This window comes from Kogia breviceps, chromosome 5 (genome assembly GCF_026419965.1).
Source record: "Kogia breviceps isolate mKogBre1 chromosome 5, mKogBre1 haplotype 1, whole genome shotgun sequence".
NCBI classification, from domain to species: Eukaryota; Metazoa; Chordata; class Mammalia; order Artiodactyla; family Physeteridae; genus Kogia; species Kogia breviceps.
Genome location: NC_081314.1, coordinates 4,403,156 through 4,475,244, shown reverse-complemented (window position 1 = coordinate 4,475,244; position 72,089 = coordinate 4,403,156). Strand labels below are relative to the sequence as shown.

At 44.5% G+C, this 72,089-nt stretch overlaps 1 protein-coding gene across 1 annotated transcript; it reads right to left on the bottom strand.

The window, feature by feature from the left end:
• Nucleotides 1-28,107: 28,107 nt before the first annotated feature.
• Nucleotides 28,108-70,228, bottom strand: MINDY4B (MINDY family member 4B). The gene is given in 13 exon segments (XM_059065259.1): nt 28,108-28,250; nt 30,100-30,259; nt 30,261-30,281; nt 46,629-46,790; nt 47,379-47,451; nt 49,457-49,527; nt 54,382-54,447; nt 55,330-55,479; nt 58,213-58,360; nt 59,089-59,207; nt 67,663-67,830; nt 69,863-69,890; nt 70,122-70,228. Coding segments are annotated over 13 exon segments (1,416 nt in total).
• Nucleotides 70,229-72,089: the final 1,861 nt, after the last annotated feature.

The following is a 72,089-nucleotide window of genomic DNA, read 5'->3' as shown; positions in this document are numbered from 1 at the left end:
ACGCGGGCCTCTCACTGCCGTGGCCTCTCCCGTTGCGGAGCACAGGCTCCGGACGCGCAGGCGCAGCGGCCACGGCTCACGGGCCCAGCCGCTCCGCGGCACGTGGGATCCTCCCGGACCGGGGCACGAACCCGCGTCCCCTGCATCGGCAGGCGGATTCTCAACCACTGCGCCACCAGGGAAGCCCCTATTTTTTGTCTTTTGATGTGGACCATTTTAAAAATCTTTATTGCATTTTTTACAGTATTGCTTCTGTTTTATGTTTTGGTTGTTTGGCTGTGCGGCGTGTGGGATCTTAGCTCCCCAAGCAGGGATCAAACCCACACCGCCAATATTGGAAGGCGAAGTCTTAACCACTGGATCGCCAGGCAAGTCCCACTAGTTCCCTATTGATGGAAGCTACTGTTTGGTAGTTTTTTGTTTTTTTAAAAAATTACTCGCAGTCAAATACATCCTAAGTGATACGCTGGTCAGTAAAGGACAGAGGGTGGGGGGGAAGCCCTAGGAAACCACTTTAGCGGTAGAATGAATTTCACCAGGCACACGCGTTGCATAGCTTTGGGTGGTCTTGGTTCTAACTGATAGATTTAATTGCAGTGGGCTGGACGTGAGGTGAGGCAAAGTACCGGAAGCACCAAAGGAAACCAGGCCTTATTGTTGATCCTTAGAATCTGATTACAAGGAATGAGTTAACATGATGCACTGTTAACAGACATTTTAATTCTTTCTCATAATGAAGAGTCCTGAATTCCTGAAAAGGGCACCAGGTACAGAGTGAGGGAATTTGGATCTAACCCTGCAGAACATCAGATTCCTCAGAGCAAAGTGCTGTGGCCTCTACTGCTTCAGGACCAGACCCCCAAGGGAACAAGATACTGAGTGGGCCTTTTCCTTGACCTGGGAACTGATGGCCAGAGACAAAGCTGAAAACAGAGGATTCTACAGAGAAAGGTCTCAAGGAGCCTCTAAAAATTGGGGCCAATCACCAGCCCACCTCAGCCATCGCCCCCGTGTTCCTCCCTATCTGTAAGCCAAAGACAGCTGGCAGGGGGTAGGAGTGGGGGTGAGAGGTGGGGAGCCAGAGGAGAAAATGAAGTGTTGGAGTTGTGAGCCATCAATTTATGGGGGTGGGAGGGTGTTGTGGTTATTTCTATGCAACTTTAAAGTCAAGCGAAGGGGTCCCCAGGGGTTACTTGTAAAGACAGGGGTCCTGCAGGAAGGGTGGGTGGCCATTGTATTCGTTTTCTATCACCATTCTAACATACGACTACAAATTTAGTAGCTTAAAACAATGCAAGTTTATGAGTTTACAGCTTTGGAAGTCACATCAATCTCCGTGAGCTAAAGTCAAGGTGCTGGCATGTTCGTTCCCTCACTCTGGTTCTGTCATCACACGGCCTTCTGCTAACTTTGACCTTCTTCCCTCCCATTAGGACCCATGTGATTATCTTGGAGCTACCTGGATAATCCAGGGTGATCTCACTATCTCAGAATCCTTCATTGAACTACGTCTGCAAAGTCAAAGAGACTTACCTACCATATAAGAGAATATATTCACCGGTTCCATGGGTTAGAACATGGACATCTTGGGAGGCCATTATTCAGCCAATCAGAGTCATAATTCCTCGATCAGAATCACCTTTGGCACTGGACTTGTGGAACTGCCCTCCGCGTACCTGAGTAGGGCAAAAGCGAATTGGAGAGGCATGTGGATTTGAGGGGGGTTGGCCATGGGGCAGATGTCACTGACCGGTTAGATAAGGATGTGAGAGTCACCAGGGCATCCAGAGAGCGGCTTCACTTGGCGACAGGGAGCCTGGGAGAAAGCAGCTCTGGGTAGGACTGCCAGGTGCAGGAAGTGAGGGATTAGGATTGGATGGGGTGGGCTTGGAGCCAGATCTCCCAACTCTATGTGGGAGCAGGAGAGAGCAGACCACCGCCCCTCCCCACATCAGCCCCTGCCGTCACGGTCTGGATGGTTACTTGGAAGAGAAAATGTTGCCTCAAACGTAAGATGGGAGGTGTAAACTGCATGGTCTTTTTAATAACTTTTGATGACCAGAAAGCTAGATCTGCCCGAGATGTCATGCTATAGCCAGTAGGGAAAGAAGAGTCAACATTTGACAGTTGGGGTTCAGTGAAGAAAAAAGAAAACAGTTATTTCATGTTTGTGTTACTAGCAAGGGCAGGCTCTTCAATAAGCCAGTTATATTTCTTCATATCAGGGCTGGGACTCCAAGGAGAGAAGGAAGAATCTTAAAAAAGACTAAGTCACAGCAGCTATCTTTGCTTCTGTGCCACTTGCAACACCCCAAGAATGAGCATTTTCCCTCTAGGGCCACACTTGCCATAGTTACGTGTGGTTATCTGTGTAGTTGGATAGCGTGGAGGCCCGCTTCTAGCTGAGTTAGAGGAAAGGATTTTCAATTTAGAAGTCCTCAGGTAAACTTCTTAAACGGTTGTTTTTCTGGAGTGACCCACAACTGAGCCTCAAACTTGCCTGGAAGGAGGCCTTTGAAGATTACCTATCACCCACCTGCAATAGCACCCTGACCTCATATTCCATTCCTGCAACCGTCCCATGGGAGGCAGTGGAACAAGGCGGTAGCAGGGCAGACAATCCCACGTTCTAATCCTAGTTTATCACTTCCAGGTGTGTGACCTTGAGCAGGTTTCTGAACCTTTTTTTTTTTTTTTCTTTTTGCGGTACGCGGGCCTCTCACTGTCGTGGCTTCTCGCGTTGCGGAGCACAGGCTCCGGACGCGCAGGCGCAGCGGCCATGGCTCACGGGCCCAGCCGCTCCGCGGCACGTGGGATCCTCCCGGACCGGGGCACGAACCCGCGTCCCCTGCATCGGCAGGCGGACTCTCGACCACTGTGCCACCAGGGAAGCCCCGTGGTTTCTGAACCTTTTAATCCAACATACGTAGTCCAGGTAGGCAAAGCACAACCTTTTCTTGGTGGATTTTGGGCACTCTTCAGTATTTGGGGTGGTGGGGTCACGTTATGTGAATTGCTGCAACCCCACTCTTGAGTTTCAAGGAAAAGAGGTCTCAGGCTGACTTCTGCTACACACAGACATTTACTAGCAAGTAGGTACGAAACATGCATAGTCCCTGTTAGTAAGCTTGATGGAATCCCAGTTGTTGATTCCCCATAGAGCTCTTTGCATAAAAGTCACCTCAGAGGGAAATGCAGCTCTCTCTCTCTCTCTCTCTCTCTATATATATATATATATTTAACATCTTTATTGGAGTATAATTGCTTTACAGTGGTGTGTCAGTTCCTGCTTTATAACAAAGTGAATCAGCTCTACATATACATGTATCCCCATATCTCCTCCCTCTTGCGTCTCCCTCCCACCCTCCCTATCCCACCCCTCTAGGCGGTCACAAAGCACCGAGCTGATCTCCCTGTGCTATGCGGCGGCTTCCCACTAGCTACCTATTTTACGTTTGGTAGTGTATATATGTCCATGCCACTCAAACTTCGTCCCAGTTTACCCTTCCCCCTCCTCATGTCCTCAAGTCCATTCTCTACGTCTGCGTCTTTATTCCTGCCCTGCCCCTGGGTTCTTCAGAACCATCTTTTTTTTGGATTCCATATATATGTGTTAGCATACAGTATTTGTTTTTCTCCTTCTGACTTACTTCACTCTGTATGACAGACTCTAGGTCCATCCACCTCACTACAAATCACTCAGTTTCATTTCTTTTTATGGCTGAGTAATATTCCATTGTATATATGTGCCACATCTTCTTTATCCATTCATCTGTCACACTGGTCAGAACGGACGTCATCAAAAAAATCTCCAAACAATAAATGCTGGAGAGGGTGTGGAGAAAAGGGAACACTCTTGCACTGTTGGTGGGAATGTAAAATGATACAGCCACTATGGAGAACAGTATGGAGGTTCCTTAGAAAACTACAAATAGAACTACCATACGACCCAGCAATCCCACTACTGGGCATATACCCTGAGAAAACCATAATGCAGTTATATTTTAGTGGCAGGATTCTGTGGGCTGTTTTGTTGGAGTCAACAATCCTCTGGAATCAGCAGGTGCACACCAGACCTTTTACAAGGGTTGATCAGCCTTGGGGGTCATTGATAAGGGTTAAGTTTCTTATGTACCACTGATGCCAGTGGGTTCTTTATATTATTCATCCATATATGTTGAACAAGCTGTTAACTTTACCAATGGAAAGTCATGTTTAATATCCATTAGACTAATGAAAAAACTTCAAGTGCTGGTGAGAGATAAAAATACCTGAGGAGCTTATATCAGCTCCCTCTGGAGTGGGGCCTTTTGATTAAATGCCAGCACACCACCCCTGGAGTGTATATTCCTGATTAGGGCATGACTGTCACAAGGGTGTAGCCCAAATTAACTAATACATATATTTATAGCACACTGTTTGTTGAAATATTTTTAAAGCAAACTACAGATGACATGAGACCTCTCACACCCTGGCTTCCTCTTCTGCAAAATGAGGGTAATAAAACCTACCTCACATGGTTGCCACCGGACTGTTAAATTATGAGAAAGCTTACTGTAATGCCTGGTAAATATTCAGCGGCTCAGAAAGCGTTAGCTGATATTGTCATTTTTTGCTTAGATACACCCAAGCAAACTTGTTAAAGAAATTATGTACCCGTTGAACACTTCGAAGTTGACATCTAAAATTTTTCATTACAGATTTTTATAATAGCAAAGGATTTAATTTCTGGCATGTAGTCATTATTAACATTTTAAATTGAAACTGATGTATCAATCCTTTAAATATATCCAGTGGAATCTAAATACAATGATTGGGTGCCAGCTCCCTCTATTTTAAAAACACAGGAACAAGCTTTTCTTTCTTGTAAAAGCTCTTCTGTGCTATTTAAAGTAGAACATTTTATTTCGTTACTTTTTCTCCTTGAACTTGCATTTCCATTTCACTTACCCTACAGAATTTTATTCTAACATAATATACTTGTATGCTTGAAAGTCTTTTATTGATCACACTATTGTATTTTCTGCAACAAATATGTGTATGTAACAAAAGGTTTGTAATTGTTTCCTGTTACCTCAAGGCTCCAAATGTTAAAAACATTTAGCCCGGGTTGTCATTATAGTTATTTTTTTGTGTAGAGTTGATCAGAAGAACGTGAATGTGTGATACATTTTGATAAACATGTACCAAAGAAAAAGTAAGCTCGTATTAGGAATAAACTTAATAAAATGATTTTTTCAACTAATTAATGTATCTGGATGAATACTGTTTATTTCTGCAATGAGACAAGAGTCGGGGAGAGCAAGAACAAGCTGGAACCCACAAAGGCAGACGGAAACCTTTCCCATTTTCCCAAATACTTTCCCATTTTTATTTTTATTGATATGAGAAATGAGAACATTTATTCATGTGTAGAGGAAGTTGGGCATGGGAGGACTCTTGCTCCAGCAATGACAGTTAATTCTTTGAAGTCTGTATATTTTAAGGGATATTATAACAACCCCTGAGAATTAACTTGTAAAGTAGATTATGAAAGCAGTGACGTTGTTGTTTAGATCACGTGGACCTGGTAGGATTGATTTATCCACCCCACCTGCGCAAGGAACCACAATTAGCTGAGGTGTTTGCTGAGGGCAACAGTAAAGGTAAGAACTAAAAACTCATGGTCAGTTGAAAAAAATCTAACAGGGTGTTTCTTTCTTATTTTGATATATATCAACCAAATAGTTTTGTTTTTCTGCCCTTATTATCCTTTTATCACACTTTAAAATGTGTCAATAGTATTTAACTTTATTTCTCAGTATGTAAGTTACAGGATAGCAAAAGGGGCATGTGAGTCAGCTAGAAGAATGAACAGCACCCAAGAACAAAAAAAGCCACCGGGTGTGTCCTCTTGGAGAAAGGATTAGTGGGATTTTGATTGAGCTGTGGTTCAGCTCTTTGGCAAGAGGCGGCAGCTGGGTCTACTTTAGCTTTACTGACTCCTGGGCGGGGATGTGTGTTCAGCTACGTGAAGAAAGGCCCTGGCTTCTGCAGGACGCCATTAAGGTCAGAGGCACCGAGAGCTGACATAGGTTTTGGTCTGCCTTTGTGGGTGCCAGGGTGTTCTTGCTCTCCCCGACTCTACATCCATTTTCTCTTCTTGATTGCCTGTCCGTCCTCGGTCAGGAAGACAAACCCTTACAGTGATAGTTAATTGTATGTGTCAATTTAGCTCAGCTAAGGGATGCCCAGATAGCTGGGAAGATATTATTTCCCCGGGGGTGGGGGGTGGGGAGTCTGTGGCTTCTGGCAGAGACCAGCATTGGAAAGGGTGAACTGAGTAAAGCAGCCCACCCTCCCATCCCCCGAGGGCCTGAATAAAACACCAAGATGGCAGAAGGGCAAATTCACTCTCTCTCTGCCTGAGCTGAGACATTCACGTTCTCCTGCCCTGGTAATTTGGTACTCCTGGTTCTCAGGTTTTTGGACTTAGATTAGCGTTTACATCATTAGGCCTTGATTCTCGGGCCTTTGGACTCAGGCTAGGTCATACCACCGGATTTCCTGGTTCTCCAGTTTGCTGATGGCAGTTGTGGGACTGATTTCTCAGCCTCCATAACTGCATGAGCAATTCCTTTTATCTATATGTATAGCTGTCTATATATCTGTATCTACATCTATCCTATTGGTCTGTTTCTCTGGAGAACCCCAATACATTTACAGAGACTACTTAACCAGCTCTCCAGATTGCATGGGGTCTAGTTCCTATAACAAACTCCATATAAGTGCTTCTGTTTCTTTGATAGAACCCTGACTGATATAGTAAGCTGTAAAAATACATTGAAATCAGTATTCCGTTTAAAAAAATTTGCAGTAATGCAATGCAATTTGTGGCTCACATTGTAAGTTATTTTGTTGTTGAAGCCAGTGTGTAGTTTGATAAAGACAGGGTATTTCTCCTGTAATTAAGCGTGGGAGCACATAGGAACCGTGGTGTTCTGTCTTAGAGAATAATTATAGTGGAATTTAGCATAGTAATCTGAAATAACTTTGATAATTTTTTGGACACTATAATCAAACTTTTCTGACTTATTTTATAAAAGAGAAAGGTAAATAACACTAAAAACTAATTGGTCCAGCAGCCAGCATATAATTTTTTTTTATTAATAACAGATTTAAAATATTGAACATTTAATGAAAAATAAATGAGATTTTACTCTAATTAAAATAAATGTTTCATGATATCTAATAAAATATACTTTAAGTAGACCGTGAACAATATACACTGAATCTGAGAAAATGTTACCCATAAATTAATTCCAATGTGTCCTGAAAAACTGACAAATCTAGAAAATATTCTTGTTATATTTAAAAGAATCAGCATCACCAATCTCTACTGTTTGGCTGCTCAAAGTTGCTTTTCTTTCCAGCTAATGGCAAATTCTAGGCATGAGTATTGAGAAAAGCAAAAAATATTTGCTTGTGTTTAAATACATGGAAAAAAGTTATTTTTGGCATTCAGGATTTCTTTTTAAAATTTTATTTATTTACTTATTTATTTTTGGCTGTGTTGGATCTGCGTTTCTGTGCGAGGTCTTTCTCTAGTTGCGGCGAGAGAGGGCCACTCTTCATCACGGTGCGCGGGCCTCTCACTGTCACGGCCTCTCTTGTTGCAGAGCACAGGCTCCAGACGCGCAGGCTCAGTAGTTGTGGCTCACGGGCCTAGTAGCTCCGCGGCATGTGGGATCTTCCCAGACCAGGGCTCGAACCCGTGTCCCTTGCATTGGCAGGCAGATTCTCAACCACTGCACCACCAGGGAATCCTGCATTCAGGATTTCTAATCGATGCTCTCTTTGCTTTGCTGTCATGAAATTCTCCCTTGGATGATTTATCCTCTGAAAGTATGCTGAAAAAAAAATGGACAAGAAATAGGAACAAATAGGCCACAGAAAAAGAGCTGCAAATTGCTTCTAGACATCAGGGAGAATGTTTAGTTTTATCCCAAATGAGAGAAATGCAAGGTAAAACTGCCCCAAGGGAAACAGAGCTCATGGAGAAATGAGGAGGAGAGACCCGGGGTGTGTGTTGGGTTAGTAGGTGATAGAGATTAATATATGAGATTCAGAGCTGGGGATTCAGGGACGAGGGAGGAACACTGGCCTCAAAGTGGCCGCAATGTGTAAAGAGGACACCTGCTCCAAGTGTTAGTGATGCGGGGGAGGAAGCAGCCACCTCTTGAGATGGCTAAAGACAAAACTCAAGACAAGAAAAAAACGAAAAATAAAAACCAACCTGCCAAGATGCAAGATTGACAAAAAATTTAAAAGTTTGACAATTCTGTGGACAAAACTGTGGGAACAGAAACTTTTTAAATTTTTTACATCTTTATTGGAGTATAATTGTTTTACAATGTTGTGTTAGTTTCTGCTTTATAGCAAACTGAATCAGCTATTCATATACGTATATCCCCATATCCCCTCCCTCCCACCCCTCTAGGTGTTCACAAAGCACTGAGCTGATCTCCCTGTGCTATGCGGCTGCTTCCCACTAGCTACCTATTTTACGTTTGGTAGTGTATATATGTCCATGCCACTCTCTCACTTCGTCCCAGCTTACCCTACCCCCTTGTGTCCTCAAGTTTCCCCTACCCCCTTGTGTCCTTAAGTCCGTTCTCTACGTCTGTGTCTTTATTCCTGCCCTGCCACTAGGTTCAACATTACCATTTTTTTTAGATTCCATATATATGCATCAGCATATGATATTTGTTTTTCTCTTTCTGACTTACTTCACTCTGTATGACAGACTCTAGGTCCATCCACCTCACTACAAATAACTCAGTTTCGTTCCTTTTTATGGCTGAGTAATATTCCATTGTATATATGTGCCACATCTTTCTTATCCATTCATCCGTCAGTGGACATTTAGGTTGTTTCCATGTCCTGGCTATTGTAAATAGAGCTGCAATGAACACTGTGGTACATGTCTCTTTTTGAATTATGGTTTTCTCTGGGTATATGCCCAGTAATGGGATTGCTGGGTCATATGGTAGTTCCAATTTTAGTTTTTTAAGGAACCTCCATACTGTTCTCCATAGTGGCTATATCAATTTACATTCCCACCAACAGTGCAAGAGGGTTCCCTTTTCGCCATACCCTCTCCAGCATTTATTATTTGTAGATTTTTTTTTTTTTTTTTTTTTTTTTTTTTTTTTGCGGTACGCGGGCCTCTCACCGCTGCGGCCTCTCCCGCTGCGGAGCACAGGCTCCGGACGCGCAGGCCCAGAGGCCATGGCTCACGGGCCCAGCCGCTCCGCGGCACGTGGGATCCTCCCGGACCGGGGCACGAACCCGCGTCCCCTGCATCGGCAGGCGGACTCCCAACCACTGCGCCACCAGGGAAGCCCTATTTGTAGATTTTTTGATGATGGCTATTCTGACCAGTGTGAGGTGATACCTCATTGTAGTTTGGATTTGCAATTCTCTAATGGTTAGTGATGTTGAGCATATTTTCATGTGTTTGTTGGCAATCTGTATGTCTTCTTTGGAGAAATGTCTGTTTAGGTCTCTGCCCATTTTTGGATTGGGTTGTTTGGTTTTTTTTTTGATATTGAGTTGCATGAGTTGCTTGTATATTTTGGAGATTAATCCTTTGTCAGTTGCTTCATTTGCAACTATTTTCTCCCATGCTGAGGGTTGTCTTTTCGTCTTGTTTATGGTTTCCTTTGCTGTGCAAAAGCTTTTAAGTTTCATTAGGTTCCATTTGTTTATTTTTATTTCCATTACTGTAGGAGGTGGGTCAAGAAGGATCTTGCTGTGATTTATGTCATAGAGTGTTCTGCCTATGTTTTCCTCTAAGAGTTTTATAGTGTCTTGCCTTACATTTAGGTCTTTAATACATTATGAGTTTATTTTTGCATTTGGTGTTAGGAAATGTTCTAATTTCATTCTTTTACATGTAGCTGTCCCATTTTCACAGCACCACTTATTGAAGAGGCTGTCTTTTCTCCCTTGTCAAAGATAAGGTGACCATATGTGTGTGGGTTTATCTCTGGGCTTTCTATCCTGTTCCATTGAATCTATATTTCTGTTTTTGTGCCAGTACCATACTGCCTTGATTACTGTAGCTTTGTGGTATAGTCTGAAGTCAGGGAGCCTGATTCCTCCAGCTCCGTTTATCTTTCTCAATATTGCTTTGGCTATTCAGGGTCTTTTGTGTTTACATACAAATTGTGAAATTTTTTGCTCTAGTTCTGTGAAAAATGCCATTGGTAATTCCTAAAGATGCCTCCAGAAAACTACTAGAGCTAATCAATGAATTTGGTGAAGTAGCAGGGTACAAAATTAATGCACAGAAATCTCTTGCATTCCTATACACTAACAACAAAAAATCAGAAAGAGAAATTAAGGAAACATTCCCATTTACCATTGCAACAAAAAGGATAAAATACCTGGGAGTAAACCTACCTAAGGAGGCAAAAGACCTGTATGCAGAAAACTATAAGACACTGATGAAAGAAATCAAAGACGATACAAACAGATGGAGAGATATACCATGTTCTGGGATTGGAAGAATCAACACTGTGAAATTGACTATACTACCCAAAGCAGAAGCTCTTTTGTTTTGCTGGGAGGAGTGTAAAACTGTATAACCCCTATGGAGGGGATTTGATGAAATCTAGCAATATTACATATGCATGTAGCTAATATCCCAGAAATTCATTTTAAAGATTCACTGGCAAAAATACAAAATGATAAATATACAAAGACTCTTCTCATTGTAGCACCAAACTCAAAGTGCAAATGGAAAGAATGCGAAAGTCAACAAATAAAGGACTAACTGAATAATTATGGTACACACACAGAGGAATACTAGATAGCTATAAAAAGAAGGGACTTCTGTAGGACAAACAGTCCATTTCTTTCAATAAGGGTCAGGAATGAAAAAAGAACTGGAAATTGTTATAGGTTAAAATAGATTGAATGAAGTCAAATGCAAGGTACGAATTTTGTTTGTATCCTAATTCCAACAAATCAACTGGAAAAAAGACATTTTTGAGATACTTAGGAAAATTTAAATATGGCATAGGTAGTAAATGATATTAAGGGATCATTATTTTTGTTAGGTGTGAGAATGACATTGTGGTTATATTTAGAGAGAGGTATAGAAAGATATATCTGCTGAGATATGTACAGAAATAGTTATGGATAATATGATATATAAGGTATAGTGTTTGCTTTAAAATATCCCTTCCCCACTACTAATAAAGTGTGTGTGTTTGTGTGTATGTCTCTGTATATGTGTGTAGGGAAATAAATGAAACAAGGGTGGAAAGATGCCTATTTTCGTTGAGGTTGGGTGATGGGTACTTGGTTTATCACACTATTCTCTATTTTTGTATATGTTTAAAGATTTCCATAATAAAAAGTTAAATATGTTCAAATTCAAAGAAAAGGGATAGAGCCTTTTTAAATAAAAATGATTATTCCCACCCTCTACTTGACTATGTATTTTAATTCACAACATCCCAACACAAGCCAAACTACTCAGTTGCATTTCACAATTATAGTTCTATTTGACAGAATCCCTAATCCCTTGGCTTTCACTGTTCTGCATTTCGCGCACACCAACACCAGCTGGCCGGCTTAAAGGTTGAGCTCCCCCTTTAACCTTAGAGGTGTATAAGACAGATAAAGGCGGGAGGAGTTATGGGTTCCTGCATGATGAATTAACAAAGAGAGAGGTTTTTATACCCTGGGGCAATGCAACCGTAAGGTTTGGAATAGGTGAGGGCTAGTGTGGGAGGGGTCTATTGTGATGCAGTCCCCTCTCCTAGGTGGATCGGTTTTAGCCGAGTACCTAAGGCAGCACAGGGTCTAGAAATCCGGTACCTTAAAATAATCCCTGCTCTAGTTTCTCTGGGAAGGTCTTTGTGTATCGGCAGAGGTGCAGGCTCATCTCCAGCTTGGCGTGGGTCCTCAGCGTCTCCTGATGTCCTGCTTCTCTGGCAAGGTCTCAGTGCAGGGTGGCAGTTCGTGCCCCGTACAAAGGAGCCAGAGTGCAAGAGTAGGGAGGATGTCCAGCCCCAGGCTCGCCAAGCTTGCAGCCTGGCAAGGAAGGGCCTTCAGGTACCTCATCTTCTGAGGAGTTTTCTGTACCCTGTGCAGAGGTGGTATCTGTGCTAGTGGAGACCCAGGCGCTGGGGGCCTATCCCCAACATCCTCCCGGTTCCGTCGTCTTCCCAGTGTCAGGGCTGTAGGCCTCAATGGCAGGAACCCCGAATCGTCTTCATTTTGGGGTTTCGGTGGCTTTGTGTTGATTGTAGAAGTGGGGGGGGTCTTATATCATCTACTCAGTCATCTTCAGAAGGCAGCAGATCTTGGAGTCTCAGGGAAACGCAGACTGTAAAGTAATCTTCATCGTATCCTCCCTTTTCTCCTTTAAACTCTTACTCCCTCACTGCCAAATCAGATGCTTTCAGCATCTTGAAAATTATACACGGATCCTTTTAACAATTTAGATATACAATGCTTGCTACAGAAATATTTTTAGAATAGCATTTTCCTGATTATAAAAATTATACGTGTTCATCATAAAAAAAATCTTGGAAATTTTTTGAATGAAGACAAAAAATTCTACCGTTCAGAATAAGTATTAACGTTTTCTAATTATCTACTTTTCATGCGTAGATATCTATGTAGCTCTATTTGACAATATTAAGAATGACCTGTGGGCTTCCTTGGTGGCGCAGTGGTCGAGAGTCCGCCTGCCGATGCAGGGGACGCAGGTTCGTGCCCCGGTCCGGGAAGATCCCACGTGCCGCGGAGCGGCTGGGCCCGTGAGCCATGGCCACTGAGCCTGCGTGTCCGGAGCCTGTGCTCCGCAGCAAGAGAGGCCGCGACAGTGAGAGGCCCGCGCACCACACACACAAAAAAGAATGACCTGTATTAAGAGTTTTACATCTTACTTTTGTCATTAAGTCTTTAAACAATTTGTTAAAAAATAGTGTACTAGGAAAGGCACTGTGCTGGGCTGTAGGGTATACAGTGTGTGTGTGTGTGTGTGTGTGTGTGTGTGTGTGTGTGTGTGTGTGTGTGAACTCATATAGGCATGATTATATTTTCCAGCTTGTTCCCCAAAGTAAAGAGGCAATAGATGTTATCTCTGCCCTCCCGGACTTTCCAATCTAGTAGAAGAAATAATACGTGTACACAATTAATTTCAACACAGTGGCAGCATATCATAAATCACGAATTCCTCAGAGATAACTTGGAGATGGAATGAATGTACACATGCGTATTCTGGGCATTTTCCTGTTCTAGTAGCTGACATTGAAGAACTATAACAATAGTCTTGGAGCTTCCCCGGATCTGTGAATGAACAATTTCAGCTTTTCAAATGGAGAAATCATTGAAAAGTTTGGTGCGCTCATGACAAAGGGGTGTGGGGATCCATGGAATTTGTCTCATTTTCATCGCTCCCCACCTCTGAAAGGTCATTCTATCAACACTGTTTTGTCAGAGGCAGGTCCTGCGGAGCTCTGCCACCCGTCTCTGGAATGTTTGCAGGGTGAGGAATAGATGAGACGTTAAAGAATGAGAAGAGGTTTTGCTCCTCCCTCCTTGGTGTGCCACGGGAAAACACTAATTTGGAGTAATGAGAGCTATAAGTAATGGTGAAGGTATAATGGGACATTAGCCATGCATATGACACAACAGGAGACTGCCCCTGCTAATGAGGGAGAAGACCCAGTCTCCAGTAATTCAGAGACTGCACAGTGAAGTCCCATGTGAAAAGGGAGACTTCCAGGGAGGAGGGGACTGGGAGGTCAGAAGTGAGCCTTTGATGGGTGAATGTACCCTTTACAGAGGCAGAGAATTCCCAGTGTGTCTCCTGGTGTGTTTCATGTAATTTTCTCCTGCTTCAGTGATCACCATTATTTACAAAAGGGATAATCCAAAGACCAAGGGGTCACCTATGCCTTTGTCGCTGAGGCTCTGCAGACTTAACTGGTTACCCTTTCAGAAAATGGAGCTGGTGAGCTGAACTGTCATCACCAGGGTGGTCATCTGTATTTGGTCCACCCATTTTTCTTAGTCTACAGTTCACAACAAATATTTGCCTAGGGGGTGGGTGCGACGTGTGGAGTAAATGCTTTTCTTTGTGCAAAGCTAAGATTCATTTAGAAAGGAGGACTGACCCCTGGTGACCTCTGTGCCCCTCTGCCGTCAAAGTGAGCTCTTGGGAGGCAGAAATCTCTCTGACCACGTGAACTTCCTGCTTGGAATCCCTTAGGCTTCCGGATGATACGCACACTCTTTGATGATCTGGTCACGGGCTATCCCTTTAGCCTCTTCTCTGATAACTCTACCCGCTTCTCTCTGGGTGCCAGTCATGACTACTTTTTTCTTTTTTTTAACCTAATATTTACCGAGCCTGTTCTGTACTACAAGTCAAACACTGTGCTGAGCATTTTAACATGGGTTAGCTCATGTAGTCCTGATGGCAGCTCTACGAGGTAGGCACACCGAGGTTAAGTGACTCACCTGAGGTCCCGTAGTTAATAAGTGCTAAAGCAGGATCTGAATCTGTGCAGTTTGAGCACCGAGCCCGTTCCCGTCACTGCTGGACTCCTCCGCCTTCTCACCCGAAGGCACCACGCTCTCCCGCTTCACCGTCTTTGTTTAGGCCGGTCTTTTTGTTTCTCTTCCTCATGGATTCCTTTCCTTGTTTAGAAAGCATATGGACGCCACCTCCTTCAGGAAGCCCTCTCACATGCACTCTCCCAGCACCTGTACTTAATTGTCATAGCCCTTGTCACACTTGTGTCTGTGTGTGATATTTTTTTGGTTTGTTTGTTTTTGGGTTTTTTTTTTTTTTTTTTTTTGCGGTACGCGGGCCTTTCACTGTCGTGGCCTCTCCCGTTGCGGAGCACAGGCTCCGGACGCGCAGGCGCAGCGGCCATGGCTCACGGGCCCAGCCGCTCCGCGGCACGTGGGATCCTCCCGGACCGGGGCACGAACCCGCGTCCCCTGCGTCGGCAGGCGGACTCTCAAGCACTGCGCCACCAGGTAAGCCTGAATGCTTCATTTTTTAAATTTTTTACTTTTTATTTTTGCGGTACGCGGGCCTCTCACCGCCGTGGCCTCTCCCATTGCGGGGCACAGGCTCCGGACGCGCAGGCGCAGCGGCCATGGCTCACGGGCCCAGCCGCTCCGCGGCACGTGGGATCCTCCCGGACCGGGGCACGAACCCGCTTCCCCTGTGTCGGCAGAAGGACTCCCAAACACTGCGCCACCAGGGAAGCCTTCGTTTGCCAATTTTTGTGACGGAAATATTCGTACCAATTTCAGCCTATCCAGGTGATGCCACAGGACTTGGCGTTGGGTGTTGAGGCCCACAGCTGGCACACGCTGCCCCGGGGGTCCAGCGAGCTGCAGGGCGCCGCTGCCTCACGTGACTGGGCGGGACAGAGATCTGCTCTGGGTGCATCTTTCATCTTTGCCTACTGAGAACTGCTAGAAGCATTTTCTAAGTAAGTGCATACGTAACTAAAGTATACCACATTATATACTTAAAAACTGAGATCATACCAAACAATATATTCTTTTAACATTGAAATAAGCCTTCTGGTATCCAGTTGCTTTTTGAACTTTTGAAATATCTTAGAGGAGGTTGATTATTTTGTTTAATTATCAGGTTTAAAAAACTGTGCCCATCACTCGAAGCACGTACCCCTGCCCATAACTTAGTAGGGCCCCTAGTGCGGAGAGCACCCCTTTCTGGGGCAGCTGCCTCCACCACGTTTCCCTTCTTTTCTGGGAATTTTTCCCATGGCCTTAAACGTACATTGTGGTAAGATGTGATTTAGTTAAAATAGGAAAACCTTATAGGATCTGTGTATTGATTCAACATATTTTTATTCAGAACTTATGGTGTGCCAGGCACTGTTTTTAAGTGCTGAGATTTATCAGTGGACAAAACAGACAAAATTCCTGTCCTCATGGAGCTAACATCCTAGCGAGGAGAGGCAGACAGTGAATGAATGAATGAATGAATGAATGAATGAATGAATCAGTGCTGGCAACAAGGACCGATGGCGTGCCGGGGCAGAATTCACTTTTTGCTGGAGGAAACAGGAGTCTTGGCACCTTTCAGAAAGATTCCAAAAGTTGGTTAACCTGCTGTGGGCTCTTGAAGGGCACTGTTTGAGGTCAGGGAGATGGCAGAACAGCATTCAGCTTTGAAGTGTCCCTTTCTATCAACCCTCAAGACTCAGACTCAGTGATTTGAGAGCAGTACCAGGGACCCTGGTGTCTAAGGGCCCTGGGAAAAGATGGGCTGGCCACCCTCCCCAGTGCCCTACCCCCCTTACCCAGTGAGCCTTGAACTAATTAGCTATCAGAGGGAGGGGTGGGGGAAGGAGTCCTGGAGGAAACCAGAAGCTACCAGTCCTGGCCTTGCAGTTCACTAGATATAACACATTGGGCAGCTTGCTTACCTTCTCTGAATCTTCTTCCTCACCTGGAAAACAGGTTACTAAGTCCAACTTCAAGATCGTTGTGAAGCTTACAATAGCAACTGATACTTGGGGAAACATATTGCAAACCTAACACAATTTAAATGCCATCTATTTCATATCCTTTTGATTATGAGCTAAAAATATAGTGACAGAGGTGAGTTAGTCTGGAAATTGGTCATGTGCTTTCTTTGTGATTCTCTCTCTTGCTATGTAAACAGCATTTCCAATACAATACTAGATTCTGAAGCTATTTTCAAGTAGGGATTTAAAGCAGAGATTAAAGAAGCATGGATGGTAGCCAGTGGGAGTGTGAGACTTCTGATTAAGTGTGAACCTCCTCTGTTGTAGCAGAGGGCTCTTGGGATTTGACCTAATTGGAAGGTTGCAGCGGGTGCTTCCTTGTTCCTGGATGCTGGAAGGGAGGGAGAGGTTCCCATGGCGTGAGACTCGGGTGGAGGTGAGATGTGTGGGCTGACAGAATGTTCAGGTGCAGGAGTGTTGGGGGAAAGACCCAGTCAATGTGGACAGTGGCCGTTTTACACGTCTCAACCTTCCTGCCGTCTTGCATTAAATTCCATTCTGTGGGGTTAAGGGAAAAGCCGTTTCCTACAGTTGTAAATTGCACACACAAGGTGACCCTTGTTGTAACTTAATAACAAACTTAATTTTGAGTCATTATGTGCCTGATACCACAATGCTACCATCATTTCATAGGCAGCTCGGCATGTTCACTGTTGCTCTAAAAACATCCAATTTATGTCAAGGCATTTGCATGAATGAATGGTCACTTTTAAAATTTGGTAATAGCAATTGGCAGAATGTGGACCTAAGTCAGTGTTAGGAAACATTATCTATAGCCTTCAATACCATGTCTTTAAAGTACACGGACACATCGTGTTTAAAAACGTATGTGAAGTTCTTAACTATTAAACTTCCACTAAAGCGTGAAGCATTTTTTTTCTTTCCTTGATGATTGTTTCACTATTGTCTGAAGGAGCCTAAAGTAGTTAATGTAACTGCTGTCATCCTAATAATTTTGGAAACAGACTGTGGGTTGTAGTTATTTAAAAATGAGAAAATTGGAGCTCAAGAAGGGAATGCTGTTTTCTTCTGGTGCAAAATATCAAGGCAGACTAATTACAAGAAGTCAGCTTTTCTGACTAAACAGGTATCTGTTATGACTTTTCCATAAAACATGTGCAAAATTACTGGGCTGTACTGTTGTTTTTCTTCTCAGTTTAGGTCTCTGGGCAGCTTGTCCCTTACCAGTCTGTCTTGAGACCTCTGGAGGTTCTTCCTCTCTCCCTCCCTTCCTCCCTTCCTCCCTTCCTCCCTTCCTTCCTTCCTCCCTTCCTTCCTTCTTCCTTCCTCTTTCTTCCTTCCTTCCTTTCCTTTCCTTTCTTTCCTTCCTTCCTTCCTCTTTCTTTCTTTCTTCCTTCCTTCCTTCCTTCCTTTCTTTCTTTCTTTCTTTCTCTCTCCCTCCCTCCCTCCCTCCCTCTCTCTCCTCCTTCCTTCCTTCCTTCCTTCCTTCCTTCCTTCCTTCCTTCCTTCCTTCCTTCCTTCCTTCCTTCCTTCCTTCCTTCCTTCCTTCCTTCCTTCCTCTCTCTCTCACATTCATCAGTATCAGCCCTGCTTCACTCCCTATTCTTTTCATCAGTAAAGGGCACTGTCTTGATTAGATCGCCAAAAGATACCTTTTTATCGACATCAAATGACTGATTAAATGTATCTCTCAGACCAATAAATGACTTATAAGGCAGTGTGTGAGAAGGAGGTACTGAGAAGAATAGAAGGGACTAGATGGCTTTTTAAGGTGTTGACTCACAGACATGGAACACAAATTTATGGTTACCAGAGCATTAGCAGGGGGTGGGAGAGGTAAATTAGGAGCTGGGGATTAAGATACACACACTACTATGTATAAAGTAGACAAACAACAAGGACCTACGGTATAGCACAGGAACTATATTCAATGTCTTATAATAACCTAGAATGGAAAAGAATCTGAAAAAGCGTGTGTGTATATATGTATATGGGAAGAGAGTAGAAAAAAACCCAGCCTGGGTATGGCCTGTACATTGGAATGGCAGCTGTTCACACAAATTTCTTTGGTTGTTCCCGGGAAGGGGCAGAGCAAGGAGATCCGTCACACCTTACATAGTCGGATCTCTTAAATTCTTGGACAATGATTTCATCCTTTCCATTATGCTAGCAGCTGCAACCTGAGTATGCAGGGCAGGGTGACCTAGATCATTCCAAGGAGCAAAGTATTTTCTATGGTGTACTGTTCCTTTTTTGAAATGGGAAATCTCATTCTATGGAAAAGACTCCAAATTGCTTTTTCATTTTACACGCTAATAGCCGGGGCAGCTACAAACGGCTTCAAGCAGTGACTGCAGCTCTGTGCATGGAACAACTTTCTGCCTTTTGATTACCCTGGAAATTCAGGCTCTGAAGTAGACGTGATGTCACTCTGAGCTGGACTCGCCATTCGGAAAGGACTCCTAGTGTGCACGCTTGCCCTCACCTCACCCGTGACCTGCTGCTGATTGCGTTCTGAGACTGTCCTGTGAACTGCCCACCAGCCAGGGGCTATTTTACTTTCTGTGGTGACAGTTGAGTTCACTTAGCCAGCTCATTTGCACAGCTCTTTCCTCCCCGGTGGCTTTATTTTATTTATTGATTGATTGATTTTTTAACATCTTTATTGGAGTATAATTGCTTTACAATGGTGTGTTAGTTTCTGCTGTATAACAAAGTGAATCAGCTATACATATACATATAACCCCATATCTCCTCCCTCTTGCATCTCCCTCCCTCCCACCCTCCCTATCCCACCCCTCTAGGTGGTCACAGGGCACCGAGCTGATCTCCCTGTGCTGTAAGGCTGCTTCCCACTAGCTAGCTATTTTACGTTTGGTCGTGTGTATATGTCAGTGCTACTCTCTCACTTCGTCCCAGCTTACCCTTCCCCGGTGGCTCTAAATTGCTCAGTTAGTGGATCAGTCTTACTTTTAAGTAGCAATCAAGCAGGTTGCTCACCTTCTACTTTGGTTCTGCCCGTCAGGGCTGCCCTGTCTTCCTGCCCGGTCAAGTCTGATTAGTTCTTGCACATTGTGGCTTCTTGGGCTGCTGCTGAGGGGTAACCTGCGTGTTCCCTGCAGCACGTCTCTCGTGGATGGTGGTCAGCCATTCAGGCACCCAGGGGAGAAAGGGGAAAGGGTGCGGTGAAGCTGGGGCTTCTGGGAGAGGAAGGGGCCATTTGCATTGCTGGCCCCGCCCCCGTGGGGTTATAATCTCATGCAAAAGAAAAGCTAATTAGAGGTGAAGGGGCTTCATCAAGTAGGGGAGGGTCTGATTTCAGTGTGTGAAATAGGCCAAAGTACCAGTTTCTTTTGAGGGAACAGTGTTGGTTATGTTTATGTTAGGGAGCAGGGGATGGTGAGGAAACTTTCACCCTCTCCCTCTACCATAAACAGTCATGCCTCTCGAGACACATTGGTCCGAGGCAAAGACTTCTTGTCTTTGCAAATCTATCAGATCCTTATTATTTTACTATGGCCCCTTTCAAACAAATGGTGTTAGTACCCCCTTATAAATAGCGATTTTTTACAAACAGCTTTACTGAGAGATAATTTACGTTCCATGAAGTTCATCTGTTTACGTGTTCTTCAGTGTATGTACCGAGTGTGTATTCAACGCGATGATGTAATTTTAGAACATTTTCATCATCCGGAAAAGAAACCTTGTACCCTTTAGCAGTCACTCTCCACCCATCCTCCCTGCCTACCCTCTCCTCCCAGCCCTGGACAGCCACTAATCTACTTTCTGCCTCTGTAGATTTGTCTTTTCTGGTCATTTAATATAAATGGAATCATATAGTATGTGGTCTTTTGTGACTAGCTTCTTTCACTTCGCATACTTTTTTGAAGTTCATCTCTGTTATAGTCAACTGTGATGTGGTCATCTATGTAGGGCATTCCTTTTTATGGCTGAATAATATTCCATGCTATGGATATACAGTATGTTGTTTATTTATCAGTTGATGGGCCTTTGGGTTGTTTCTACATTTTTTTTTTTTTTTTGCGGTACGCGAGCCTCTCACTGCTGTGGCCTCTCGCGTTGCGGAGCACAGGCCTCGGACGCGCAGGCTCAGCGGCCATGGCTCCGCGGCACGTGGGATCCTCCCGGACCGGGGCACGAACCCACGTCCCCTGCATCGGCAGGCGGACTCTCAACCGCTGCGCCACCAGGGAAGCCCTGTTTCTACTTTTTGACTATTATAAATAGTCATTTATAATATAATGCTGATATAAACATTTGCATGAAAGTTTTTGTGTGGACATAGGCTTTTGTTTTCTGGGGTACATATCTAGGAGTGAATTGCTGGCTAATGTGGTAACTTCATGCTTAACATTTTGAGGAACTACCAAACTGGTTTCCAAAGTGGCTGTACCGTTTTACATTTTCACCAGCAATGAAGCCATCAGCATCCTTACCAACACTTGTCTTTTTGATTACAGCCATCCTAGTGGGTGTGAAGTAATATTTCTTAGGGTGTTAATTTGCATTTCCCTAATGGATAATGATGTTGAAGATCTTTTTGTGTGCTTATTACCCGTTTGTAGATCTTCTTTGGAGAAATCTCTATTCAAATCACTTGCACATTTAAAACTGAATTATTATTGAGTTATACACGTTCTTTACATATTCTGGGTACAAGTCTCTTCTCAGATGCATGATTCTCAAATATTTTCTTCCAGTCTGTGGTTGTCTTTTCTTGATGGTGTTCTTTGAAGAACAAATGTCTTTAATTTTGAGAGGTTCAGCTTATCAATCTTTTCTTTTACTGCTTGTGCTTTTGGTATTGTACCTAAGATACCATTGCCTGATACAAAATCTCAGATTTATTCCTATGTTTTCTTCTCAGAGTCCTATAGTTTCAACTTTTACGTTTAAATCTATGACTCACTTTGAGTTAAATTTTGTGTATTGTGTGAGATAAGGGTCCAACTTCATCTGTTGCATGTGAATATCTAGTTATCCCACCACCACTATGGAAAAGACTATTCTTTCTCCCATTTAATTGTTTTGTTCTCTTTGTCAAAAATCAACTGACCGTGAAATTTAGGGTTTATTTCTGGACTCATAATTTCCTTCCATTGATCTATATGTCTATCCTCAAACGTCCTAGTTCAGAAAAATCTTTTTATTAATTATAATATGCATACAGAAAAGAGCATACATTTAAATGTATATATAGTTCTGCTTAATTTTTGCAAGTGAACACAGCTGTGTTGCCAGTGCTCAGACTTGGAAATATAACATTACTAGCACCCCACAACCCTCTTGTACCCCTCCCGGTCACCACTCCCACAGGTTACCACTCTCCTGACCTTTATCACCGCAGATTAGTGCTGTCCACGTTTGAACTATATATAAATGGAACCGTGTAGCACGTAGCATTTCCTGTCTGGCTTCTTTCCTTCAACATTATGTTCGTGAGCTTTATCCATGTTGCTTCATGTAGCAATAGTTCATCAGTAACTAATATGAGTTTTTGATATGGCCTTATAAAATGCGACAACATTTAATGATCTACCTAATTCAACAAAGCAATATTTTCCAAATGACTAGTGCGTGGGAAAGATGCATTGAAAGTGCAAGATACACCAATGAATTTTAATATAACAGAGTTTGAAAAGCTCGTTGATATGGTTTCACTTTCTGCATTGCAACTAACCTTTCAGAAATGACTCTTTGTAGAGTTCTGGTGTAGTATCAAAGAATAGCCACAAAGCTATTACATTTCTCCTTTGTTTTCCAGCTAAATATCTCTGTGAGGCCAGATTTTCTTCATGTAGTTCAGCCTAAAAGTGTATCGCAACAGATTGAAATAAGAGGCAGATATGAGAATATATAGCCATCTCATGTTAAGCTGGCCATGAAAGAGATTTATGGAAATGTAAAGTAATGCCACTGCTTCCTTTGGAAAATATAGTTGTTTTCCATAAGATAGGTTAACATGTAATAGGTTTATTATTGTTATTTTAAATGAATGAATAGATACATATTTAAACAAATTTTCAGCTTGAATTTCTAACAGGATAAATACTAACAGAATAACCCTGATAAACACAAGGTTTTGGGGGTCATTGATAATTTTCAGAGCATAAAGGGGTCCTGAGACCAAAAAGTTTGAGAACCACTGGGCTAGTGGGTAGTTAGGCATTCAGTGTGTAAGCATACAAATAAGTATGTAATTATTAACCAGCACAGTGAGTGTGTAAAGGAGAACAAGGTGCTAAGAGAGACATACCAGGGAGAGCTATTAGATGGGGGACGGTGTCAGAGAAGGCCCATCTGAGGAAGTGGTTTGTTGTTTTTTCTTTTCTTTTTTTTGTAATTAAGCCATACGATTTTTTTTTTTTTTTTTTTTTTTTTTTTTTTGCGGTATGGGGGCCTCTCACTGCTGTGGCCTCTCCTGTTGCGGAGCACAGGCTCCGGACGCGCAGGCTCAGCGGCCACGGCTCACGGGCCTACTTGCTCCGCGGCATGTGGGATCTTCCCGGACCAGGGCACGAACCCGTGTCCCCTGCATCGGCAGGCGGATTCTTAACCACTGCGCCACCAGGGAAGCCCGCCATACGATTTTTTTAAACATCTTTATTGGAGTATAATTGCTTTATAATGGTGTGTTAGTTTCTGCTGTGTAACAAAGTGAATCAGCTATACGTATACATATATCCCCATATCTCCTCCCTCTTGGGTCTCCCTCCCACCTTCCCTATCCCAGCCCTCTAGGTGGTCACAAAGCACTGAGCTGATCTCCCTGTGCTACGCGGCTGCTTCCCAGAGATCTGAAGAGTTAGGGCTGAATATCATTGTTGGCAGGGGGAACAGGATGTGCAAAGCTCCTGAGGTGGGGGTGAGTTTGGCTTGGGTGGACAGGGTCATGATCAGGAGAGGGTCATGAGATGAATCAGAAGTTAAGTCCCACAGGCTCTTGGAGCTCATGTTAAGATTTTGGCATTTTGTCCAAAGTCCATAAACATGACTCTACTGTAGCATATGATCAGATTCAAAGTTTTAGAAGAGAACTGTTGTGTTGAAAACAGGTAGAAGTGGACAAGAGAGAAAGGGAGGGGAGCACCTGGGCAGCTATTTTAATAGCCCAGTGGTGTCTGCACCAGGAAGGCGGCAACGCAAATGTAAGTATTTTAGAGCTAACGTTTATAGCTCCTGCTGCACCCCCTCCACACCCCTCCCCCCTCACCGCCGTTGGAGCTGAAGGGAGAGGAAGACTCCAAGGAGAGCAGTACTACCCACCACGCTTAGTGACACCAGTACTAAGTATCATGAAAATTAAATATCCGTCGCATCAATTTTATAATTATTTGCTAATTTGTGTGTGTGTGATTGACCACATTTACTTAATTATTTCGGATGAGAGTGAAAAAGTCACTCTCATAGCACCACCTTGTGGACAATTTTAAAAATTGGGTTTAATAACCGGAGGAAAAGAAAAAAAAAAAACCAAAAGAAAAGCCACACCGAGTTCTCCAGAAAGTTTACCAGTTATCAGCCACCCCAGGTCCTTCTTGGAAAGAGAGGGGATGGAAACACGTTCAGCAGAATTAATTTCTGGCTCTCCTGAAACTGACTGGCTGTACTTATTCGAAGTCCATTCTCTCTGGTTGAGTTTTGACAGAAAGAGTCACTGACTGCAAGTACCTTTGACTCGGATGCCATTTGAGGGCCGCCTCCTATGTCTCTGGATGCCCCTTTTCTGTCTCTTTCCCAGGCTCCTCAGAACTTGCCTGACCACTAACAGTGGACCTCCTCGGGGCTCAGACTGAGGCCCAGTTCTCTTCTTACGTCCTACTCTCCTCAGGCAAAGTTATTCTCCACCATCATGTCCCCGCCCACTGGTGCCTCCCAAATATATTTATGTGGTTCAAACCTCTCCTGTGAGGTCCGGATCTTTATTCCTAACCCCCTGTCCTGCCTCTGCATGTGAATGTTTCACATCCAAGACTGAACTTGGGATTTCCTCCCCTCTCAAACTGCTGTTCTTTTAGTGTTTTACAATTCGATGAAGACACAAACTTCCATCCAACTTTCAAGCCGGAAACTTAGAAGCTGTTCCTGACGCCTCCTTCTCCCTCATCACTCCCCGACACACACACACACACACACACACACACACACGCACGCACGCACGCACGCACGCACACACACACACACACACACACACACACACACCCGCCCCAGCAATCAATCTCTTGGCCTTGTCTGCTTTACCCACCATATACTTTCTCCCGAGGGGCCCACTTCGGTCTACCTTTATGGCCACCACTCTGCCACTTCGGTCTACCTTTATGGCCACCACTCTGCTCTGGTCGTTTCTCGTCTAGACCCCTGCGGTAGCCTTCTAACTAGTCTCCGTGTCCACTGTGGGCTCTCTAATCCATTCTCCACACTGAGGCATTTCCTCACAATGCACATCGTCTCCGGCCACTGCAAACCTTCCAAGGCTGCCCGTGCCTCCTGGTCTACAGTGCCTTGTGGTGTGGGTCCTTCCCCGCCCCCTCCAGCCGCTTCCCAGCCACGCTGCACCCCGTGCTGTGCATGGCAGACCCGCTGCTTCTCTGCTCCTCCAGCGCGTCCGCTGCAGGGATTGGCACCTGCTCGTGCCTCTGACCCTGCCCTGCTTATCTCCATGCAGCCTTCCTAACCCAGCCCAGCTGTCTGTTCCTCAGAGATGCCTTTTCCTGAACTTCCAGCCTTTATCATAAGCGATTACACGTCAGAAATACCCTCCCTCTGAACACTTATCTCAGTTTCCAAGTTTACAGTCACCAAAGTGGTTTCTTGATGAATGCCTTTGCTTCCAAAGAGCTCCAGCGAGAAGAGGGCTCACGGCTGATTTTGCTCACTGTGTCTCGCCAGCACCCAGCCAAGCGCCTGGCACCTAGGTGATGTTTAAAAAGCTCCCTGAGTGAATGAGTGAACTGTTGTGTCTCTGAGGCCCTGACGAGGCAATTAACGACAGTCCACAGTGTATAGCTGTAGTTTGTGTTACCTACTTATAAATAAAATCAGGTCCAGGTGTGACGGAAGGTTGAACATAACCTGTAGATGCCAAACCTGAGGGGAAACTCAGGCCCGCCTGCCCCCTGGCTGGGTCCCGCCTGGTCTTGTGACATTGGTGAGCGTACATACCCTTGACAAAAGTGATACGTGCATCTTCGCTAAGAACAAGCAGTGATTTTGAGGGACATACCCAAAGTATCTGCCGTCTCCTCAGGGGCAGGGTCTCACTAAAAACGCATTCAGTTTAGGTAACTGTTCAGAAAAATTATTATCTCTATCTTCACGCAAATAGCTTTTCCCTGCTTTATGTTTTAGAAGCTGACAGGACAATTAAAGTCATTTCTCTCAAAACACAGGAAGTTCAAAGGTGAACTGTCCGTCCTAGGAAATTTCTAGCTACTTTTAAATAACATGTTTCCACGTTACAAAAAAATCAAGCATTATTGGGTGCCGCCGTGTTCATAAGATGAAAGAAACACTCCTTTTCACTGGATATTGACATACAAAGTGATTAATGCCTTTCTATGTCAAAATTATTACACAACTATATAAAAAACATGTTCTTAATCTTTCCTCTATTATTTTACTTATTAATACATTTGTTCCAGGAATAACTTAAGACATTATAACAGCACATAAAGTACAGCACAATAACGTAAATTATACATCAATTAAGAATGCAAAAGAAAAATAGGGTAGGATAGAAAATAGATTCAGAAAGGAGGCCAATTAAAACATTGTAAGGCCTTTTGTAAGGATGAATGTACTGCCAGGCAACGCTGCTGGTTCTCTGCACCGCGGTCATCCTGCCTTTCTTCCTTCTACAGAGCCCTGATTGTGTTCTGATATCGAGTATCCCGTGCTCAGTCCTGGAGGATGAACCGTGGTTGATCGAAGAGAGTCATGGGCCCCTATCGGGACCATTTTGTTAGAAAGGAATGTCCTTACTGTGTGAGACACTTCTAGTGAGATCTCTTACTTGTGGCCAGGGGGTTTCTGACCGATGCACTTGCTGTAGTTCTCATTAGGCTCTAAGCTTTCCAGCAGTCCACACCAAAAGGGAGATTTGGTTAGAAATAATTCAGTGTCTATGAAACAAAAACAGGCTCGCACCTCAGGAAAAGCACAATATTGCCAAGACTAAAGAAGTACGCTGAGGTTCTGTAGGGAGCCACTCACTTGTCCAATGTATTTAAAATCCCGAACGAAAGCATCAATGATAAGGATACTGTAGTCAGCGATCCAAGCCGTATTGCCTTTTTCTTTTGACATAATTTATTATTCACCTTGAAGTTTCATTTTCTAGATGCTTCTCAAGTTGAAACGTTATTCTTTGAGCCAAAAAGAAAATGCATTTAACAAATTAATTTGGACAACGGGTGCAGACAAGTTGTTCTTTGCAAACGAACCTTTTTTGGCTTATGAATACAAAGCCCTAGTTCTGTGAGTCGGTAGACCAGTGGGGCGGGTAGGAAAAAGGTCTAGATGGTCCCCATGTGCTTCTTTTAGAAAGAATATGTATCTTGCTCTGTGTATTTCTACAGAAAAAGTGTACGCGCTCAACAGGACAGGGAAAGATCATATTCTAAAAAGAATTGTTTTCCCCCTTGAACAATGACATAAGAAGACCCTTTTTTTTGTATATAATTTTATTTTGTCTAGGAATCAGACTTCTTTCTCAGTTTATCTGTTTGTCCGTCTGTGTATTTATATCCAGCTTATAAAGGAATGAAGCAAACATAGCACTGATAGAAAGAATCTCTCTTTCTGTGTGCTCTCCTTGACGGCTTGAGCTCCCAGCCAGCTGCAATAGCCAGCCTACCAGGAATAGACCCCACTTCAAGCCCATTGACTATTTTAATGACAAGAACTTGCTAATGTGGGCACTCAAAATGCAACCTTGGAAGGGAATGCTCTTCATACCAGGAAATCTTTGAGAAGGCTTGAGTTCTTGCCCTAAGTAAAAATCTGATGATGTATTATTACTGATGACTTCATCCCCAAATGAAAGCTAGCTCCCTGCTCCCATAATCCCTGGGGAGAATCACACCCAGGAGAGAGGAATTTGGAGAGAATGTGAAGGGAAGAGACTTCAGTTTCTCTCTCTCTTTTTTTTTTTTTTTTAACATCTTTATTTGAGTATAACTGTTTTACAATAGTGTGTTAGTTTCTCCTTTACAACGAAGTGAATCAGTTATACATATACATATGTTCCCATATCTCTTCCCTCTTGCGTCTCCCTCCCTCCGAAGGCACCAGTCCAGGTGAGTATAGAGGACACACCTTCCAGATGCTGCAGTAAGTGGCCTGTATGTCTCCTACGGCACTGATATAGCAACCGCAGACAGTTCGTAGAGGACCAGAGAAAGAACAGACTGCCCGCGGTGGGCGGGGCCTGGCGGGGCTGCGGAACGAGGAATGTAGATGCGAAACGGCCTCTCCCCCAGTTAGGCTTTGTATCCCAGCGGTGCTGACACTTCAGGCTTCATTGCACATGCTGGCTTTCTCTTTAGAAAAGGGGAACAGTGCCGTTCCAGTTGACGGTGGCCTCTGTCCACTTGGTTCTGAGGGCCATCTCCACTGGAGAAAACCGTCTTCCTGGCCTGCGTTCATCTTCATGTCGGGCTCGCCCCCAGGGATGGGAATGAGTATCTGAGGTGGGAAACAGCCAGCATTTAGACGCCAGCCTACGTGTGCCGTTTTGGAGGAAGCCAGGAAGGAAGGAATGTAGGATGGGTGGGCAGGAGTTGGGCTCAGTAAGCTGTGTTCCGAGAACTGGGTAAGCAGAGGGGGATTCTAGTAGGTGGTGGTATTTGGAGTCGCCGCATACAAAACACGACCACGATAACCTGGGTGGTTGTAGATTTTGGAAGCGGAATATTGATGACATGTAATGGCATGGTCCACCACCAGATGGGACACACAGAGCCGGGTGTAGGTCACCGGATGCTGTCAGGAAAAACAAGTAAAGAGAGAGCTTACCATTTTTCAATGCTTCCAAGAGTACCTTTGCATTTTGGGGTGAAGGGCAAAGTATTCTCATGAGGTGGTCAAGAACTGAGTTCCAGGCCCCGGTTGGTCTCAAATGACATTTGAGAGGGCACTTAACATCTCTCAGCCTCCTTTAGTCAATTAGAAATCATTTTTTGGCCACTTCAGTTTCCTCTATGTAAAATAAATATCATAGTGTCTACCTCAGATGACTGTCAGGAGAATTTAATGGGATAATGTATGTAAAGTTTTCAACACAGCGCCCGGAACAGAATGCTTGCCTTGCATGTGAGCTAATAGAAACAAAAACGAAAAACGACGCTTTCCTCGAAGAAGAGAGTAAAGTAGAAACAATCATGTATTTTAAGGAATGTATTGTCAATGTCCCACTAAATGAAACGGGCTCGTGCATATCTATATAGAGATTTCTCATAAGTAAAGAAAAAGAATTAGGAGTTATGCAGATAAAGCGGTCACTAAGATACTTTTCCAAGTTTAGTCATAGTAATGAAAAGTTGTTTAACACCAGACCTGCGATACTAAATGCAAAGAGTCAGACATCAAAGCCGCAAGGCTCCATCTATACTGCCGAGGTACCAGATACAGCCTCCCGGTCTCATCAGGGTTTTTCCCTTAGTCCCAAAGGCCAATGTTTAAAGACATCTTAAGATTAGTCTTTTTTCCTCATGTGTTTAAAAAAATATGGTGGGGATTGAAATGGATTGTGTGGTCGCCTTTGGAGCAGAACCTGTAAGGTTTTCTGGGACTGTGCCTTCGTTATCGTTGCTTTCCTAGCGGCTGGCTCTTAGTAGGCCTCAAAATGCTTTTTGAACTAATCTGAACACAGATGCCCTCTCAGTTTCGTTACTGTGTCCCAGGATGACTGATCACCGGATGTTTGTTCTTGGGATAGAATAGACCAGTTGGAACCCCCCTGCCCCGTCCCTTTGTTTTCGTAGTTCTTTCCTTGGGCATTACATGCCTTATGCTCACCGATAGAAGACCCCAGGGAAGACTTTTTTTTTTTTTTTTAATAATATTTATTTATGTATTTGGTTACGTGGGGTCTTAGGTGTGGCAGGCAAGCTCCTTAGTTGTGGCATGCGAACTCTTAAGTTGCAGTATGCATGTGGGATCTAGTTCCCCGACCAGGGATCAAACCTGGGCCCCCCTGCATTGGGAGCACAGAGTCTTATCCACCGCACCGCCAGGGAAGTCCCCCAGGGAAGACTTTTTTGGAAATCTGACTCTCAACCTTCTGTTTTTTCTCTTACCTGAAAGTTGTTGGTTCCTCTGTGCTCTTTGTAGACCCCCTGCCCTTACTTAAAGCAGGTTTAGAATTCCCACGCTACAATGCTTAGGTTAGGCGCATGCGATTGAGGCCTAGGTTTCATTTCGGAGATCACACTTCTGCATCTTCCTGTAGAGCTAGCATGAGCTGTGAACCGGCAGTAGCTGCATCTCTCCAAGCCCATTAAAGGTCAGGGCACTTGGGACCTGGAATGCTCGCCTATGGTAAGGTGCGCGGGCTTGTTCTGTGCGGGCTGGCCACTGTAGAAGTACAGATCAAAGAGGCACCCCACTTTCCAGTCTGACGACAGCTGCCTGTTTGTGCTAAAAAGGACACTGTAATTGCCGTTGGTGTTGCATAGCCAAATAGGTAACTGGGGGGGTCTTCAGCATGCTGCCCACCTGCAAGGGGAGGGGGGAGTGCAGACGAACACAGAGATTTGGCCCCACGGTGAAAGAGGCGGATACGGCATCAGGATCAAAAAGCAGCTCGGAGGCTCGGCGTTGTGCTGGGAGCTGTGCGGGGCGCAGCGTGTGAAGGAAGATTTCAAAGGAAAGCTTCATCGTGAATGAATTTGCATTTATGAATGGTGTGGTGGTGATGCTGCAGTTTTTCTCTGCATGGATTGTATTTTAAAACATTTGGGGGATGGGCTCACGGAGGAGGTGGAACCATCTCAGTTCAGTCTGGAAGTGAGGTGGAGAATAAATAGATAAACTGAAATAGAAATGTAGGGGTGGAACAAGAGAACGTCAAGTGGTCTTTGTTGTTGACTAGTGTATTTACCCCCGTTCCCAAGGTAGGACAGTATTTCATTCAGCAGGTGGTAGCACTAACCATTCTGGCAGCACTAACCATTTAGAGTATAGGAAAAAGAGACCATTTAGAACATGGAAATAGTGAATATTTTGAATATAGAAAAAAGCTTCTGGGAAATAAAGGGAACACACACCCCCTCACACTCACACAGATATACATATGTCTGCGTGTTAACGTGTAGATCAATTGTGAAGAGGTACTTGGAGCTGAGTGTACTAGTTTAATATTACCTATAATTTTTAAGTTCACTGTTTTAATCAGCTTGTTGTCTGGTTTTTCCAGGCAACTGTCAATTCAGCCTTGAATTTTCAAGTTAGTGCATTAGAGTCACAAAAACACCACTCTGGGAGGTGCCGTAATAAAGGGTCCTGCACACTGCAGTAAGCCCTGAGGGTATCTCGATATTGTAGTGTATTTTTCTTAACGATGTCTCCCATTTTGTTTGAAGAGGCAGGGAAGCACAGTTTTTTTTTTTTTTTTTTTTTTTTTTTTTTTTTTTTTTTTGTGGTATGCGGGCCTCTCACTGCTGTGGCCTCTCCCGCTGCGGAGCACAGGCTCCGGACGCGCAGGCTCAGCGGCCACGGCTCACGGGCCTAGTCGCTCCGCGGCACGTGGGATCCTCCCGGACCGGGGCACGAACCCGCGTCCCCCGCATCGGCAGGCGGACTCTCAACCACTGCGCCACCAGGGAAGCCCGAAAGCACAGTTTTTTAAATGCCATTGAAACTCACTAATGTTAAAAAAAATTTTTTTTTCTACTTAAAGAGATAAACATGAGCTACACGGAAACCCCCATCATTTTCACACGATGCCAGGGAGAGCTCTGGACCCTCAGCCCTGGCGCGTCTTCCCATAACAAAAGGATTCAGTTCTGTTTCTTTTCTTCTCAGTCCTTCAAGTTGTCCTGTGTGCTGAGGAGCAAATTCTTTTGTGTGGGAAATCCAGCTTTGAGGAAACGATCACGTGTTTTGTAAACCCGAGTACTAAAGGCTAATAACTTGACATTCTGATTTCTCAATAGTTCTATTCAAATCTCTTCCTTTTTCTAGAGTTTAAATTCTTCAGTTGTGGGTGAGTGGGTGAATCAGAGGTGCTTTTGTCTTTAAGCTTTTCTCTTCAGCTACTGGAGAAAAATTACATTACTGTGTTCAAAAGAAATGAGCTCAGTTTTAGTTGATAGTTGGAAAAAGGGGTGCAAGCCCAGCACCCCAGTCTGGATATGCTCATAGTGGGTGCAGGAGTTGCTCGTCTGCCACACCAGCACTGCCCCCTCTAGGCTGATTATCACATGAGCCTCTCACACACCAAACGTGGGGCAAGTTGCCCACTGGCTACGTCGGAAATGAAACACAGAGGATGTGCCATTGAAGCAGCCCCATGTGTTTAAGTTCCAGGAGCCACCCCCAAGCTCCAAAGAACACTGTCGCCATTCATAGTTATAAAATAAGCTCTTTCTTTCTCAGGCCTTCTTGCGATGGTACCTCCTGTACTAAGGTTACGTGTAATCAAAATATGATCCATATGACTTGGGACCGTTAAGGTTGGAACACATGGATAAACCAATTAGGAAACTGAGGGCTGTTTGCAATAAAAAGCCACTCCATTTGAACTTCAGATCGATGTTCTGGCTGATTTTAAACAAAGGAAATTTCCTGTAAATTATGTGTGGGTGGATGTAATAGACTGTAGGCATACATGATATTGTTTCATGGAATCTTTGTAACGTAGGCAACATTCAACAGGCGCTCAGATTCATACTCTGCAAAGGGCTGACCCCACACGGTTGTGATTTTATGCAACAATGCAATGGTTTTCGTTTCTGAACTCAAAGCTACTCAAGATTTTATTGAAGTAGGAGGAAAATGAAGTAGTCATAAATATAACAATCTCCAGCACCCAAAGTGACCATCCAGAGACCCCACGCTAAGCAGGCAGAGTCCCACTTGCCTTGAGAGATTCTGGTCAAGAGGAAAATATCTGTCACAGCACTTTGGGTTTTAACTCCAAGGGGTGAGCCTTCGGATTACAGCTGAGAACATACCTGGTTTAAAGGGAGTCCCACAAACCCAAAACTGAGCACCTCCCAATGGAACCCAGCCACATATCATGCTCCTTTCACTCCTCTGAGCACCATGCAATCTGTTTGACTGGAATCTTCTGTTAAGAACTTGTATTGAGAGTTCAAGATGGCGGAGTAGAAGGACGTGCGCTCACTCCCTCTTGCGAGAGCACGGGAATCACAACTAAATGCTGAACAGTCATCGACAGGAAGACACTGGAACTCACCAAAAAAGACACCCCACATCCAAAGACAAAGGAGAAGCCACAGTGAGGCGGTAGGAGGGGCGCAATCACAGTAAAATCAAATCCCATAACCGCTGGGTGGGTGACTCACAGACTGGAGAACACTTATACCACAGAAGTCCACCCACTGGAGGGAAGGTTCTGAGCCCCTCGTCAGGCTTCCCAACCTGGGGGTCCGGCAATGGGAGGAAGAATTCCCCGAGAATCAGACTTAGAAGGCTAGCGGGATTTGATTGCAGGCCTTCGACAGGACTGGGGGAAACAGCGACTCCACTCTCGGAGGGCACACACAAAGGAGAGTGCTCATAGGCACCCAGGGGAAGGAGCAGTGACCCCACGGGAGACTGAAGCAGACCTACCTGCTAGTGTTGGGGGGTCTCCTGTAGAGGCGGGGGGTGGCTGTGTCTCACCACGGGGCAAGGACACTGGCAGCAGAAGTTCTGGGAAGTACTCCTTGGTGTGAGCCCTCCCAGAGTCTGCCATTAGCCCCACTAAAGAGCCAGGTAGGCTCCAGTGTTGGGTTGCCTCAGACCAAACAACCAACAGGGAGGGAACTCAGCCCCTCCCATCAGGAAACTTGCACAAGCCTCTTAAATAGCCTCATCACCCGAGGGCAGACAGCAGAAGAAAGAAAAACTACAATCCTGCAGCCGTGGAACAAAAACCACATTCACAGAAAGATAGACAAGAGGAGAAGGCAGAGGGCTATGTACCAGATGAAGGAACAAGATAAAACCCCAGAAAAACAACTAAATGAAGTGGAGATAGGCAACCTTCCAGAGAAAGAATTCAGAATAATGATAGTGAAGATGATCCAGGACCTCATAAAAAGAATGGAGGTGAAGATCAAGAAGATGCAAGAAATGTTTAACAAAGACCTACAAGAATTAAAGAGCAAACACCTAGAAGAATTAAAGAACAAACAAAGAGATGAACAATACAATAACTGAAATGAAAACTACACTAGAAGGAATCAATAGCAGAATAACTGAGGCAGAAGAACGGATAAGTGACCTGGAAGACAGAATGGTGGAATTCACTGTCACGGAACAGAAGAAAGAAAAAAGAATGAAAAGAAATGAAGACAGCCTAAGAGACCTCTGGGACAACATTAAACACAACAACATTTGCATTATAGGGGTCCCAGAAGGAGAAGAGAGAAAGGACCCCAGAAAATATTTGAAGAGATTATAGTTAAAAACTTCCCTAACATGGGAAAGGAAATAGCCACCCAAGTCCAGGAAGTGCAGAGAGTCCCAGGAAGGATAAGCCCAAGGAGAAACACGCTGAGACACATAGTAATCAAATTGGCAAAAATTAAAGACAAAGAAAAATTATTGAAAACAACAAGGGAAAATGACAAATAACATACAAGGGAACTCCCATAAGGTTAACAAATGATTTCTAGGCAGAAACTCTACAAGCCAGAAGGGAATGGCGTGATATATTTAAAGTGATGAAAGGGAAGAACCTACAACCAAGATAAGATTACTTTACCCGGCAAGGATCTCATTCAGATTCGATGGAGAAATCAAAAGCTTTACAGACAAGCAAAAGCTAAGAGAATTTAGCACCACCAAACCAGCGCTACAACAAATGCTAAAGGAACTTCTCTAAATTGGAAACAAAAGAGAAGAAAAGGACCTACAAAAACACACCCATAACAATTAAGAAAATGGTAATAGGAACATACATATCAATAATTACCTTAAATGTGAATGGAATAAATGCTCCAACCAAAGGCACAGGCTCACTCAATGGATACAAAAACAAGACCCATATATATGCCGTCTACAAGAGACCCACTTCAGACCTAGGGACACACACAGACTGAAAGTGAGGGGATGGAAAAAGTTATTCCATGCAAATGGAAATCAAAAGAAAACTGGAGTAGCAATACTTGTACCAGCTAAAATAGACTTTAAAATAAAGAATGATACAAGAGACAAGGGAGGACACTACATAATGATCAAGGGATCAATCCAAGAAGAAGATATAACAATTATAAATATATATGCTTCCAACATAGGAGCACCTCAATACATAAGGCAACTGCTAACAGCTATAAAAGAGGAAATCGACAGTAACACAATAATAGTGGGGGACTTTAACACCTCACTTACACCCATGGACAGATCATCCAGACAGAAAATTACTAAGGAAACACAAGCTTTAAATGACACAAGAGACCAGATAGATTTAATTGATATTTGTAGGACATTCCATCCCAAACCAGCAGATTACACTTTCTTCTCAAGTGTACACGGAACATTCTCCAGGATAGATCACATCTTGGGTCACAAATCAGGCCTCAGTAAATTTAAGAAAATTGAAATCATATCAAGCATACAGTCTGACCACAACGCTATGAGATTAGAAATCAATTACAGGGGAAAAAAAACGTAAAAAGCACAAACACATGAAAGCTAAATAATGTGTTACTAAATAACCAAGAGATCACTGAAGAAAGCAAAGAGGAAATTTAAAAATACCTAGAGACAAATTACAATGAAAACATGATGATCCAAAACCTGTGGGATGCAGCAAAAGCACTTCTAAGAGGGAAGTTTATAGCCTATCTCAAGAAACAAGAAAAATCTCAAATAAATAATCTAACCTTACACCTAAAGTAACTAGAGAAAGAACAAACAAAACCCAAAATTAGTAGAAGAAAAGAAAATCATAAAGAAATCATAAAGATCAGAGCAGAAATAAATGAAATAGAAACAAAGAAAACAGTAGCAAAGTTCAATAAAACTAAAAGCTGGTTCTTTGAGAAGATAAACAAAGTTGATAAACCATTAGCCAAACTCATCAAGAAAAAGAGGGAGAGGACTCAAATCAATAAAATTAGAAATGAAAAAGGAGAAGTTACAACAGACACCTCAGAAATACAAAGCATCCTAAGAGACTGCTACAAGCAACTCTATGCCAATAAAATGAACAACCTGGAAGAAATGGACAAATTCTTAGAAAGGTATAACCTTCCAAGACTGAACCAGGAAGACATAGAAAATATGAACAGACCAATCACAAGCACTGAAATTGAAATTGATAAAAAATCTTCCAACAAACAAAAGTCCAGGACCAGATGGCTTCACAGATGAATTCTATTAAACATTTAGAGACGAGCTAACACCCATCCTTCTCAGACTCTTCCAAAAAATTGCAGAGGAAGGAACACTCTCAAACTCATTCTATGAGGCCACCATCACCCTGATACCAAAAGCAGTCAAAGATACTACAAAAAAGAAAACTTACAGACCCATATCATTGATGAATATAGATGCAAAAATCCTCAACAAAATACTAGCAAACAGAATCCAACAACACATTAGAAGGATCATACACCATGATCAAGTGGGATTTATCCCAGTGATGCAAGTATTCTACAATATATGCAAATCAATCAATGTGATACACCATATTAACAAATTGAAAAATAAAAACCATATGATCATCTCAGTAGATGCAGAGAAAGCTTTTGACAATATTCATCACCCGTTTATGTTAAAAACTCTCCAGAAAGTGGGCATAGAGGGAACCTACTTCAACATAATAAAGGCCATATATGACAAACCCCCAGCAAACATCCTTCTCATTGGTGAAAAACTGAAAGCATTTCCTCTAAGATCAGGAACAAGACAAGGATGTCCACTCTCGCCACTATTATTCAGCATAGTTTTGGAAGTCCTAGCCACAGCAATCAGAGAAGAAAAAGAAATAAAAAGGAATCCAAATTGGAAAAGAAGAAGTAAAGCTGTCACTGTTTGCAGATGACATGATACTATACATAGAGAATCCTAAAGACGCCACCAGAAAACTGCTAGAGCTAATCAATGAATTTGGCAAAGTTGCAGGGTACAAAATTAATGCACAGAAATCTCTTGCATTCCTATACACTAATGATGAAAAACCTGAAAGAGAAGTTAAGGAAACACTCCCATTTACCATTGCAACAAAAAGAATAAAATACCTAGGAATAAACCTACCTAAGGAGACAAAAGACTTGTATGCAGAAAACTATAAGACACTGATGAAAGAAATTAAAGATGATACAAACAGATGGAGAGATATACCATGTTCTTAGATTAGAAGAATCAATATTGTGAAAGTGACTATACTACCCAGAGCAATCTACAGTTTCAGTGCCATCCCTATCAAATTACCAATGGCGTTTTTTACAGAAGTAGAACAAAAAATCTTAAAATTTGTTTGGAGACACCAAAGACCCTGAATAGCCAAAGCAGTCTTGAGGGAAAATAAAAGGGAGCTGGAGGAATCAGACTCCCTGACTTCAGACTATACTACAAGGCTACACTAATCAAGACAGTATGGTACTGGCACAAAAACAGAAGTATAGAGCAATGGAACAGGATAGAAAGCCCAGAGATAAACCCGCACACCTATGGTCAGCTAATCTATGACAAAGGAAGCAAGGATATACAATGGAGAAAAGACAGTCTCTTCAATAAGTGGTGCTGGGAAAACTGGACAGCTACATCTAAAAGAATGAAATTAGAACACTCCCTAACACCATATACAAAAATAAACTCAAAATGGATTAGAGACCTAAATATAAGACCGGACACTATAAAACTCCTAGAGGAAAACATAGGAAGAACACTCTTTGACATAAATCACAGCAAGATCTTTTTTGATCCACCTCCTAGAGTAATGGAAAAAAACCCCAAAATCAACAAATGGGACCTAATGAAACTTAAAATCTTTTGCACAGCAAAGGAAACCATAAACAAGACGAAAAGACAACCCTCAGAATGGGAGAAAATATTTGCAAATGAATCAACGGACAAAGGATTAGTCTCCAAAATTTACAAGCAGCTCATGCAGCTCAATATTTAAAAAATGAACAACCCAATCAAAAAATTGGCAGAAGACCTAAATAGACATTTTTCCAATGAAGACATACAGATGGCCAAGAAGCACATGAAAAGCTGCTCAACATCACTAATTATCAGAGAAATACACATCAAAACTACAATGCAGTATCACCTCTCACCAGTTAGAATGGGCATCATCAGAAAATCTACAAGCAACAAATGCTCGAGAGGGTGTGGAGAAAAGGGAACCCTCTTGCCCTGTTGGTAGGAATGTAAATTGATACAGCCACTATGGAGAACAGTATGGAGGTTCCTTAAAAACACTAAAAATAGAATTACCATATCATTCAGCAATCCCACTACTGGGCATATACCCAGAGAAAACCATAATTCAAAAAGACACATGCACCCCAATGTTCACTGCAGCACTATTTACAATAGCCAGGTCATGGAAGCAACCTAAATGCCCAACGACAGACGAATGGATAAAGAAGTTGTGGTCCATATATACAATGGAATATTACTCAGCCATAGAAAGGAACGAAATTGGGTCGTTTGTAGAGACGTGGATGGATCTAGAGACTGTCATAGAGAGTGAAGTAAGTCAGAAAGAGAGAAAGAAATATCGTATACTAACGCATATATGTGGAACCTAGAAAAATGGTACAGATGAACCGGTTTGCAGGGAAGAAATTGAGGCACAGATGTAGAGGACAGACGTATGGACACCAAGGGGGGAAAGTGGCGGGTGGTGGAGGTGGTGTGATGAATTGGGAGATTGGGATCGACATGTATACACTGATGTGTATAAAATGGATGACTAATAAGAACCTGCTGTATTAAAAAATAAATAAAATTAAATTCAAAAAGAAAAAAGAATTCGTATTGCTTTGAGGTAGACAGTTTATCAGCTAAGCTCCCCCAAAGGAGGATTCTAAATATGTTTTATTGGTGAGATTCCACCAATGCAGAATTTGTGTGTGTTGCCTCATGTTGCCATGGTAAGAAGGAAATTAAATTGTGATACAGTGGTGCTATAAATAAAATACCTTTCTCCTTCAGTTCACTTGTAGTGTAATAAGTCCGGTGTGTTCAGCCTTACATGCAGCAATGAAACCTTCCATAACATGTATCATCTAATGTAAAGTTATGAAGATAGGAGAAAGGATGGGACAGTTCTAAGCACCAGAGGGTGAGGATGGAGTCCACGTAATTCTTTCCTATGCCGCCGTCCTGAACAGTGGCTCTTACGGTATGCCTTTGCACAGCGAGCTTGATGTTGAAGTCCCAAGGCCCCCAGCCGGCGATCTGAACCGCAGAAAGGTGTTGGAAATGTTGTGCTTTCTTCGCTGATTCCTGGTGACAATTCGTGTGCATGACTGACTGCTTGTGGTCGGGCTCTTATCTCTGCCACCTGGACCTTGAGTTGAGGTAACTTCTCTCAGTGAGTTTGCAGGGATGTTGCCATGTTTGCAGGGCTCTACCTCAGGGACTCAGTGGGTGGAGCTTCATCTGGTACTTTTAGGGTTGGATATCTTCCTATCAGTGTCTTTAAAGGGAAAATGTAAAGAGGGGAGAGGGTAGGACTCGGATGGCTCTGCCAGGGCTGCCGGGGGAATAAATCCAGCAAGACCTAAATGGCTTCAGTCCCTTCTAAAAACCAGAGTTGATTTTTCTTCTCTGTGGCAGGTGCGAAGGTAATGTGAACCTCCTAAGCCTCTCCAGATGGTGTTAGACTCCAACTGCTTTATGTTCTCACTTAGGTATTGGAACCTCACACTCAAACCTGTACCTTCAAATAGAAAAGTGACGGGAGGCTTCAAAATAGTGCCTTATCGTGAGGGGAGCTGGCTGTGTGCTGCGGGAACCATCCGTCTGCTGGGCTCTGGGGGCCTTGCCATGTCATCTAATGAGGGCTCCTTTTTTATTTGTTAATCTCCCCCACTGGGCTGTGACACTGGGACTGAAAGAGGTGTGTTTTTGCAATCTCTGCAATTTTGTCCCCGAGTAAGAAGAGATTCACTTCGGGAAGACAGATGCAGTGGTACAGGAGGGCTTTCACCTCGACAGCAGACTCTGTCAGGCAGCACGTTGGTTTTCTTTTGAACGCAGAAACCTTCTTATATTAGGTTTCTATTACCAGTGCCTACATAGAATCTTCTGATTCAGAGCACCCACCCTAGGCAGGAGTCCCCAAATACCCATAACATGCTTAAACCTATATGCTTTGGGCATATTCACGTGTCCTGTGCAAAGTCACTGTGCCTCAGAGCAGAAAGGGAGGGGAGTGATTGTGAGATCCTCAATCCAGTGATGCTTAAAGCACTGTCCTCGACCCACATCGGGTTCTTTTCTGAGCAAATTTGCCGTTCTGCAAGAAGCTCTATGATAAAATGTTACGAAATACGAGACATCTGTATGCCCTGCAGCCAGATGGGGCTTCTGGTTAGCACGTCTCTGAGTACCACTGAGCTTGTCCTTCTGGCACGTAAGTGAGAGCTGTGGTCTGACACACCGCAGGTGAAGGGTGACAGATACTTGAAAGGGTGCGTGCTACCAGGACCTGCAGTTCATGGTCAACTCAAACTCGTCACTGCTCTAACCTAGAAGTCAGTGGATAAAGTTCCAGATGTTGAGCACGGCCATCGTGTATTCTAAAACTCAGCCATGATCTTGCCACCATCTAACTATTGTAGTTCAGCGTCGGTGTACCTGTGATTGATCTTGTAGACTATGTAATACAGATCTACATCTCTACGTCAATACATCGAAGTGATTGATTACGAAAGTACTTCTGATGCTATAATGCCAAGAACTGGCATTCTGTGTTTACCACTTTATCAGAAAACAAGCCAAGGGTATCATGACAGGCAACGGGGAACAGTGGCCTGAAGGGGCCTTTGGATGTAGCTGGGTCTGGGGTCAGAAACCCGGCCCTGACACTTTCCCTAGCTGGCGGCCTCGGGCAACTTCCTATACTTTTCTCAGTCTGGATTTTCTCATCTCGAAAACGAATGACCAAACAACAGCCAGTGCACTTGAACTAACACTGATTATAAGTTTGAGTGGAAGTGAGGATGAAATGAAAGAAGATCTCATTACCAGTGGCTTAGAGGGAGCCTGGCACACAGTATGTGCTCTACACAAGTGGCTGTTGGCATTGTGATGACTAAATGAGCTTTAAAAAACACCACCTTGGGGCTTCCCTGGTGGCGCAGTGGTTGAGAATCCGCCTGCTGATGCAGGAGACACGGGTTCGTGCCCTGGTCCGGGAAGATCCCACGTGTCGCGGAGCGGCTGGGCCAGTGAGCCATGGCCGCTGAGCTTGCGCGTCCGGAGCCTGTGCTCCGCAACCGGAGAGGCCACAACAGTGAGAGGCCCGCGTACCACACACACACACAAAAAATAAATAAATAAATAAATAAATAAATAAATAAATAACAGAGCTTTAAAAAAAAAAATAAATAAATAAAAATAAAAAACACCACCTTCAGGGATGATGAGAAAAATATAAAATTCTTATGTACATAAAATCATTCTACCTAAAAATTATTTTAATAATAATAGATGAGTTGTGGACTGCTTTTATGCTGGCATATAATGAGCTGCCATAGAAAATTAAAAAGCACCTTCAGATTAACTAAACTTTATATGTACACACGTGGATGCCTTATACAGTCATATATCTCAGCGGTTCAAGTAAGAATACTACCTACCAGCTTACATTTGCTCTTTAATACATTTGTTCTGAAACCAAACTTGAAGTGCACGTTAGCGACAATGTAATAAACATCCTCCGGGTTTCAAGCCATTAGTGTACAATTTCAGGCAATTTTTACCGCGGGCAGGATTCACAGGCGTCTCCCCAGGGAGAGAACACTGACTCTTAAGAAGAAAGGATGAAAAGCCACATTAGTCACTTTTCGAAAAGATGGAAGCTTTGATTTCTACATGTGATTTCTATGTAGATTTAAAAGCTAACCTGGCCTGTCGCCATCCTTTGCCCTACTTCCAATTTGTGAGCAGGCCTTTGGACGGTGGTCCTGAGGTCGGGTACATTTTGCCCTCTTCCCAGCAGAAAAGCTCTCTCTCTTTTTTTTTTTTTTTTCCCTCGGACTCTTGATTGACTTTAAGGTCCCAGCAGACATCCACTTTATTATTGGAGGATATTTTAGGCTCTGCAGGTATTTTTCTTTAGAGCATGATTTAGTAGCACTATTGGTCAGGGCTGACTTGTATCAAAAGAAATGCGATCCATGGAAAATGGTAGCACTGGATTGCTGTGAATTCTTTACTCTCTGAGGCGCTCTCTCTCTCTCTCTCTCAATCTTGCTCTCTTTCTTGGAGCAGGGGCGGGGTGGTGGTAGTGGTGGGGTGAGTAGCCTTTGATATAGTTTCTTTTGTTGGAGCAGCTTAGTAGCTATTTAGCAAACACCTGTTTAATTTTAATTTAAGATAAGGTTTGAAACTTGCCCGGAAAGCCTTGCAAAGGGTAAAAAGGAATAGAAAGCTGTCAACGTTTCTGATACTGATTGAAAGAAGATACTCTTTCTTGTAATTTCAGTTGAAATAGCTAGTTTTCCAATCCTGCACACCATGGATTTAATCAGCTAAGCCTAACAAGATTTTTTTTTTTTTTTCTGTTTTTTAGAGCAGTGATTCAGTCAGGGCAATTTTGTCCCCCAGGGGACGTTTGGCAATGTCTGAAGACATTTTTGGATGTCACACTGGGCGGGGGGCATAGCGGGTAAAAGCCAGGATGCTGCTGAACATCTCATAATGCTCAGGACAGCGCCCATCACAAAGAATTATCCAGTCCAAAATATCAGTAGTGCTGAGGTTAAGCAGCCCTGTTCCAGAAGTTTCTAACCTTGGATGCATGTTAGAATCACCTGAAGGCTTTAAAAAAATTCAATGCCCAGGTGCTCTCCAGGCCAGATAAACAGAGTCATTGGGCAGGACAAGGCTATACAATTTGTCGGGTCCAGTACAAAATGAAAAAGTGGGGGCCTTTGTTGAAAAAGTGTTAAGAATTTTAAGGCAGTGACCACAGAGCATCAAACCAAGTGCAGCACCTTGTAAGTGTGGGGCTGAGTGGGAGCACACAGGTCCTACACATGTGTAGTTGACACTGTTCTGGAGGGTGACCTGGGCATCGATAGTTTTAAAAGCTCTACAGGTGGACCAAAGACTGACAGACACCTCACCAAAGAAGACAGACAGATGGCAAATAAGTATATGCAAAGATGTTCCACATCATATACTATAATATTATCAGGGCAATGCAAAAAAAAAAGACCAATAATTGAGATACCACTACACACCCATTAGAATGGCCAAAATCCAGAACATTGACAAAACCAAATGCTGGCAAGGATGTAGGGCAACAGGACGTCTCATCCATTGCTGGTAGGAATGTAAAACGGCACAGCCACTTTGGAAGGCAGTTTGGTAGTTTCTTACAAAACTAAACATACCATATGATCTAGCATTTGCCCTGCTTGGTATTTGCCCAAAGGAGTTGAAAACTTACATCCACACAAAAAACCCGTACACGGATGTTTATAGCAGCTTTATTCATAATTACCAAAACTTGGAAGCAGCCAAGATATCTTTTGTAAGTGAATGGATAAATAAACCATGGTTTATCAGTAGAATAATACTTGTTCAATGAAATGTTACTCACAATATTCCAATGGAATATTATTCAGCGCTATAAAGAAATGAGGTATCAAACTGTGAAAATACATGGAGGAAATTTAAATGCATAGTATTAAGTGAAAGAAGCCAATCTGAAAAGGCTACATACTCTATGATTCCAACTGGGTAACCTTCTGGAAAAGGCAAAACTATGGAGACAGTAAAAAGGTCATTGGTGACTGGAGCTGGGGGGGGACGGAGAGTTGCACAGCAGGGCACAGAGGATTTTTAGGGAAGTGAAACTACTCTGTATGATGCTATAATGGTGGATACGTGTCACTGTACCTTTGTCCAAACCCATAGAATGTAAACACCAAGAGTGAACCCTAACGTAAACTATGGACTTCGGATGATAATATGTCGGTGTACGTTCATCAGTTGTAACGAATGTACCACTCTGGTGATGGAGACTGATAATGTGGAGGCCATGCATGTGTAGGGACAGGGGATACATGGAAATCTTTGTAAATACTTTCCACTCAGTTTTGCCTTGAGCCTAAAGCTGCTCTAAAAAAAATAAAGTCGCTTGAAAAAACAAAACTCTCCAGGTGATTTCAATGTACGGCCAATGTCAAGATCGCTGTTATTTAGCTTTTATTGCCTATCCTTCCTACAGCACTCAGTTTAGGCACGTGGTATTGGCCCATGTATAACTCCCCTTTGTACTGGACACAGAATCTCACAGTCAACAGATGCTGAATGAACATGGCTGGATAAAACACTCTACCATTATTGCTTCTCATCTATTATAGAGCCTTATGGGTGGAGAGCTCACTCGGGCTTTCCAAACAGGCTTCAGCATTCATGGTTTTGTCTGCTGTTCACATCAGTCACGTGGTTGCAGGGCAGGTGGTAGGACATTCGTCTGTGGATGAGGAAGCAGGCTCAGAGCAGGTAAGTGACGGGCCCAAGTCACACTCCTGTTAGTGGCAGGGCGAGGCCTCCAGCCACGTCTCCTGGTTCCCAGGACAGGGCTGTTTTTCACGTGTTACGGGGACCTTCTCACTTTTGCACCAGGCTTCTAAAATGTGGTGCACGTGCCCCTTAAGGGGCATATGTGGCCTGGAAGTCAAGGCACAGGGGGTGAACTTTAAAACAAAACATGTTTCCTTATTTATTTAATATGTATTAGAAAAAAAATAGCATATCAAGTCCATAGTTTGTATTACTGCTGCAGAAAACGTTAGACTCAAATTGTAAAAGTGAGTTGATTTAAAGGAAAGTATTAAGCAAATAACAGCAGAGGAGGTGCGAAGATATAACGAAGCTTTTTGAATTACCTACTTAAATGACAGAACTATGAGAAACACTTGTAAATCTTTGTAGTTTAAAATGAGGATACAGTGAACTAATATTGTGAAAGAGCTTTGTAATAGTAGACAAAGCACTAAAATTGTTGTGGTTTTTGCACCCTCACTCCTTGAAACTTGCCCCCAGTGTATCCTACCAGACTGAGTCTTGGCCTGTTACTGGGCTCTGATCGGTACAGAATGCTTTATTATGGACCTCAAGTGACCATGCATGGTTGAAAGAAAAGAAAAATATGAAAATATGTAAAATGAAATCTGTAAGTCCCCTATTTCTGGCTTAGTTTTCCTTGTCATTATATATATATATATATATCTCAGATTCTAAGATGAATTCCCAAATTGTCTGGAACAAACGATTAGGAACTTTATAATAATAACAGATCCATTCTCTGTCTAGGGCATATTCAAAGTACAGTCTTCACATTCATACAGTGCAAATCTTTGCATCCATTAAATGTGATGAAGGCTATATATTCATTGGCATATAAGCATGTTAGTGTTAAATGAGAAAGGCAGGGTTCGTAGGAGTAGACTAGAACATATTTATATGAGAAAGAGAAGGCAGCATTCCTGAGAGGATTGACCCTGGGTGACGGGATTGGGTTCATTTCTTTTGCTTTTAGCTTATCTATCACTTCCCATTTTTTCTTTTTCTTTTTTTAAATTGAAGTATAGTTGATTTACAATGTTATGTTAGTTTCTGGTGTCATTTTTCTATGATGGACTAGATTTCAAACTCAAGGAATACTAAGTAAACTTTTGAGACACACTGGTACACAAAATATGCTAATTTTGCCAAAGTCAGACGCTACATTCCCAATGCTACCAGGCGTGATTTGCATGTGTTGTGAGTTGCTGATGTCATGAGTAACACATTGTAGCTGGAGCCAACAGTAGGAGGAAGGACAGATGAAGCTGTGGATATAAAAGGACATTATAAAGTGTAAAGCCCTGTACGTTGAAAGGGATTTTGAGCTTCACTCTCTCTTCACCAGGGGAGTGAAGGACAGCCTCTGAGCAATGGGGCCTCATTTAGTGCTGGCGGACGGTGAGCCTGGGGGACTGAATTCCATCCCAGCTAGTGTTAGGGCCGCTCCAAAGAAGTGTTGCTTTTCATAGAATCTGCCTCGCCTTCCCTGGGTTTTGTAATGACACTTTGGTGAAAATATCACAGAAGCACCTTTGATTTGTGGTTTGGGTGGGTATACTTGCTTCCTCACTCTCTCTCCTGGTGGTTTTTACAGAACCACATCTTACTTAATTCTCTGGCTGTGCTTTTCAACACACAACTTTCCGGTTGTCAGAGGTTGTACATCCCCTGAGCTAGAAAGCTTTTTGAGAGGTGTTTCGTAAGTGGGATTCCCTTTTTTTTCAGTTTTTTTTCTTTAAAGCTTTGAGCAATAGATAGGATATATGCATTCATGTCTGCATGATGAACGGTTGGGGAGATAACCATTCTCTGCTGGCAGTATTGATTTCTGATGAGTGGGGATGCCAGGAGACTTTATTTGTATATTTCAAGTATTGTTTAAAAATTATTTGCATATTACTTGTGTTACCTATACTCTGTACACATAAAAATATGTAAAGTAAAATATGAAGCAAGTAGACTTGGATATCTCCATTTAGACGCTGAAAGATCTCCACGTGCGTCTATATGCGCGAGTGCAGGGCATGCAGGAAAGTAGTAAAGGAAACAGTAAGCTCTGATTTGAATTGCCTGGTCCAAATAGTGACACCCCGGTGGTGTGGTTGACAATTGGAACACACTCACCTGTGAAAGTCCGTCATCCTCTGAGGTGTCCTTACGCCACTGCAAATAGCCGACGTCACTGCGGGTCAGGACCCCACATGGCATTTCCCGAGACCTTCCTTTCTGATAGCCGTTAAAGACGTGTGGACTTGCTCTTCCAGTTAAAATCATGTTCAGAACTGCCTAGATGACACATTTTACAAATATTTACATTTCAGGTAGCGTTGACACAAGGACTTAATTTCATTTTTCTTTTAATAATCATAAAATGTATCATTTTTAGTGAAAAGAATGAAATCCCACAATATATAATTCTGGGAAAATGTATGTCACGAATGCTTGGTAGTGTTAAAACAGGAGTTTATTGATTTTTTTTTTTTCTTGAGCCCCATAACTCCCCATGGGCCCTTCCTCCCTTCCTATTTTTTTTAAACTTTGGTTTCCATAGTTGTGATTTAAGCTGCATGAAGCTAAGATGTTTTTATAGTGCTTTTCTTTCAGTGATTAGGGACTCCTGGGGGGGGTCTTGTCAAGATATTTTCTAATGTTTCTAGAATCTCAGGGATGGCAGGCTCTCAGAGGTAAACTAGAAAGGACTGTAATGGAAAGTGGAAAGATAGAATCTGATAACAAACTCGGGGAGCATCTCAGTTTTTCAAAGATAATTTGATCACTGTTCGCTTAAGGAGAGAATATGCTTAGTTGAAAGGGGAAAAAAAAAAAAAGCCTAATTGAGATGCTACGATAAAAAGGCAAAGTCTCCCAACCCACCTGCCTGCCCAGGAAACCTCCGGCATTTGGTCGTAGCAGATGAGTGGTGGAGACGTCCAGGTCCTTCTGAAGCCTGCAGAGCAGGAAGAGCCATCAGCACTCACAGACAATGATGCTCCGGGGACGTGCAGCCTCTCCTCCCTCCACCCCCCAACACAGAGCAGCAGCAACTTGGGCTTGCCTGGTCACTGTCCTTCCCATGTGCCTGGCATGCTTCCGTCTGTCGCTGGGAAAGCTTCTAGGACTGGGGCTACCGAGGTGACCGGGCCACCTCTGGATGCCGTTGGGGGAAGCCAGTGACACGCGGTCAGGGCGGAGGACGAAGAGACAGACCTCACACGTTAGAGTCCCTGGGTGCGGGCTCCCCGTGGGTGCGGGCTCCGCGTGGGTGCCGGGCTCTGTAGCAAAACCGTTTGCGCTGAGTGCCAAGGGACGCTTGGCTTAGGGTGGTGACACGTGGCCCCTCCAGAGGGCGCTGGCCCAAGGCGGAGTTGACCAGACTGTTCAAGTGGAAACCACCAGCTGGGGAGTTAAGCCCATGTCTCGGCTGCAGCCTCTACTGTTTCACCAGGGCCAAGGGTCAGGGTTCCATCCAGGACAGTATAATATCGAGGTGGAAAGCGGCTCGTGTTGTCACACAGAGGGAGATGCTGAGTTATACGAGCTCTATGTGTTCTTGAGCGAACCTGTTCACAGGACTGGAAGGTCCAGCACTTCTGTGAAAAAGGCCTAAAGACGTGGGTCAAGCAACAGATAGAATTCAGGGCATTGTTTCCTAAATTATGGCATGATGTTAGGTGGTATAGATAGGAGCAGTTAAAAATTTTTACAGTGATGTGTTTAATACTTTTTTTTTTTTTTTTTTTTTTTTGCGGTACGCGGGCCTCTCACCGTTGCGGCCTCTCCCGTTGCGGAGCGCAGGCTCCGGACGCGCAGGCTCAGCGGCCATGGCTCACGGGCCCAGCCGCTCCGCGGCACGTGGGATCTTCCCAGACCGGGGCACGAACCCGCGTCCCCTGCATCGGCAGGCGGACTCTCAACCACTGCGCCACCAGGGAAGCCCAATACATTTTTTCTTTAGCACAGCAAATACATGATTTAGAGGATATTCATGTTTAAGAAGAGGATGATATTTAAATGTGTGTTGATTTTGAATTTTTTCTTTTATTTATTTTTTGGCCATGCCACACAGCATGCGGGGTCTTAGTTCCCCGACCAGGGATTGAAACCGTGCCCCCCCTGCAGTGGAAGCACAGAGTCTTAACCACTGGACCACCAGGGAAGTCCCAAGTGTGTGTTGATTTAAGGACATTGTTAAGCAAATAATAATATAGATCATAAAAGTATGATATGCAAAAGACGAGTTTTCAGGAACTGCTTCAAGGCTTGAAATTCTTCCTTTCTGGGGGCCCTCTGTTTCTCTCTCTCTGACTCTCAAAAGCTTACCCTTTTCTCAGGGTCCAGAAGAAAGTCTGTTTCTTCCCAGAAGCCTTCCTTGGCCACCTTATCTGTTGGGGCCCCTCCCTCCTCTGGAATCCGTTAAGATTCATTGTCTCTGTACTTCATTTGGCCCGTCAAGTGCCACCTGGGACTTGCTCAGTCTCTCTGTGTACCCCTGGTTTTTCCCAAATTGGAACCTGCAAGGAGGTCAGGGCCATATCCTCTTTTATTTGTATTTCCCACAGTGCCAAGAACAGGGCTTTGCATTTCATAGGGGCAAAATAAATATTTGTGGATATATATTTTATCATACATAGAAATCATAAAATATTTTCATTTATGAAAACTGTACAAATAAGCCTGAGTGGTATCTGCCAATATTTATAACCACAAGAAAAAGGAACCTACTACTGTGCTAGAAAAGTAGATTCAGACTTTTCGGATGACACACCCACTCTCCCATGAATATGGCCAAACAGACTACAGAAGAGAATGCATCGACAGAAGGGCGTCCACTAGAAAAAAAATCTCACTCATGTTTGCAATAAGGCATGAAACTTTTTTCCAACACAAGAGAGCATTGTTTAGGTGACCCCAGAGCTATAGGAAATACCTGTGCAAATATTTGTAGAATTTACCTTTCAAATGTTCTGGAGAAGATCAGGCTGTAAAGAAACAAGATGACACCATGGCTTCCTTCTCCTTTGAACTATTTGAAAAACAAAGGAAAAACACGTTTGCATAAACACAGTGCATCTCTGTGTATCTGGTGGGGGGGGGGAGAGCATGAATTCAAGGGTTTACACCTGAGAGATTTTTTTTCTAGCTGCCGAAAGGACTGTGGGAGCTCTCTCTGCTTCTCTAGGTCACCTCCACCCTCAGATGCATATCCTCTTTCCTTGCTTCACACGTGCCAATGGCAGCATCATTCTCTTGGTTTTCAACCCATCTTTCCTCCACTTCTGTCATGTGATTCTCTTTGAATCATGGCTAAGACGTAGTGTATACTTCCTCTCCATTTTCCAGCGTCTATCCTAGCTCAGTTCCTCAGAGCTGCTCTGGCTGGCCCTTATCCAGCCTCCCTCAGTCAGTGCATTCTTCCTCATCATCCTGTTAAACTCAGGGGGAGCAGAGAAGCTTTCTAGAAACAGCTTTGGAGTTATACAAACCTGAGTTCAAAACCAGTTCTACTATACTAACTCCAGCTTCTTTAAGTTTCAATCTCATCTACAAATGTAGATCAAAATACCCTTTTCCTAGGATTGTTGCAAAAGTTAAATGAAATAATGCACAGGACCTACGTTAGTTCTTAGAACATGCTAGAACCACAGCAAAATGACTGTCTGTCCCTCTCTAAGGCACTCCTCCCTGTCTCTTTTCTTGGCCAGGTTACTTTTCTGCTCCAAACTTTCCAAAGGTGCCCTGTGAGCTCCAGGATAAAATCTATCCTCCTTCAGGGCCTCTCACTGGTTGGCCTTATCTTAGCTTTGTGTCAATACCCTACCTGCAGAAAAGAAGCTCCTTGGCTGGCTTTCAAGGCGCCCAGGGTTAAAGCCTCTTCTTTAAAGGCATGATATCAGGGAGCCTTCTGCTAAAATGCATGCACTTTTCCTTTTGTGGATTAATTTGTCCCCTTCACTATCTGTGCCCTTGCAGGGGCTGGATCTTCAGGCAGGAGAAGAAATTTCAGTGCCCACAGAAGCCAGATGGGAAACCCAAATGGGTGTACGGCAGGACGTGAGGGAGACGGGGAGAGGCGGAGCCCGAGGCAAGGGAGAGCACTTGTGTGTCGGTTTCCTGTTGCTGCCTTAACAGACGACCACAGGCGTGTTGGCTTAAAACCACAGGAACCCATCATCTCACAGTTCTGGAGGTTAGACGTCCAGCCCTGGTGTCACTGGAATCCATTCAAACTGCTGGTTGGCCTATGTTCCTTCTGGAGGCCATGATGTCTCCTAGCCTCTTCCAGCTTCTAGAAGCTGTCCTTATGCCTTGGTGCATGACTCCACATCACGTACGTAGCCTCTTCTCCTCTGCTTCCCTCATCACACCCCTTTTTCTGAATCTCCTGCCGTCCTCTTTCTCTTATAAAACCCTTATGATTCATTGGGCCCACCAGAAAAATTCAGAATAATCTCCCCATCTGAGATCTTGAACTTAATCACATCTGCAGAGTCCTTTTTACCAGTTAGGTAACATCCTTCAGTCTATCATGACTTGTCTATAATGGGAGTCACTGCTCCCTTTATCAGCTGATTGAAGACATGCTAGAATACAGGCCTAGTGCTGTCAGATTTTCTGATTTGGGGTGGGAGTGGGGGGGGAGACCTAAACATTTAGTTTTTGTGTGTGTGTTTTTTGTTGTTGTTGGTTTTTGTTTGTTTGTTTGTTTTTGCTGCTCTGTGCAGATTGAGGGGTGGCTTAACCTTAGTTCCCCGACGGGGGATTGAACCTGTGCCCTCAGCAGCAAAAGTGAGGAGTCCTAACCACTGGACCACCAGGGAATGCCCAAACATATAGGTTTTTACGTGGAATTTTCTGATTATTTTTGAAGTTCACCAAGTCGAGTTTTTAAAAATACAACACCATATGAGCTAATGCTGCAGATCCTATGTGATAGATGTATTAGTTTCCTAGACCTACCCTACAAATGGCCAGAAATTTGAATGGCTTAAAACAGTAGGAATCTATTCTTTCACAGTTCTGAAAGCTAGAAGTCTGCAATCAAGGTGTCAGAGGCAGGCCATGCTCTCTCTGAAGGCCTTAGGGGAGGATCCTCCCTTGTTTCTTCCTAGCTTCTGGTGGCTGCTGGCGTTCCTTGGTGTCCTTGGTTTGGGAGACGAATCACTCCAGTCTCTGCCTTCTTTATCACATGGTGTTCTCCCTGCATGTGTCGGTGTCTATGACCAAATTTCTCTCTCCTTATAAAGATACCAGTCATTGGAGGAAGGCCCACCCTAATCCAGCATGACCTGATCTTAACATGATTACATCTGCAAAGAAACTCTTTCCAAATGAGAACACATTCACAGGTACTGGGGGTTAGGGCTTAAACCTATCTCTTTTTTGGGGGGAGAGGGGAGATGCAATTCAACCCATAATAACAATAGGCCTACTGCCCACATGTAACCCTCAGACCTCTAGCTTGTGATCTCCGCCTGAAGACAGAGCACAGAACTGCTTCCTTTTGATAGTGAATGGCGTTTGGTTAAGGTCTGGATGGGGGCTGATCACACATGCAGCCCCGGTTAGGGAGTGCCCTTTAGAGGAATATCTAGGCATCAAGACGCCCCCTCACTCAGGAAATGGTGCCGACCCTTTCCCGCGTGGCTATGGTAATAGCCAGCTTGGGTCCGCTGGACACGACTCTTTTTTTTTTTTAATGGCTGTGTTGGGTCTTCGTTTCTGCGCCAGGGCTTTTCTCTAGTTGCGGCGAGCGGGAGGCCACTCTTCATCGCGGTGCGCGGGCCTCTCACCATCGCGGCCTCTTGTTTCGGAGCACGGCCTCCAGGTGCGCAGGCTCAGTAATTGTGGCTCACGGGCATAGTTGCTCCGCGGCACGTGGGATCTTCCCAGACCAGGGATCGAACTCGTGTCCCCTGCATTGGCAGGCGGACTCCCAACCACCGCGCCACCTGGGAAGCCCTGGACACGACTCTTGTGCAAAGCCCACCTGCACCATGCCGTCTGATTCTGCTTCCTTTCATTACTTATTCCAGCTCAACTCTTGGTCTTTTTTTAAATTTTATTTTTAAAATTAATTTTTATTGATTAAAAATTAGTTTAAAAATTAAGTAGAGTTGATATACAATGTTGTGTTAGTTTCTGCTTTACAGCAAAGTGAATCAGTTATACATATACACATATCCCCTCTTTTTAGGATTCTTTTCCCACATAGATCATTACAGAGCATTGAGTTCCCTGTGCTGTACAGTAGGTCCCCATTATCAACTCTTAGTCCTTGAGGGGAAAAACCTATGTACAGCTCTAGCTCTCATCATCTTATTCTCAACTCTGGCTACACTTAAGAAGCCCTTGCAGATGTGAAAGACTTTCTTATCGAATCAGACTCTCCCAGGTCTGAGTTGAAGAGACAGAAGACAGAGAGGGAAGGGTTTGCCTCTCTTTGCTGGCAGAGTCCTTTCTTACATGGTTCCTTTCCACGTAGCCCCATTAAACATCTCCCTCTACCACAGAAAGGCCCTAAGCAGGCTTCTAGCTTAACATTTCATGTCAGGTATTTAAAATCTATCATATAGCTTTCATTAGTGTCGTATTGCTGCTGTAACAAATTGCCATACCTTTAGTAGCTTAAATAATACAGATTTATTATCTTACAGTTGTAGAGGCTAGAAGACTGAAATGGGTCTTACTGGCCTAAAGTCAAGATGTTAGCAGCCCTGCGTTCTTTCTGAAGGCTCTAGGGGAGAATCTGTTTCCTCGCCCTTTCCAGCTTCTAGCAGCCCTGCCCACGTTCCTTGGTTCACCACTGTTGGCACCACCAGCAGCGGGTGGTACTCTTTTCACATCACATCCGTCTTCCCCTGTCTTATGCCTTCCTCATCCACATTTCAAGTCCCTTGAGATTACACTGGGCCCACCCGGATAATCCAGGATAATCTCCCTATTTTAGAGTCATCTGATTAACAAGCTTAATTCCTCTTTACCTCGTAATGAAACATTCACAGGTTCAAGGGGGTAGGGTATGGACATCTTTCAGGGGACCGTTCTTCTGCCTACCGTACAGACCCAAGAGAGGGTGGGGGAGGAAGGTCTGGGGTAACTAGTTTAAGCAAGATCATGTAGCTAGTTAGTGTGTGGCTGAGAACTCATGCCCAAGTTTTCTGTCTCTATGACCTTTGAAAGGAATGGGGTTGTGGGTTTCATGAATCAAACTTTCCCTTTCCACACAAGCCACGTTTATATGGTTTCATGGTTACTCTGCTAATTGTCCTCTGCTACACTGTAAGGCTCTGACTCCTGAGAAAATCAACTTTCATTTCTTTATCCACAGAGGAAACTTTTTAAAAAGCGCCTTCCGTTTTCCACCATCCCTATCCCCTACTTTGTGTCCTTCCCACACGGGAGGTGGGGAAGATTCATTGCAGGGGAGGGTATTGTGTGGAAGGCGCTGATGGAAGATGTGAAAGGGGGCCACCTTTTTCAGACTGGCAGTCATTTTTTTGAGCCAGTGTGAATGGCCATTTTGGCAATTTAGACCACCATTTTTGTGTTTTATCCCTTAGAGGAGGCAAGGCTGCTCTAACATTTTCTCTTCCCATAAAAGCAGTCTTATTGTATATGCCCTCTATAGTATTATTCTCTGGGTTTGATTAGCCAAGGAGAAAGAGGCATTTGTGAGTAGGGCCTGTGTGTGATCTGGCCTCCTAGATTGTGGGGAGGGAGAGACAGGTTTCTCTTTCCCTCATGCTGACCTCTCTTAGTCCTCAAAATGACCTGCTTTTCTTAACAAGCATCATTAGAAATACATTTTATAAAAGGAAGAAGATTCCTGTAAAATGAGTTCAACATAAAGGAATTATCTCAACACTTAAACACTTACACACGGTACATGATCACAGATGAATTTCTCAGTGGCTTCTTTCTCTAAAAGTTCAAACAGCTGGAGCTAGAAATCAGAAATAGAAGGTAAAAATGAAAAGGAAGATGAAAGTTATATCTAGAAGATGTCAACTCACTGTTAGTACCTCAAGGGAGTTCTTTGTTTCACTGCAAAATCACATTGCCAGAAACTGACATATTATCTTACACGAGGCCATGTAAAACGCACATGGCAAGACTGGGTGGCCACCAGCCTCACTTTTACATTCCTCAGTTTTAAACCAATATGGTATCTTGAGCAGGAAAACTGTAAACAGATTTTTTTCCCTAATAGGTAGAATTTAGCCAAGTTCAAAAGAGTGGCTATGGAAATGGAGTTTATGATAATTTCAGGCATGGGATAGTCTTTAAAAAAATTTGTTTTGTTGAAGTGTAGTTGATATACAATATTATATAAGTTACAGGTGTACAATATAGTGATTCACAGTTTTTAAAGGTGATACTTCATTTATAGTTATTATCAAATATTGGCTATATTCCCTGTGTTGTACGACATACCCTGTAGCTTATTTTATATATAATAGTGTGCACCTCCTAATCCCTTAGCCCTATGTCGCCCCTCCCCCCTCGCTCCCTCTCCCCACTGGTAACTACTCCTTTGTTCTCTCTGTCTGTGAATCTGCTTCTTTTCTGTTGGGTATGGAATATTCTTGATCGTGGTGAGTTCTGGAAGGAGAAATTCACAGCAGGCATCTCTGTCTTGGCTGCTTGGATCACGTATGCCCTTGACCCTTGCCTCTTTGGCGGGTACCTTTGGCCACATCGGATGCTTACATCACGGAGGTCCACCCAGGAGCATCAGTTCCGCCTCCATTTCCACGGTGAGCCTGATACTGACCCAGGCTTCACCACATCCTTTATCTGGCAGGACGGGCGGGAGTGCACTCACCCGTTCAGTGAAACCGTCCCCAGAGCAGTCAGGAGTCGGGGCGACGTAAGTGTCCTCGGTGACAAGGCAGACGGTGGCTTTCCGAGCTGCTCCTGCGGCCCACAGGACGCCCGCGCGCGTTCCTGCTCCTGCGTGCTTATCGCGCGCAGACTTCAGCGCAGGAGGAGGGCGGGAGCACGTTGCAATGAATGCCGCCCAGCCGAGGGCCTGGGCCTCCACTTTCCTGACCCCTTCTGAGTACAGGATGGGTCGGTTTGGCTCCTTCGTCAACCTACACTGTGAGAATCTTGTGGAGGGCCTCCTCCTCTCTGCCCGCACTGAACGGGCATCCTCCCCGCAGAGCATTAATCCTCTGGGTTCTCCACTGACCCCAGCCTGTGCATTACTGCCCCTGTGGAATCTCAGCACTGTCGTCTCTCCTGAACTCCGGCCGGGCTCCATCCAAACCCTCCGACCCGATAACACAGGCCCTTCCCAAGTGCAACACCAAACAATCCTTCCAGGTTTTTTTTTTTTTTTTTTCCGGTACGCGGGCCTCTCACTGTCGTGGCCTCTCCCGTTGCGGAGCACAGGCTCCGGACGCGCAGGCGCAGCGGCCACGGCTCACGGGCCCAGCCGCTCCGCGGCACGTGGGATCTTCCCGGACCGGGGCGCGAACCCGCGTCCCTTGCATCGGCAGGCGGACTCTCAACTGCTGCGCCACCAGGGAAGCCCGAGCCTTCCAGTTTTATCTCCCAGCTTTCCATTTTGCAGGCCCTCTGCCCCAGATGGACCAGTTCCCTGGACATATTTTCTGCATTCTACCTCCATGCTTTTTTTCATGTACTTGTCTGCCTTTAATATGCAAGTTCTGTCTGTTCTTCCTTCCTGATCACACCCTACCAATCATCTGAGGCCCACTTCCCCCTTACTAACTTGTAGTTTGCACTCATCTGGCACTCACTGGGCCCAGAATTGTTCTAAGCACCTAACACATATTACCTCATTTAATCCTGATGACCACCTGTGAGGTGGATGCTCTCAATATTATTAGTCCCATTTTAGAGATGAGGAAAGTAAGCCAGGAAGGTTGAGACTCTGCCCCGGTCATTCACCTTTAAAGCAGTAGAGCAGTGATGTGAATGCAGGCAGTGTGCCTCCCGACTTAACCATTAGATTGTTCTTAACCATTAGATTCCATCAAATGATCCCAGTGGGTGAGACTTGCCCAGAAATGGGAGCCGATCTTTACATCACAGACCTTTCCTATGCTCATTTCCTAAAATGTTTAACATTGACAACTGTGGTCCTGATGAAGAAACACATGACAGAGGTTAATGAATGAACTCAGCCATGATTTGATAGCAGCGGCCCCCAACCATTTTGGCACCGGGGACCGGCTTCGTGGAAGACAGTTTTTCCACGAACGGGTTGGTGGGGGGGGGGGGGTGGCTTGGGGGGGGATTCAAGCACATTACATTCATTGTGCACTTTATTGCTATTATTAGTACATGGTAATGTATAATGAAGTAATTATACAGCTCACCGTAATGCTGACGGGAGGCGGAGCTCAGGCGGTAGCGCGAGCAATGGCGAGCGGCTGTAGATAGAGAGGAAGCTTTCCTCGCTTGCCCGCCACTCAGCCTCCTGCTGCGCGGCCCGGTTCCTGAGAGGCCACGGTGATACCGAAATGAGTAGCCGGAGCCTTACACTCCAAAACCCTTGTCCAAGGTAGAATGAGAGTAAAACAAAGTGCTGTGAGACTGCAGAGGAGGAAGGGAGAACTTGTGATCGGGAAGGTCCGGGACGGCTTCATGGAGCAGGTCGATAATAGCAAGTACTCATTACCCTCTGTGTAATACCTGCCACCAGCCAGGTACTGTGCTAAATGCTTTCTATTCATGTAGCAAATGCTGCCTGTGTTCCATCTAGATTCCCTGGGATCCCTTTTCCTCACTTGGTGGACATGGCCCCCCCATTGCTTTGGGTACTTCTGCTAGTGGCTCATACTTTTCAACTTGCTCTGAAGAACTGGAGCCACCTTCCCCGGAAGTGACTGGGAGTTGTGCCACCTTCCCATAGGAGGGTCCACAGCGGATGCCTGATGAGGGTGGGAGGTGAAAAGGCCCCGCCCCCTTATCTGAAGATGGAGCCGTTGCCCCCCTCCAGAGCTCCCATGGATCAGGCGGAGGCTAGACGTCCCCGGGCAGCCACATGCCTCCTCTGCTTCTCCTGCCCTCCCTCGCCTGCTTCCCTGCTCTCTTAGGGGTTTCTCCTGAGGGCATTCATTCCCTTAACAAATCACCTGCAGGAAGAATTCCCATCCCTGGCTCGGCTTCTAAGGAAGCTGGCAATTCACGTTCTTAGAATAGATTAGACATTTCAGTTCCTGTTTTGGGTGATAAGTTACCCTGCCTGAGGGTAGGTGGATGCCTTTTAATTATTTCTGCTTCCTCTAATATCAACCGTAGAGTCTTACACTTGATAGGGGTTTATTAGCATCTAAGAACAAAATAATTTGAACTGATTTCTTAAAATAGGCAACTACCAAACACTGTACTTTGTCAGCGTGATTAGGTAGGAGGATGGACCCTTCATTTATTAGCTTTGTCGTCACCCCTTTTGTTCTGTCTCTGGCACTGTTAGGTTGGGACTTCCTATCAAATGTTGTCAGGTAAACCTATCTGGACACCCGGTGCTCCATTTCCTCAGTCAGGGCGCCTCTGCCAGGAGCATAAAAACTGTCAGTGTTAAATCCCTGCAACTGAGCATTGAAAGGGGCTCTGGAAGAGCTCTGCCTAGTCAGGAAATTCAGTCCCTCTGGGAGAGCCAGAGCCACTTCTGCCTTACGAGGCAAGTCCTCTTATGAGGCAAGTCCCCTTCCTGAGGCAACCTGGAGCCTACAGAGGTTCTCGGGAAATGGGTAATTCTCTTCAAATACTTCTCATAGGCCTCTTCCCTGAGCACGTTACAGTCTTTTCCCTGCCTTGTGAACAACAAATATTTAATGATGGATCCTTGTACAGCCACCTGAATGCTTCGGGCGCCTCCCGGAAAAGCGCAGGGTCAATAGTGAGGAGTTTACAACGGCGGTGGGGCCCTCAGGGCCCACGTTATAAAAGAGAAGTCTTGGAAATGGATGTCATTATTTATTCTTCTCGGCAGCCTTTTCCCTTCTGGGGCACAGCAGCATCCCCTAGGCTTAGTGAAGGGCCCCTGTTCTCCACACGTGCCATCCCGCCCCGTGGGCTGTGGCCGTGCCATGGCCGGGCTAGAATCTGCAATGACTGGCTTCTCTGTGGAGCCCCACAGACGGGCTCCCCGGGACGCCTGTCCCCCTCCACCCCACCTTCACTGGGCTCCTGCCTCACGTCCACCTGTTAGATTTGCAGGAGGTAAGGAACTAGTTGGCTAGCTCTTGATATTCTGCCTGGCTAGGGATCAATGATTTGAATTACTGAGGTTTTATACAAGCCAGAAAGAAACTCCTAGATCACTTCCTGCCCCTAAATTCTTAGGAATGCTTAGGACCTGGAGAAAAGAGCCAGGAAAATGAAAATTTGGAAGAGGGTGGAGGGGAGTTTGAGACTTTTGTGACATCCTAGAGAGCGTGTCGTAATTTTCAATAGTCTGTTATCATTTAAGGTGAAATTTTAAATTGTCAATATGTTTCTACATGTGATGATAATGAAAACGGGCCTCGTTTGGAGGAGGATGGAAGGAAACACAGACAGGGAGCGTGGGATTAGGACTGAAAAAAACTTGTCACGCGCTATTACCTTTCCCACTTCCAAAGCGAAAGCCAGGTCGGAAAGAGGCTCGTGAAACCGGAAATAGGCCTTTGTCCAGTCAGAGCTGAAGACCTGGACTGTATTTCCAAAGAGGCTCTGGCGCAGTTTCTGGAAAGAGGGGGAATAAATGGTTCAAACAAAGAGAATTCTTCCTAGACACAAGCCCTCAGCAAACAGACTTCAGCAAGGTGGTGAAACCATGGAGGAGGGCCTGTCCCCTTCCTAGAGTCAGGTTCACTCATTACTCTATTCCCTGATTGTAATTGTCCAGCTCTGTGCAAAAGGTTTGCATAGGGTTCACTTAGGACATTTTATCCTGAAGGCTGAGGGTGTCAACTCCGCACCTTGTTATCCTCATCCGAGTTCTGTCTCTGTGTCTGTCTCACCTTCCATTGCCAGCCGTCTTCCATGTACCCCCTTAAGATCCATGACGGGCGACTGCTCTCTCCTTATACCTCTCCTCCCTCTAACCATGACTCTGTAACTCCTATCTCTCCCACGTTTGGGTCTTTCTCTCTTGCTCCAGAAAAAAGGAATAGGCAGGACTCTGATTCCAGTCTGAGTACACTAGTGGTGTCAGTCGGTATTAAACAAGCAGCCTCTGTTTCTTTGCCCTAGAATCTATAAGTTTTTTTCTGGATACTCTGCAGCATGTTAAGATTGGAGAGGGTCTTTTAGAAAAATCCCAGAAAATTGGGTACAAGCCTTTGTAAACCAAACCCATGACAAAAGGGGAATCCCTTTATAATCAGAGGCATATTAATCATTCGGCTTGCGCTAGGTCCTGTGTGGGGTATGGATATGGAGAGAGAACTTCCGACTGAAGTACTCAGGAAGGCTTCGTGGAAGAGGTGGCATTTAAACTAGGCTGGCAGATGGCATCTAGCATTTATTGAGTATTTTCTACGCACCAGGTGCCGGGCTAAGTGCTTTGCATTCATTATGTTAATTTAATTCCTTGAGAAAGGTACTGTTAATCATCCTCCTTTTACGGGAAAGTATTTGCCTAAGGTCACCCAGCAAGTCAGGCAGAGCTGGTATTCGTACCCTTTCTTTTTTGTTTTTTTGCGGTACGTGGGCCTCTTACTGCTGTGGTCTCTCCCGTTGCGGAGCACAGGCTCCGGACGCGCAGGCTCAGCGGCCATGGCTCACGGGCCCAGCCGCTCCGCGGCACGTGGGATCTTCCCGGACCAGGGCACGAACCCGCGTCCCCTGCATCGGCAGGCGGACTCTCAACCACCAGGGAAGCCCCGTACCCATTCTAACACCACTGATCCGCCTCCCCGACTTTAATCCTGTATGTGCCATCCTTACAACTGCTGTCGTTTTTGTATGCCAATAATTATTGAATTAATATTTCTCATTAGCCTGGGCCATTCTTTTATAACTTAGAAAACATGTATTTAAAGCGTTTCTTTCTTTCTTTGTAGGGAGGTTGGCAGTTTCTCTTTTATTTCAAATCAGTTCACCGTCATTAAGAGCTTACAAAGGGTCAGATGTGTGCATTATCTCATTTAATCCCCATTTTACAAGGAAACGTTTATTTAAATAAATAAATAAATAAAGCGTTTATTTAAAAGGACACTTTATACCACATCCTTAAAATGAGAATCAAAATCACTTGCCATAATAAAAAAAAATAGAAATAAAACGATGTTATTAGATTATGCTAGAAACCGTTTGCCTGTGAAAGCTCTGACTGAGCCCTGCACTTTTTTTTTCGGGCCCAGCCACTCCGCGGCATGTGGGATCTTCCCGGACCGGGGCACGAACCTGTGTCCCCTGCATCGGCAGGCGGACTCTCAACCACTGCGCCACCAGGGAAGCCCGAGCCCTGCACTTTTTATAATTAAAAAGGGAGATGAGAGGTGTTCAAGAGATGTGAATATGTGCTGCCCTTTACCCTGGCCTGCCGGAGTGGAGAAGGGGCTGATTTTCCCACGAGGTAACTCAGTGCTATTCAGTGTCACTTACTGCCATATCCCCAAAGCAGCCCATGCTGCAGCGCAGGCACATGTCCCACACTCGGTGACAGACCGCACAGTGGTCTGTCACCTGTGAAGGCGGGGAGGCTGGGTAGAGAGGGAGATCTGCAGACACACACACATGGTACCAGGGCATCCAGAGACAGTGAGTAGGTCACTGGGTCTCGAGCACTGTGGGTTCTGGGGCCACAGGGCAGGAAGTCAGCGGAAGGTCAGAATGGAAAGTACCTTGGGTCTGATCCTGGAGCGCTTTGAATATCACACTCGGGCATTTGGAGCCAGTTGAAGAGTGTAGACAAAAGGAGCATGGACCCCAACTGGTCCAGAGCCAGGGTACCTCTCCCCAGCTGTGCATAGCGCGGCCTCTAATGGTTTCCAAGAAGGACAAATGCAGGAGAAGCATGCATCTGGAACGGTCTTCCGCATCTCAAACCAGGCTCTGGTTCCATGGCTGGAGTTTATTTCCTGGCCACCTCTGCACCCACCCTCCAAAGAAAAGATTGCCTCTACAGAGAAATAGAGACAGAAGAAAACTGCTCACTCCTGACTCCAGGCTTGAGAAGCCCCGGCTCTGCTCCTTGCAGACCACACGAACGGGGACAGATTGTCAAACCTCTCTAAGACTGTCTTTGCTTATCCTGAAATGGGGGTAACCCCTGCTCTGTCCCCATCACTGAAATGGAAAGCTATCACTGCAAGAGGAGAAGTATGGAAAGGACTGTGGGAACCACAAGTGCTGTTATTACCTTTGTGAAAACACAGCCTGTCTACACTGGAACCTATTATGCTGCATGGAAGAAAGTCCCAGCCCAGGTGGAAAAAGACCAGAGGCTGGCGGGAATAAGGGAGGAGAAGCCATGGATAGTGGGACAGACTAAGGCAACTGTGGCTAAGAGAGCTTAGAATTCAAGTTCAATTTTAAAAATTCAGTAAGCCAAATCAAACTCCGTTCCTGTTGCCAGCTGACCCCTCCGACTTAGGGAGCGCCAGTGTCCAGATTCGCCTCGGGAAGGCCTGGAACAGGGGGGCTGCAGGCTTCTCAGGGAGCCCCTGGTGTCCAGGGTGGCAACAAAGATGACTCACCTTACTTATGTAACACTGACTTTCTTTTCTTTTTTTAAAAATTGTTATTGGAGTAGAGTTGATTTAGAATGTTGTGTTAGTTTCTGCTGTACAGCAAAAGTGAATCAGTTATACATATACATATACCCACTCTTTTTAAGATTCTTTTCCCATATAGGCCACTACAGCGTACTGAGTAGAGTTCTCTGTGCTGTTCAGTAGGTCCTTGTTAGTGATCTTTTTTTTTTTTTTTTGCGGTACGCGGGCCTCTCACTGCCGTGGCCTCTCCCGTCACGGAGCACAGGCTCCGGACGCGCAGGCGCAGCGGCCACGGCTCACGGGCCCAGCCGCTCCGCGGCACGTGGGATCTTCCCGGACCGGGGCACGAACCCGCGTCCCCTGCATTGGCAGGCGGACTCTCAACCACTGCGCCACCAGGGAAGCCCAGTGATCTATTTTATATACAGTAGTGTGTACATGTCAATCCCAATCTCCCAATTTATCCCCCCTCCCAGCACTGACTTTCATAGTGATATAATTTATAACAAGATTAACCTGACACATAGTCAATGATACACGTATGCTGTTGTGCTGCCTGGTAACTAGACACAAATGGTAAATGGTCCTAATAAATGACGATAACAATTGTTATTATTTAACACAATCCAGCACGATTTTTCTCTCTTCACTTTGTTAGTTTTCCAGGAATACGTCTCTTCCCTGATTGCTGTGATGATGATAATGATGGTGATAATTCTCTCTCTCTCTCTCTCTCTCTCTCTCACACACACACACACACACACACACACACACACACACACAGGTCCTGGATTCATTCTTCCCAACAGATTTCATTTCCTTACCTTGACTGCCTTGTCCATTGTCCCTGGTCTTAGGGGGACCTCTTGTGACCACCTGTCCCCGTCCAGTCCTCTCCCACATGCTCCCTGCCCACAATTTGAAGTAGAATAATTCTCTTTGCAGCTCCTTCCCTAAATCTTTTCCTGCTTTAGAAATTACTGGGGCTTCCCTGGTGGCGCAGTGGTTGAGAATCCGCCTGCCGATGCAGGGGACACGGGTTCGTGCCCCGGTCCGGGAAGATCCCACGTGCCGCGGAGCGGCTGGGCCCGTGAGCCGTGGCCGCTGAGCCTGCGCGTCCGGAGCCTGTGCTCCGCAACGGGAGAGGCTACAACAGTGACAGGCCCGCGTACCACAAAAAAAAAAAAAAAAAAAAAAGAAATTACTGGACCATCATGGAATCAGAGCGTTTAGAATTACTGCGTCCTAAGAAGACATTTCTCAACTAGCCCATCAAATAGAGTGGTGGTCTCTTTAGCTGGCTGTGTTCACCATCAATTTCTCAGCATCTGGTGCAGTACCTGGTACATAGTAGGCTCTCAGGAAGTAGTTGTTGAATGTTTAAAACTCTGACTCGGCTTCTTGTTCTACAGTTAAAGGACCTGGGGTCCAGGGCAGTGAACTGGTATGCCAAAGGTCACATATATGGTAAATGGTAGTGCAGGGAGTCAAATGCAAGCCTTTCAACTGGTACCAGTCAGGGTCCCAGCAGGAAACAGGTGGCCCTCAAGTCAGGATAATTAACTTGAGGAAACTTTACCTCGGGGACCATTTACAAAGATGTGGGCTGCATGTGGGCCAACAACAGTGGCTAATGCAGGGTCCCAGGGTTAGCAAGAGTGAGAAGTTTTTATGTCCCCGACACCTGGAGGGGTGGAAGGGAGAAGAGAGTCCTGGGAGAGGTCTGCCTTCTGAAGAGAGGGATTCAGCCAGCTTTGCACACCTGACTTCATTCCCTTCCGTCCCGTCCCTCCAGGCTCCCTCCAGGGCTCCCATTGGTCAAACTCAACAGGGAGTCAGAGGAGGGAGCCCTGTTGATGGAGTGAGTACAGCTCAGCCTCCAGCGCAGAGAACAGGGCGGACGGGGTAGAGCATGCTTCTTTTTTTTTTTTTTTTTTTTTTTTTTTTTTTTTTTTTGCGGTGCGCGGACCTCTCACAGTCGCGGCCTCTCCCGTTGCGGAGCACAGGCTCTGGACGCGCAGGCGCAGCGGCCACGGCTCACAGGCCCAGCCGCTCCGCGGCACGTGGGATCCTCCCGGACCGGGGCGCGAACCCGCGTCCCCTGCCTCGCCAGGCGGACTCTCAACCACTGCGCCACCAGGGAAGCCCTAGAGCATGCTTCTGAAGGGGCACACAAATGACACCCACTAGCCTGTGCAGCGGTGCCTCTCTTTGGGATCACCCAGCGGCAATGAATGAATGCATGAGTGAAACATCTACTGAGGACCATCTGTCAGCCAGACCTACGTTGGGGTTGCCAGGCTCTGCTTCCTGCTCCCCTAAAGCCAGCCCATTGCCTGCTACCCTCGATTAGAGAGCTTCGTTCTTCTGGCTCTCCCCCAGAATATTTTGCTCTCCCAGCATGACAGTTTTAATATGATCCTGCTGGGTGATATTGCAAATACACTGGGGGTTTGTTTATTGGCTGCTGATAAAAGAGGCTATAGGAATGTGTTCCAGTCTGGGTCCTGCAGAAGGGCCTGACTGTGGAGGAGTTTGAGAAACTCCTGCTGGCGGGAAGTACAGTGGGGGAGGGGGTGTTGCTGTGGAAGAGCCCAGAGGAGCCTTACCCCGCCATTCATTACACCACATACGCTATAAGACGTGAGGCTGGGGGAAGGAGGAACCCTGTGGTATTGGAAATAGGGCAACGGAAGGCGAGAAACGAGAGAGCTGGGGAAAGCAAAGGGGCATGGGCTGCTTTGCCCACTCCCTACTTTCTCAGCAGATTCCCAGCAAAACGTGTGCGCCAATGTCAGGGGATCCTATGAATCGCAATTCCAAGTGGAGGGGGGAGATGAGAACAGCAGAATGACAACGAAAAACACTCTCATGCGGGTGCTAGGATCCAATCGCTCTAGTAATTTGCCAGGCGGCTGCACGGCCGAAAAGTCAATTAGAAGTGGTCAAGCTTCCAAACTGCCTCCCTGGACACGAGTATCCAGAATCCCAAAGGCTCATCTTCTTGAAATCCCAGGGTGTGTTTAATTAATGCTACTGTTATTTAAAGGACACATTATCATCTGGTCCTCAAAATGGGAATACGTCTAAATTTGTTGTTTTTTGAAGAAAAAACAATTCTCTTGGCTTCTGGGACTTCCTTAACACTCCATCAGGTCTGATTCTTTCGTCTCCCAGCCTTTTCCAAAGGGAGAGAATTACCTTGGAAAAGTCACTAAGGAGGTCTCCAATTACATCACATCTGTGTTTGCAGACAAGTGGGAGAATTCAGATCCAGACTCTCCTGCCTCCACAATATAGAGAGGAACTAGAAGACTTTGGAAACACCCGTGAATGCCTTTTTTTTTTTCCCTGTTTTTAAAATGCATGACAGTGTTTTTAGAAATAGATTGTCCATTCACCTGGTGCAAAATCCAGAGAGTACAAAAAGCTATGCTGAGAAGACTCCCCCCCGCGCCAGGGCTCTTCTCCTCTCCCTCCCCCTACTGCTACATTCTAGGAAGCCTTCTGGAATTTCTGTGTGCATATACAGGCAAATACGGTATCAGTGTAGAATCACAGTTTTCTCTAATTTTCCATACAAAAGGTAGCCTATTTCCTGATATGTGTAAATTTCAAAATGACATTCTCCATAGAAATTCATTAGTAGCCAAATATACTTTTTTATTAAAGTGTTCATCAAAAACTGTTTACGGTAAAATATGGATACACTCGGCCCTCTGTATCTGTGGATATGGGGGGTGGGCAATGGTAGTAGGCCATGTTATATAAGGGACTTGAGCATCGGAGGATTTTGGTTTCCTCTGGGGGCTCCTGAAACCAATCTCCTGAGGATATTGAGGGTTGAGGGGCGCTGTAGTTGCTCTAACTACTGTTTCTACAGCACGGTGTGTGCAGAATAACCGCTGAGGCTGGAGGTGCTAATAGGCTTACACGTTACCTGTCTCCACTACTGAAAAGGAGAGTGATGAACTAGACACCTAAGACACAGGTTAAGGCCCCATCCGGGGGCTGTGAGGCCAATGTGCAAAGTGCAGCATCTCAAGAGAGCCCCGCCGGCCTGTCTTCCTGTGGCATCTGGCACTGCAGCACAAGCCGGAAGGTGGATTGGGGCAGAAAGAGCTGTGAAGATGAGAAAGAGCACGCGGGCCTCCCAGCACGTTTGTGCCGCAGCTACGCCAGTGGAGAGAGTTGCTCTGCGAAGCCTGTGAGGTTGTGCCTGATGGAAAAGAACAGGGGGGCTGTAGTCCCTGTGTATGATGACGGTCCACCTGGGGAGCCTCAGGAGCAGCTGCACCGAGGGTTAGAAATACTGCAGTCAGGGCCAGCCTGGCCTCTGGGCTCGAAAAGCAGGCGGAGACCGGGAGGTTCCCCCAGAGGGGGCTCTGGCCCCCACCCCTGCCTCTCATCAGGGACCCTGCCTGCAGGGCACAGCCTGCACAGCTTTACGGCCATGGCAGGTCTGACCGTAGGCCTTGTTGGTCTTTGCCCAGATGACCAGGCTGGTCCCGGGTGGGTTCTGCCAGAGCGCCCAGGTGCAGGGCAGCGTGTCCTCAGGAAGGAAGTGCTTCTTCCGACTTCTGTCCTTAGGGCTCCAAGGAGAGGTCTCTGCCTAAGTATCTAGAATGTGGTCCGGAGGTTGAGGAAATGGGGTGAATGTGGGAAAGCTGTCCCTAAAAGCCCTGATTTTCACTGTGATTGAAAGGGCCGTATTACAGGACGATCCTATGGGCGGGATCTCTCACCCTCGCTGGTGCTTTTTCCCTGCCTCGAGCCCTGGCTTCACTTCCCCAGGTCCCCCGTCATGCCTCTCTGATCATGACAGCTGTTCCTCTGGCCATTCGCCGAGGCACTGCCCCCAGCCCATGCAACGAGGTGCGTCTGGGTCTCTGCCTCAGCCCCTCTCCCCAACCCTGGTCAAGTTTCGAATGGAACAAATGGTCCCTGGGAACAGTAGCTTCCAGGTCCACTTGGATTCTTAAACATCGGGTTCTTTTCAAATCTGCTTATTAGCTGGCAGCCCCAGGGAACGTTTCTTTCTTGAGATCATCTCTTTGCCCCAAGACTGGGCCTGGAAACGTGCCCCCATCTCCCTGTCTCCTGCCCACACAGGACAGGGGTCCCGTCTCCTACATCTACCTCGTCTTCCACCTCTTCAGTCCTCCCCCGGCCGCCCTGTCCTACTTTATATGTAAATGATTTGAATTTAACTCCCTCATGGCTTCACACTTGACTGTCACTGAGAGAGTAAATAAAGAGAGACTGAGAGTTTGGGAGGAAAAGCCTGGAATGTCACCGGTGTCCTTGAAAAATACCATAAATAAGTCATTTTAATTATATTCGCCTTTTACCAGTAACCACCGTCTGCAGTCTTATCTTCCATAATACTCTCACATGACAGCAGATAAGATTCCTCTGCCTTGTTGTTTGGGGAAGATTACGTTTCATTTCATGTTTAATTGACAAGCTATACTTACCGTGGCCACCGCTAGGGAGATAGGAAAGCCGCCCGATTTTGAAGAGATGAGACAGGGTTTAGGAATAGAACAAAGGCTACTTGATGGCCAATGCCCGTGTCCTTTTGGCTGAGGTATTCCTGTTCCATCTTCAGTTTCACCGGCAGATATATGGTTGCCTTCATGATGCTGTGTAAGATGCCACCACCAAAAAACAAAGCAAACAGAGCTGGTGATGACCTTTTTCCCCCTCTTTTCTCTCTGAAATATCAGTGTTCAGAAAAATGTTGTCTCCCTTTTAAAGCTGTCTGAAAATTTTCATAAATAGCAACAAAAGAGGCAGAAAAATCCCAGTGTCTGTGTCAAAAGGGTTTCTCCTAAGTTTTATGTGACTCGGGGAGGTTAAGTGTAACTATGGAAACATAATTAACGCTATCAAGACCTTGACTTGAAATTATGTTTATAGAAGAATGTAAATGTCACTGTCTCTTGTTTTGAGAAGGCAACATTTTGTAAACAATGAGTGAATCTTTCCAATCTATATGAGGTATTTCTCATTATGTTGTAACTGGCCGATAAACAAAGTCAGGTTACCTCCTTTTAATTCTCTCAGATTCCTGTTGCCTAGCAAGTGAATATAATAATTTTCTTCCTTAAAAAAATCCACCCGCTACCTTTAAGAAAAATATCTATTTTTACTTTTCTTAACTGATTCTTACGGCATTTAAATATAAGTTAGCATTGATTCTTCTTCCAATTTACTTCTATCCTAATTTCATGAAAAAAATTTGCCCAGTTGGTAGCTGAAACGTGAAGGAAACTGCCTTCCTAGTTTTTCTGGATTCCTAGAGGCTAAGATGCTTTCTTATCTCAGAAACACAGCATCCAAGTCACAGACTACTGGTGGTATAAGATGCATTTCGTAAATCACATGGAAAATCTTTACATTTTTGGCAGGGGGTTTCCCCCACCTTGTGTAAAGCATAACTTGACATTTATTTTTTTTTTTCCTTGCAAAGATTATTTTATCTTTTGACTATTCTATTCCCCCAAATGATAGCTAGCTCCATTTAATACTTTCAGGACTAAAATAGAAGTATTAGCTCCCCAATTCTGATAGACTGGGTAAGAGAGTTTCAGCACAAATAATAAGGCTTTTGATCACAGGTTACTTGGAGCAAGGTGCTTTAGTGTTGATAGTTAAAATATTAATCATTCAGTTGTTTGATTGTATCATATATTAGTGCCAAGAAAATCACCTTAATATTTTATGCTGTGTTTGTTCAGTGATTGAATTAACATCTGAAACACAAAGTCCATTACCTTCTAACCTTTTCAGGTGACATGAGAGAAAAACATCTTTCATCTTACACTGTATAACAGATTTTAAAATACATTTTAACACCTGAATTCAGTCATCTTTTCCTTATTTTTTTTTTTTTTTTTTTTTTTTTTTTTTTTTTTTGCGGTATGCGGGCCTCTCACTGTTGTGGCCTCTCCCGTTGAGGAGCACAGGCTCCGGACGCGCAGGCGCAGCGGCCACGGCTCACGGGCCCAGCCGCTCCGCGGCACGTGGGATCTTCCCGGACCGCGGCACGAACCCTTGTCTCCTGCATCGGCAGGCGGATTCTCAACCACTGCGCCACCAGGGAAGCCCCTCTTTTCCTTATTTGAAGATGGTAAGGAAAACAATTTTTCAGAAGCTGAATCAAGACAATAACTATTTTCATAACTACTTTTCTTCAGGATCACTGAAGCACTTGGGTGTCAGAATCTAGTGTTATTTCACAAGTGTAGGAACTCTAGATTCTCATATATTTTTTTTTTTTCTAAAATAATAACCACATGGTGCTTTTAGTGATGAAGAGGAGCTCAGCTCAGGGCTCTGTGGTGACCTATATGGGTGACATGGGAGGTCCAAGAGGGAGGGGACATATGTATACATATAGCTGATTCACTTCATTGTACAGCAGAAGCTAACACAATATTGTAAAGCAACTATACCCCAATTCAAAAGAAAAAGTAGGAAGAGATTTTTATGAAAAAAGAAAGAGTAAGAAAAGTTCTTCAACGAGGTTTCTAGTTTTGTCTTTTCACACATTAAATGCTGGGTGCCTGAGTGACATTATGTGCACAGAATAAATGCAGATTATGCTGTTAATGTGATTGTTTTGAAGAAACAGCTAGAGGCAAACACACTGGCTTTGAGAAAAATAATTACCTGAGAAGTTGTATTATTGGTTCCCAACCTATAAATGAAAGAGAAAACATCAAGAAAATTTCTCACTATGTTCACCCCTTATACCCTCAAACCTCTTCAGCTTCAACCTTGCTAGGGATGGCTCTTTCTGCAAACAGTTATACCTGAAGCATTTAAAATGTAAATCTGTAACGGACACTTCTCACGTGGCAAGCGTAAAAGCTGATTTCTTAAACACCTAAAATCCCTCTGGTTATCTAGAGAAATGAGAACATCTTACCGGTGATAACTAAAGATTTCCCTCCACTTGTCCAGAAATGAAATCTTCCTAGTTATCTCCTCTAAATCCAGCTCCTGGGAGCTCTGTTCCCGGTCCGAGGGCTCCATAGCTGTTTAGATAATGTAAGGAATTAGAAGAAGGAAGTTGTTCAGGTGAGAGAGAGAGGGCTGGCAGTGAAGTGAGACGGCTGACGTAGATGCCCAGGTGAAGTGTGTGTAACCCCTACTTTTTGACCAGCAAGGAGATCACGCCACCCAGTTGCAGCTTTGGGCGTTTTGTAAGCCCAGATCGTGATTAAACTTTCATTAGAGGTAGAATACTCTTGTGTTTTTCTTCGCTGTATGGACGCCATGAATGTTCAATCCAAGACACAGATTTATAAACAAAGGGACTGCAATTACTTACCTGTATCAAAGCAACTGGGATAATTTAATCGAGGAGAGATACCATGCTGGTGGAATGTGATAGCACCTTATTCTGTGGTGCCTCCTTGGAAATACGTAGTCAAAGAGGATAAAAGCCATCATGCTGATACTGAAAAATGATAGCAACTACTATTGGGTAATACGTAGGCTGAGGAAGAATCTAGCCAAAGGATATTTTATATAGATTTTAGTCCACAGAAATATTACACGATTTGAAGAGGGACTGGTTTCATTTGTTTGGGGAAGAAGTTTAAAGGTATGTCTCTTCCTGTTGGCTGAATGAATTGTAGCTGTAATAACTGGCATAGAAAAGAATATTGATGGTTGTGTCGGTTAATTTTATGTGTCAACTCGCTAGACTATGGTACCGAGTTTTTGGTCAAATACCAGTCCAGATGTTGCTGTAAAGATATTTTTTTAGATGATTAACATTTAAATGGTAGCATTGTGGTTTCTCTGGGTATATGCCCAGTAGTGGGATTGCTGGGTCGTATGGTAGTTCTATTTGTAGTTTTTTAAGGAACCTCCATACTGTTCTCTGTAGTATCTGTATCAATTTACATTCCCACCAACAGTGCAAGAGGGTTCCCTTTTCTCCACACGCTCTCCAGCATTTACTGTTTATAGATTTTTTGATGATGGCCATTCTGACAGGTGTGACAGATGAATGGATAAAGAATATACAGTGGAATATTACTCAGCCATAAAAAGGAATGAAATTGGGTCATTTGTAGAGATGTGGATGGATCTAGAGACTGTCTTACAGAGTGAAGTAAGTCAGAAAGAGAAAAACAAACATCGTATATTAAGGCATAAATGTGGAACCTAGAAAAATGGTACAGATGAACCGGTTTGCAGGGCAGAAATAAGACACAGATGTAGAGAACAAATGTATGGACACCAGGGAGAGAAAGCGGGGGTGGGAGATGGTGGTGGTAGTGGGATGAATGGGGAGATTGGGATTGACATATAGACACTAATATGTATAAAATGGATAACTAACAAGAACCTGCTGTATAGAAAATACATTAAATAAAATTCAAAAATTCAAAAAAAATGAAATTGGTGATTTTGAGTAAAGCAGATTATCTTTCGTAATGTGGGTGAGTCTTATCCAATCAGTTGAAGGCCTTAAGAGAAAAGACCAAGGTCCGCAGAGGAAGAAGGAATTTGGCCTCTAAACAGCCTTTAGACCTGAGCCTGCAACATCAACGCTTCCCTGGGCCCCCAGCCTGTCATCACATCAACCAGAGGCAGATTTCAATGTCCACAGTTTTGCTTGGGGATACTCTACTTCCAGTTTCTTAAACTAACTTTTAGTGGTTGCTTAACCATTTCATATTCACAGGTCTCATAAACTTCCACCAGCTTCAGTATTTTTCTTGTAAACATAAGAGGCATAAAGAAATCCTTTCTTATTTCCCTCCTCTAACCATACATCCTCCTTTCAAAAAAGCTTTACTCTGCTTTCTTCCTTATAATTTTCTAGTTTTAATGGTGGCATTAGTATTTAATATTCATGGGGCACCCCCTAACCCCTGCT